The following is a 72,089-nucleotide window of genomic DNA, read 5'->3' as shown; positions in this document are numbered from 1 at the left end:
GCATTCAATTCTGATTAACAATTAAATGCTTTTGTGAAGTTCTCTTTTTTAACAATATTAATATTCAGTGGAAATTATTTCTTACGTTAATGAACGTTAGTCTCGCTGAATCTTAAAACACGAGAATATAAGTTGAACAATGGAATAAACTTTTCATATTAATTTCCTCGGCTAGTCAGTTCACTGTAAAGCAAAAAATCTTTAGTTATTAATTACAATTGCGGCCCACGCACGCGCGAGAGTATTTTTTCTTACCTCCGATAACCATTGCATTGTAGTTGGATTTCTGCCTCTGGCTCTCGGCTGTGGTACTGAAAATAAGAATCTTAAAGCTACATATTTTCTGCAAAGTCGGGCGGCTGTGAAGAAAAATGTATATTATGTTAGTAGTGGGCGAGTTTTTCTCTTTCGCTAATTTTTATAAGTTAATATCGCCACGTAATTGCGTCATTGGCTGCATCAGCCGCTGCGATTGTTACACTGTAAATTACTCGAATGCAGTTTAATTCAAGGAAGGCGGACATGAAATCGGGATCACCTCGTACAAATTAAAAGTGAACAAAAATATTAAATCAGTATATTATCTGCTTAAATAGTACGAATGTGCTTACATTTGCCAGCACTAGCAAGATGTCAGTCTACAAGCAACCAAGACAAGAGAAGTGAAGACGACTAGAAAATTAACAAAAGAGCGTATCTTGTCATCTCTTTAGATCATTTTGTTTCGAGTGCGCTACATTTTTCTTTGCCCTCGAAACTTACACAGAGAAATTATTACAATTTTTAAATGTCTCTTATTTATGAATACTGTTTTTTAGTCTTTTCTTAGTGTTTCCCTGGGGACGGTATACACTTTACCACGAAACCCAGCAATCTGTAAAACGTTAAGATGTGCATAGGAATTACCAGAGAGTAGATAAAAGCATACACCCAGCTCAACTAGGCATGAATACAGAGAAAGATATCACAGAATAGGAGAGTATTTTCAATTCACGTACTACAGTTGTAAGACGTGTATATTTCTATTGTCTATTGTCAAACCACAATTTATGAAAGATGTTTATATTTCATTAATAGCATTAAGAATGAATAATTAATATTTGTCATGTTGGAAATAATTGTGGTAGCAGGAAATGTCTGCACCAAAGTATTGTTGGCAGGAGAGACCGCACATTGCTATAATTTTAAAAAGGGCGGGAGAGACCGCTTATGGATACATTTTAAGAAAAGAGTGGGAAAGACCGCGCATTTATACATTTTGTAATGGTAGTCTCCACCAGAAAGCATTGTTGGCAGGAGAGACCGCACTTTAGCGATCGTAGGAAGTCAGTAGTAAGCGAGATGTGAATCGAGTCGGTAGCAGGTCTGAAGTGAGAGGTTTGAGTGGTGCGGTGTGCCTGACAGCCACCAGGTATGATTTACAAGAGATTGCAAACGGATGTACAGAGACTTCAGCTAACTATTATCATAAGAGAAACTAATATTATTGAATTACTTTTTTGAGAAACTCAAGATTACATAAGGTATGTTTGCGCAATGCTAATTGTAAGATTATTGTAAAAAGTAAGTCCCATTTGAACGTTTGTAAAATCATTTCATTTAGAATATAATTACGTTTTGTTAACAATATTGCATGACTGATTACAATCCATCCCAAAAACCATAAACTTGAAACTTGGCAAAGTTTTATTGTTGCCAAGAAAAAGTTTAACTATGAATTACTTAACTTCAGTCAAATTAATTAAAGAACAACGTCAGCTTTGCTATTAAAGAATAACATACATATGTCGTCGTAATACCCCTTTCCCCGCTTGTTACTGCTCCCTCTTCGTGTTTGCCTCTTCAGACAATTATCTTAGACGGTTCGGGTACTGTGGATAATGTGGTTGATTCACCTATATATCTGGTCAGTCGTAAAATTATGTTCATCTAGCAGTTCCTCATGTGTATCTTTAACACGCTTTATATGAATCCCCTCTCTTCGTGTCATCGGTATTGCCTCGGGAACTCACTCGGGTGAACGAGGATGAACTTTCATAATCGTGTAATACTCGTTTTCACTGGTTATCTTTTTTTTATGATTACAGCGATGCGGTAGATGATATTTCTCAGTAAGTTGTTAGGAAATTTTCCTTAATTCAGTAACAGTTAATGCGAAGAAATTAAACTCTAAATTAATTACATGCTGTGCTAATTCATCTTCCATCTCTGCTCTCATATTGTTAGCTCTCCCAAATTTTGATATTTTATTTAAACCCTTGAAATGACGATGCAGTGTAGGCTGTGACATATTATATTTTTGACATGCTTCATTATATCCAATTTTACCACTCCGATGTTTTAGTAAAACTTCGTCCGTATCTTCGTGCTTCCACTTACTGCTTGGCTCTTCTTCGTATTAATAAGATGAAACGAACAATTTTTAGTTGGTGCATGATTTCCGTCAACGCCTAAGCCGTACTGGTACGATTAACAGATTCTATACATGTACGACTTAGGCATTGAGTCTTCTACCATTTCAAACCAAATTACAGATAGACCCTCAAAGTCATTTGTCGTTTTATATAGCTTAAGCAAATGGCAGAGAACAACGATAAGAGACACGATACAAAACAATTACCTTACTGTCATATTATTTTCTGAAATCACTTACAAATAAGCGATAGAATGTAATAAAAACAGACAAACAAGTTTACTTGTTAAATACATTTTTCTGTCAGGACAGTCAGTGGTCCGCTCACTTGTTGCTTCTTACTCGCACGACTGTTTAGTTCAGTTTTACATCACTTGGTATCGTATTTTATAAACGTGGGATAAAGTATTTCAAAGGTAAGACTTAGCCTGTTGTACGACTACGGGCCGCCTCAACATGTGACGTACATCAGAGCTCCAAGCGCTTAAAGTCCGGGACGTTAGTGTTTATGGGGTAACAGACTGATGTGACTGTCATCTTCTTACCGGCAGGCCAGGCCAACAAATTATGCCTCAATACAAGCGATTTTGAGAGTACATTCATTTTATATTCACCCCTTTTTCAGAGGTTTGCATTTGATTAGGCGTGTGGATATCGTTTCTTTACCTACGATGCATTACAATGACAGCTTTAAAAAATTCCGCACAAAATTCTGCAAAATCGTTAGCAAAGGAACAATGTTCGTGAACCATAAATGAATATAAATGATATGAAGATGGCATGTGAACCTTCTTGAAATATCAATATGGAACAATAAACACCTGTAAGGGCAATGGGTTGCAGCGAATTCGTTACAAATTACCTTCAGTTTCAACGTTTGCAGTGTTCTAACACATCCAAAACGGACAACAATTATTTAGTAATGTTAATGCGAGAAAGAATAGGAAAACAAAATGCGGCAGTCATATACCGTATTTTACCGACTATAAGACGCACTTTTTCTTCGAAAACTTGCCTCCAAAATTCAAGTGCGACTTAGACTCGAAATTGATATAAAAATATCCAGTGATTTATTTAAAATTCCCGCCAGTCTTAAAAATGGCCTTATATTGGATATCGCGGGAAACCCGTCCATATCTGGCAACACTGGATTCAACTGGCAGCAGCAGTGCACCGATGCGGCGAACGTGAGTTGCGGTTATTGACAAGCTTGCTAACAGTGTCTCCCTCCCGTCCCGCCATCACGATCACAGAACACTGTCCAGCCTATGATGCGTCATTGCAGTTTACGGTGCCAGTGAACTTCAATTGAAAGTGATTTGTGTTATCGGTAACAATACAATAGTTTTGATAGTAGGTATTCATATGATCTGGGCTACAAATTGACAGTAATAGCATATGCAGGATAACATGGAAACACAGTAGCTGAGTGGCATTTGGGCCCTCCACCAACAGAAAAAACCATTCGCGAATGGCTGGCTAATAAAGAAGAAATGAGAAAATGAGGAAGACTAAATGTGCAAACCGAGAACTGAATGCAAAATGGTCAAAACTGGAAGCTAACTTATTGAAATGGATACAAGGACACCGTCGAAATAACTTTGCAATTAATACAGAAATGTCCGCCCCCGGTAACTGAGTGGTAGCCGTCACCGTAACTCAACGTGTTCGTTCAGAGGGTTAGCTCCCCTCCATAAAGAAAAAAAACCTCTGTTAATGGATCATCGACGAACTGAATCGGGTATCTTGCGACGTCCGCGCCGATATAACGAACGAAAACGAAAGAAATGACATAAAAAAGTGTCAACGGGACAGAATGACAATCCTAAGAGCCCTGGTTCGATTCCCGGCCGGGTCGGTGATTTTCTCCGCTCGGGGACTGGGGTTGTGTTGACCTAGTCATCATCATTTTATCGCCATCGACGTGCAAGTCGCCGAAGTGGCGTCCAATCGAAAGACTTGCACTCGGCGAACGGTCTACCCGACGGAGGCCATAGTCACACGACATTTTATTTTAATATAAAAATGATTCAAATTCACGCTCGTAAGCTAGAGCCACAATGGAACTTAACAGTCTTTAACCGTGGAGTTGGTTGGTGCTATGAAGCGTCATGGACTTAGCGTGCGCACCAAAACCAAAATGTATCAAAAATACTACAGAAGTATGAAGAGTAAATATTATCTTTTCATCGCTTCACTATTCAGCATCGAAAGAAAACTAGTGTGGAACTAAGCCAAATACCGAATATGGAAGAAGCTCCTCTGATATCTTCTGATATTTCACCTGACGAGTTACAAAACTATTGCCACGAATGGTGCTAAAACTGTAACTATAGAAACAAGTGGACATGAAGATATGCAGTACACTTTTTAGTACAGTAATTGCGTCACAAAAAAGCCCTTTGCTTGCAGAAAATGATGTAGAAGATTTTTTTTTATCTAGTGCATATAGTTGAGAGTATATTGAGCCCAAGTTTTGACCTCCGAAACTCCCAGGAGAACATTCTAGTTTGCCTACTGTGTGATGGCACCAGATAACGACCCAGAATGGGTTTCATAGGATTCACGTCGGGTGAATTTGGTAGTCGAGACATCAACGTGAGTTAACCGTAATGCTCCTCAAACCACTGTAGTATACATCGCCGTTGTGCAAGACATCAGGCATGGAGGGATGCAGTTGGTTCGCAGCTGTCAGCGTGTCTTTGATTACTACCACGAGTTCCAAGCAAGCGCAGGAGAATGTCTCCCATAGCATAATACTGCTCCCACCAGCCTGTGTCGGTGGCGCGTTGCACGTTTCGAGCCGTCGTACACATCGATGACGGCGTTTGTGGAGACGACCATCGACCTAGTGTAGCAAAAATGCGATTTACCTGAAGAGCTGACACGTTTCCACTTATCGGCGATCGAATCCCGATGCTCCCGTGCTCATTACAGTTGTAACTGACGATGTCGTTGGGCCAACTTGTGAACACGTAGGTGTCATCTCCAGGCAGAGTTCCTTGTTCAACGATGTACGATGAACGGTGTGCTCGGAAGCACTTGTGCGTGCTCAATCATTGTGTTCTTTCGGCAGATATGCCACAGACCACCATCCATCACCCTACTGTACAGGGCAGACAAGCCTCCGAACCCCACGTTCTGTGAAGAGCCGTGGACGTCCAACTATTTAGTGTCTAGTGATAGTTTCGCTGGTATGTCTACCTTTTTCCGTAGATGCTCACAACTGTTGCATATGAACAAGAAAGGCTTAAACGCAGGATAAAATTTTATAAGAAAATTTTATCTTTATCCTGAGATGGTCAAACGTAGTATCGATTGTGTAGTAGCGTCACTGATCAACAGAGATAGCTGGTTCAAAGTGTTATGGATAATGTGTTAGAGTAACTTTGGATATAGGGATGTATGGCGGACTCTCAAATGTAAAAATGTATCTTACGTGTGCTGGATATACACTTACTCGCTACGGACAGTAATGATTTTTTATTTGCAAGATGCTATCCTGGAAATAATAAACTTAAAGAAAGTTGCTTTGTTACCAATGCAATGCGCGCATTCATAAGTGATGGTTGCGAAAATTATAGTACTCACATCCAATGAGTTTGTAGAAATAATGTTAATGTATTATCAGCTTATTGTCTGTATATTTTGAGCATTATTAATTTTCAAAGAAAAAAAATACTACTTTTAAAGTTAGTGCCATGTTGTCACTTTCCAGAAGTCAATACCAATTCCGAGATCCATGTCATTTTTGATTAACTATTTTCCAAAAAGGAATACAAACTTCCGAAAAATGACATCTACAGGAAATGCAAAATGGCTAAGCAGAGGCATATATCACTAAGGGTAAGATAGATACTGCCTACAAGGAAAATTAAAGAGACCTTTTGGAGAAAAGAGAACCATTTGTATGAACATCAAGAGCTCAGAAAGAAAACCAGTTCTAAGCAAAGAAGGGAAAGCAGAAAGGTGGAAGGAGTATATAGAGGGTCTGTACAAGGGCGATGTACTTGCGGGCAATGTTATGGAAACGGAAGGGGGTGTAGATGAATATGAAATGGGAGATATGATACTGCGTGAAGAGTTTGACAGAGTACTGAAAGACCTAAGCCGAAACAAGGCCCCGGGAGTAGACAACATTCCATTAGAACTACTGACAGCCTAGGGAGAGCCAGTCCTGACAAAACTCTACCATCTGGTGAGCAAGCTGTATGAGACAGGCGAAATACCCTCATACTTCGAGAAGAATATAGTAATACCAATCCCAAAGAAAACAGGTGTTAACAAGTGTGAAGATTACCGAACTATTAGTTTAATAAGTCAATTTTGCAAAATACTAACACGAATTCTTTACAAACGAATGGAAAAGCTGGTAGAAGCCGACATCGGGAAAGACCAGTTTGGATTCCGTAGAATTGTTGGAACATGCGAGGAAACACTGACCCTACAACTTATCTTAGAAGGCAAACCTACGTTTATAGCATATGTAGACTTAGAGAAAGCTTTTGACAATGTTGATTGGAATTCTCTCTTTCAATTTCTAAACGTGGCAGGTCAAATGTAGGGAGCGAAAAGCTATTTTCAATTTGTACAAACGAGATGGTATTTTAAGAGTCGAGGGGCATGAAAGGGAAGGAGTGGTTGGGAAAGGTGTTTGACAGGGTTGTAGCCTATCCTCGATCTTATTCAATCTATATATTGAGCAAGCAGTAAAGGAAACAAAAGAAAAAAATTGGAGTAGGAATAAAAATCCATGGAGAAGGAACAATAACTTTGAGGTTTATCCATGACATTGTAACTCTTTCAGAGAGAGCAAAGGACCTGGAAGTGCAGCTGAACGGAATGGACAGTGTCTTCAAAGGAGGATATAAGATGAACATCAACAAAAGAGAAACGACAATAATGGAGTGTATTCTAATTAAATCAGATGTTACTGAAGGAATTAGATTAGTAAATGAGACACTTAAAGTAGTAAATGAGTCTTGCTATATGGGAAGCAAAATAACTGATGATGGTTCAAATGGTTCAAATGGCTCTGAGAACTATGCGACTTAACTTGTGAGGTCATCAGTCGCCTAGAACTTAGAACTAATTAAACCTAACTAACCTAAGGACATCACACACATCCATGCCCGAGGCAGGATTCGAACCTACGACCGTAGCGGTCGCTCGGCTCCAGACAGTAACGCCTAGAACCGCACGGCCACTCCGACCGGCAACTGATGATGGTCGAAGTAGATATAATATAAAATGTAGACTGCAATGGGAAGAAAAGCGTTTCTGAAGAAGAGAAATTTGCTAATAGCGTGTATAGATTTAAGTATCAGAAAGTCTTTTCTAAAAGTATCTGCATTGATGTGCAAAATGGACGATAACTAGTTGAGACTAAAGGAGAACAGAAGCTTTCGAAATGTGGTGCTACCAAAGAATGCTAAATATTAGATGTGTACATCACGTAACTAACGAGGTGGTACTGAACAGAATTGGGGAGAAGAGAAATTTATGGCACAACTTGACTAGAAGAAGGAATCGATTAGTAGGACATGTTCTGAAGCATCAAGGGATCACCAGTTTAGTATTGAAGGGCAGCGTGAGGGTAAAAATTGTAGAGGGAGAGCAATAGATGAATACACTAAGCAGTTTCAATAGGATGTAGGGTGCAGTAGTTTCTTAGAGATGAAGGAGCTTGTATAAGATAGAATAGCATGGAGCGCTGCCATCAAACCAGTATCTGGACTGAGGCCCACAACGACAACAACATTTTGCTCAAAAAGTTATTGTCTCGGTCACATTCGATTTAATTAAAATGTATGCTAAGCAACAGCCTTGCACAATAGATGTTTGCTAACTATACAATTTAAAGTACAAACAGAGAATAGTGCGAAGAGCGTTACCATTGCGCAGATTATGGTAAGAAATTTTATTATTTCAGGGATCTTATTCATCAAGCACAAAGAACATTATTATCAAACTGATCAAGTTTTGCTTTATTACCTGGGCCAATTTCAAATCAATAGTGCTGTATCAGATCCAATTTTTGTGTTTTGTAAATTCGTGCAGTTTTGATTTGTTTTAAAGTTGTCGACAGTTTCCTTTCTCGCAGTCAGAAAAATTCAGTACAGGGCAAATCGTGTAAGTGATGAGATAAAATACATGTTCACGTGTCACTCCTTTCTAACAGATGTGCTGCAGGCTTCTGTGAGGTACGTCACTTCAAATGTGCATGCTAAACATATATGCTTAAAAAATTAGACCAGCTTCGCTTTTTCGAGAGAGCTGATCACAAGCTTTGCATAATAACAAACTGACCTTCGTCGAAGTCGCTTGCCTTAATGAATTTCTCCATATGCAGCTCATATCTTCACTAGAGTGATCCCCAGTCCTTGTCTGTTCTGCTTACATACTTTCGTTAACGTGTCCCTTGCGCAACTCAAGGAGGACTAGGCGCGACTAATGATGGAAAAAACAAGGCCTCGGCTCTTTACGAGATGTCAGGGGAGCGAGATCTATAGATTCCTCTACACCCAAAGGTGGGACAAATTTATGTCTTCCTGTTCGAAATTTCATTTCACTGAATAACTTTGACTTAGAAAAAACAAAAACAAAAATGAAATGACTTTGACTTTCAAGTGTATGAACGCTTAATAGTGAGTGAAACTGAAAAACTAGATGCTTTTGTAACATGAAATTTCATGCTTTAGAACTTTGATAACTTGACATTTTTTATTGGAAGCACCCGTTTTCGAGTTGCAGGCATTGGAGCCAACTTTTTAGCCAAGTCGGTAAAAAGGAACGAACTTTCACAACTTATTGCGGCCAAACGGCTGCACCGATTTTGACTTTAGAGTACATCATTCGACGCAAAATTTAATGCTCTTTCTATTCAGTACGATGGACAGTTTCCGAATAATAGGGGTAAACCTGGAGAAAGTACCAAAATCTCGTGGGTTTTTGGCCTACAAAAGTTGTCCCTAGGGTTTTGGGAGGTCAAAAATTTGGATTCAACATACAGGGTGATTCAAAAAGAATACCACAACTTTAAATATGTGTATTTAATGAAAGAAACATAATATAACCTTCTGTTGTACATCATTACAAAGAGTATTTAAAAAGGTTTTTTTCACTCAAAAACAAGTTCAGAGATGTTCAATATGGCCCCCTCCAGACACTCAATCAATATCAACCCGATACTCCAACTCGTTCCACACTCTCTGTAGCATATCAGGCGTAACAGTTTGGATACCTGCTGTTATTTCTCGTTTCAAATCATCAATGGTGGCTGGGAGAGGTGGCCGAAACACCATATCCTTAACATACTCCCATAAGAAAAAATCGCAAGGGGTAAGATCAGGGCTACATTTTCATCACTCGTTCTCGGCCGTCCAGAACTTTTCCCTTTGCACAAACACCCATTCTCTGTAAACTGTTTATACCAACGTTTAATGCACCACCTATCAGGAGGTTTAACACCATACTTCGTTGGAAATGCACGCCGAACAACTGTCGTCGATTCACTTCTGCCGTACTCAATAACACAAAAAGCTTTCTGTTGTGCGGTCGCCATCTTAGCATCAACTGACGCTGACGCCTAGTCAACAGCGCCTCAAGCGAACAAATGTACAACTAAATGAAACTTTATAGCTCCCTTAATTCGCCGACAGATAGTGCTTAGCTCTGCCTTTTGTCGTTGCAGAGTTTTAAATTCCTAAAGTTGTGGTATTCTTTTTGAATCACCCTGTACTCTCAATATATACACAAGGTAAAAAAAATCTTCCATCTCGTTTTTCGCAAGCAAAATATACTCCGGTGCTGGACTAGGTGTCCATTTATGTTCTACTGACGGTGCTAAACTTATCCAATAGTCATTTTCAGACGCAAAAGACTGCGGAAACCTCCTGAAATGCCGCCAGATATTGTTGTTCACATACATGACAAGGGTTGGATGGACGAGGCTGCTCTGAAATTATGGGTTAACGGAGTGTGGGAGAGAATAAAATGTGCTTTATAGAAGAAGAGTTCTCCTCTCTGTGCTAGATCAATTTAGCAGTCATTCGAAATATTCTGTGAATCAGAAATGGAGACAGGGAAATACAGAGCTTGCTGTTATTCTGGGAGGATCTACTTCTCAACGGCAACCTCTTGATGTATCGGCAAATAAAAACATTTGAAGTGTGTGTGAGTGAGGAATGGAATAAATGGATGTTGGGTGAAACCCAACATGAATCCACGACATAGGGAGTTTTAAAACCATCTACAATCAAAAAAGTGTATCCGTAGATAAAACAGTTGTGGTCTTGAGTGAGAATAGACATTATTACTAAATCTTTCAAGTAGTACGGCATAAATTACGCTCTCGATGGCTGTGAAGAGGATCTTATATGTGAAGTGGACAACGATGATGACGAAGAAGTAGAACAAGAATATGAGGAAGATCAGGCGACGATCTGCAGGGTCAGTTCCATTTTATAAACAAAGTTTCTTTTTAGTTGGCCCTACAATCTAATAATAAAAATGGTAAAACTGTATTTCTTAAAAAACGTTTAAAAATTAAGGTGCATCTTATAATCCGTAGCATCTTACAGTCTGTAAAACACAGTAGGCAGTTCCAGCCGACAGTCAATTAGGAATAAATATGCAATTTTTGGCCTTAGGCAAGTCATTCGAATGTTTGAAATTTAGTGAATTAATATTCTCAAACACTACCAGCGAGTATTTTTTTAAAAATTTGTTAAAAAATTCTTTTGCTCACATGCGTCTCAGATGAAGTACAAACCTAGCGCCTCGCCCTTCCACGAATATCTCCCGCGGGCTGGATTGAAACCAATCGCGTGCCGAATCCTTCCCGCGGACCGCCTGATGCCCTCCTGTGTTTTATACAATGGATGGACAAATGAAGCTATCCAAAACCGGTGCCGAGGCAGCTGTTGAGTACCATGGGCTATAAATAGTAGGGGTGAACGGTGGCTGAGAAGATGTGTACCTGCGAACTGAAGAACAACTGCTGACCGGTGCCACAAATGAACTAAGGGGCTGCCAACAGGGTCTCCTCAACCACCGTTCAGCGAACGTTGCTGCCTATGATACCCCCAGCAGGCGCCTAGTTCACGCGGGAGCCGACTGCTGTCCATCGGCAACAAAGGCTGGTTGGGTTAGGTTAGGTTACATTGCTCGCCAATACGGCCGCCACTGGGCGTCCACTGGATAGGTAAGGTGGCCTTTTCAGATGCTTCACGTTTATGTTACATCGGGCAGATGACCGTTGGCGTGTACGGCGTGAAACTTATGAAATCTAATACCCTGCAACAATCGACGGAAGGGCCCAGGCCGGCGAACGAAAAATATGGTCTGGAGAATATTTTTGTGGCATTCCCTGAGTGCTGTCGTCATTCTGGAAAGCATAATGCATCAATAAAATTATTCATCTATCCTTGGGGACCACATCCACGTCTACATGCAGTTTGTTTTTCCTCGGCGGTGTGGCCTCTACCAACAGGATAATGCAACGTCTCGCACAAGTTCTTCAGTGTACGTGCGTGTTCGAGAGAGCGCTAGGATGAGTCTACCGTACTCTCCGAAGCAAAAAATTCCAACGGAGAAACTGTTGAACCACCTCGATGGGTGTGTTCACCCCATGGACCGTCAACCGAGAAACGTGGCGCAGCTGGCCACTCCACTGGAGTTGGATAGGCCTCATATCCCTTTCAAAACCTCGTTGAGTCTATTCCTGCGCGTCTCACAGCGGTTCGCTCTGCAAAAGATGGTTTTTCAGGCTTTTGGCAGGTGGTCATACTGATGCGACTGGACTGTGTAATAAAATGGTGTAAGGTAATTTACTGAAGGCAGTTTCCATCGGCAGCTACAACCTTTCCCAACAAATAGATTACTCTGAAAAAAAATTCAGTTCCTTTTAAGATGATAGACTGAAGGGTCCAATTTTTGAGATTGAGGGTTGTATAGCACTTAGGCGGTTTTTTGTTCTACTGATTTTCATTTAGAAGAACTAGTTTTCGGCCTCTTAGGCCATCTTCGAATAACTACTGGCTATTGTTAACAAGGAGCTTGTGTTCTTACGAACCAAACATTCTAGACTAAGATACAACGCACTTACATACGATCTTTAGTTGTGGTATTGTCTTTGGACTTGTCAAATGGGTCTTTTGACTTTTTGTTCTGTAACACTGTTCTTTAACATAAAAAAATCATATTTTATGGTTTGTCAGTACCATGTATGACAACAATTACAATTATTTAGAATACACATTATTACAAATTTACAATTTTTTGGTATTTGTTGTGAACAGCTACACTGGACATCAATTGATGGTTGTACAACAGCGATGTTTTCTTTGCCGGTTACATTTTGTTATCAGAAAATTGTGCATTAATATACACCAAAGCTCCTTGTTAACAATATCCAGGAGTTATCTGAAGATGGCCTAATAAGCCGAAAACTAGTCCATACTGTAAGTAGGCTGTTTAGGTTTTCTTATTGGTAACGCCACGTAGCGCTCTGTATGAAAAATCACTGGCTGTGCTGTGTGCAGTTGGAGGTGAGCCGCCGGCAGTGGTGGATGTGGGGAGAGAGATGGCGGAGTTTTGAAATTTGTAAGACTGGATGTCATGAACTGCTATATACATTATGACTTTTGAACACTATTGAGGTAAATACATTGTTTGTTCTCTATCAAAATCTTTCATTTGCTAACTATGCCTATCAGTAGTTAGTGCTTTCAGTAGTTTGAATTTTTTATTTAGCTGGCAGTAGTGGCGCTCGCTGTATTGCAGTAGTTCGAGTAACCAAGATTTTTGTGAGGTAAGTGATTTGTGAAACGTATAGATTAATGTTAGTCAGGGCCATTCTTTTGTAGGCATTTTTGAAAGTCAGATTGCGTTGCGCTAAAAGTATTGTGTGTCAGTTTAAGCACAGTCATGTATAATTTTTCTAAGGGGACGTTTCAATACAAATAAAAATCAGTAGAACAAAACACCGCCTAAGTGTTATCCAACCCTCAATATGGAATTGTTCTATCAAGATGCGATGGAAGAATACATAAATAAAATTTTCTAAATCTTTAAAAATGTCTTCTTCACAAAGACCATGCTGCTCGGACCGAAACTAACGGTAATCGGAAGGGGAAATGTGTGGTGCAGTCACTACGGCTGCCTGTTCTCTCAAATGTTGCCCCTCCTCACCTTAGGCGATAACTACATACGGCTCAAGAGTCGATCAAGATCAGTCGTTTATCTGTCTCCAACGTTCTGCCAATAAATACTACAATGCGTCCACTATAGGCTTAGATCTCGGATATCTATCTGGAGCTACATTCCACGCGCCCATCACTTGAAAGAACTGTGCGGCTGGTCCCCCGGAGGTTCGAGACCTCCCTCGGGCATGGGTGAGTGTGTTTGTCCTTAGGGTAATTTAGGTTAAGTAGTGTGTAAGCTTAGTTGGACTGATGATATTAGCAGTTAAGTCCCATGAGATTTCACACACATTTGAACATTTTTGAACTTGAAAGAACAATGGAGACCATAATGGGCATTCTTTCACCATCACTACACTTTCAAGAATGATTTGCCTCATAAGTCATGGAGACGCCTAAATACAGTCACAACAGCGAATGCCAGAACGAAAGCAATGCTCTGTAAGTGTAAAATGGCACAAAATGGACAACGCGACTGTGGTGCTCCAGAACAAGCAGTACAGCAAATTGTAATGGAGTGTCCACACAGGGAATTCCGAAGGGTTTGGCATAGCGGCAGCAACTGATGCAACTGAATGGCTAAACTCACTGGAAATCACACTAGAACAGACTCACATTGGAAAATGGCGTGCTATTTGAAAAGTAGATTTTGATTAATGTTTAAATGACGTAATCACCAGTAAACATTCAATATATTTTAAATTTATGTATAATACACGTCCTTTTTTGCCAATTCTGTATAATTCCTAATATATGGCCTTTTTGTATTTGAATGTATGGCACTGATTACCTTTACTGCACTCCGTCTTCAGGTCACAAGTGGCCCATTGGGACCATTCGACCGCCGTGTCATCCTCAGATGATGATGGGGAGAGGCGTGTGGTCAGCACACTGCTCTCCCGGTCGTTATGATGGCTTTCTGTTACCGGAGTCGCTACTATTCGGTCCAGTTGCTCCTCAATTGGCATCACGAGGCTGAGTGCACCCCGAAAAATGGCAACAGCGCATGGCAGCCCGGATGGCCACCTAGCGCTTAACTTCGGCGATCTGACGGGAACCGGTGTATCCACTGCGGCAAGGCCGTTGTCGATTACCTCTATAGTAAGATAAAAAAATTAAATAAGGGGTGGTGACAGGACATCCCATCAGTCTCCCTCTGAGGATTTCTATACTCGGTTTGCAACGTGTGATTTGACACTGTCATGAAGCAGAATGATATCGTCATATCTCTGAGCATATTGCAGGCGTTTGTCATTAAGTGCGGGCTCAGATTGTGCAGATGTGCTGCGCAGCGTTCAGCATTCACAAGTTGTCCGGTTTGCAGCAGCTCATGGCACGTCACACCGACCAGAACGCATTTTGTTGCTCACCTCAAAATCGTTGCACGTTGCTTCCGACAGAACATGTTCTCCTCTCGCTTGCTCTAACACAAGGATGACTTTCCGCAGCAGATTTCTTGAGATGAAAGCAGGAAAGTAACACTTCCCTCAAATTCTATTTTATAGGTACATAACCCTAGATGCTCAAGGCACTAAAGGTCTTTTCACTCCACTCGAAAGTCACACATAAATCTGAAAGCATAATGTTTCCATTGTTAAAAGTGTCTAGTGTCTCGTGTTGCTGTCTTCTACGAAGAACTGTAGTTCATCGTTAAGAACAATCCTGATGTAAAGACTACGTTCCGTATTCTTCCGCTTTTGCTATTACCGCGTAGGATTACGTCTCCCGTGGAGCTACAGCTGTGTATAGTCGGGTGCAATAACATTCCAACGCTCACAGCTCCTGGTCTCGCGGTAGCGTTTTAGCTTCCCGTGCAAGGGGTCCCGGGTTCGATTCCCGGCGGGGTCAGCGATTTTCACCTGCCTCGACATGACTGGGTGTAGTATCGTCTTCAGCATCACTACTCATCCCCATTACTGTCGGAGGAAGGCAATGTGGCAAACCACCTTCCACTAGGACGGCGGTGAGGGTCTCCCGCATCGTTCCCCCACTCTCTGTCAAGGAGTGTGTGACTTCATCATCATTTGTGGCGCTACTCAGGGAGGAAGTATCAGTTTTTCACCACTTTTCAACGGTGTTCCTCTTCGATGTTTCGCAAAAGATCAGACACAGTTTCGGTCATTTTCACCGTCCACATGGGAAACGTGAACGAGTGAGAAGCACCACAGTGACTGCCCTGTGATTTTGAGAAACAGCATGTTTCTCAAATTTATTAAAAGGAAGGTAAAAACTTGGGCGTATCGACATTTCATGATCAAAGGAGAAATTGCGAGAGCACTTACAAACCAAAGCGACATGTACCAGTCAGAACTAGCCAGGAGATTCGTGCACAGAATCGTTGAGAGAAAAGCGACTCTACACTGAGATGTAAAATAAAGAATACACGGCGTAAGCACTTAGCGTGCCGATCAGCAAAACTATTGCTGCCTGTTAATGATTTATAAAGTCTTAAAGTTTCATTAGCGGTAGCATAACACAAAATACCAACTAAATAATCAGAGTCTACTACCAGTGGCGTAACAACACTCGTCAATGTCTGCTGTGGCCGCTGACCAATCGCCATGCACGTGTTTCTTTACATCAAGATCAATCATATAATGAATAGAGCATAGTATAATTATAGGCTTCTCTTCGTCAACAGCGAGAATTAATTCAAGCTCCAAATACAATATTCGAATTGAAGGAAAAAAATGTTCAAATGTGTGTGAAATCTTATGAGACTTAACTGCTAAGGTCATCAGTCCCTAAGCTTACACACTACTTAACCTAAATTATCCTATGAACAAACACACACACACCCATGCCCGAGGGAGGACTCGAACCTCCGCCGGGACCAGCCGCACAGTCCACGACTGCAGCTCCTGAGACAGCTCGGGTAATCCCACGCGCCTGAATTGAAAGAAATCCAATGTTTCAAATGTTGTGAAACTGAATGTCAGCATCCTTCAGGTAACCTACGTTGCTGTGTATAACGGTCATTGCTGAAATGCTTTTAACATAATTAGTAAAAAATGCTGAATTATTTTCCGTAAAGGTCCATTATTCGAGTATACAAAGGCTGTGTGAACTTGAATGTGGCCATACAGTATAATTAAGAAAATAAAAGGATGATTAAGTGGAAATTAATTTTAATATGGGGCGAAGAATGTTGATTCTGAAAATAAAAGCAATTACATTAGACCAACATTGACGTGCGGTACAATTTCAAACTGACATTATTTCGAAATTAAGTCAAATTTAGGCTACTCTTTACTATAATTGCCATTGCGTATAGTTGTGGACAAAGGATAAGACAGTGCAATCCCTTTTACGTAACAAAGGGATACGGTCTTTCTCCAATTAAAACGAAAAATCTTTTAATATTCTTCTTAATTCCAGCGCGGTTTTTGTGCTGCCACTTCCTACATGCCAAGCACTGACTCATGAATGAATTTCTTTAGGCTGTGAATTCTTAAAAAAGTTGCTGTTGTTATTAACTAGAACGGATACTTCAAGATTCAAGCATGATATTTTAATTTATCCAAGACTGGAGGGAGAGCATCATCGGCCGTGAATTTGCAATCTATTTATTGCAAATCAGTTTTACCTACTGTACAGCTATCATCAATTCAATCATATCCAAGTCATGATGTCTCATCGTAAATAAAATGGTACCACATTGATATTACAGATCACAGTTAAACTTAACACTTCAACTGTTTCGGTAATGTCAATGTGGCTGATGGGTCATCATGACTTAGGTGTAATTACACTGAAGATATCTATACAGTAGCTGGCATCGATCTGTAATAGACAGATTGAAAATTTACGACCAGTGCTGCTTTCCTCCTATCTTGGATCTCATTAAAGCGGTCGTGGAGCACGCTGTTCCAAATAGAAGCACACCTGGTTTCAATTTATGCCTTAATCATTGCTCAGACTTTAATTCTGTACCAACAGTTTTTGGATAATTTTAACCTTAAAAATTATTTTGAATTCGTAAATATTCATCGTGTCCTTCAAAATGGAAAAGGAAAACTTGAACTGTACTTCATACAACTGAAAGTTCAGTCTCTCTATCCAGTCCTGCAGTTGAGAATAATTGCTTGAAGGAAGGCGAACTTCTTCAATTACCGGTTTCGATAAGCATGGTTACCATCTTCATATCTCGATTAAAGGTTATTACACGTCTGCTATACCAGGTGTACAATTAGTCCTCCTAAAACATTTCCATGTATGTGAGCGATGAGGGCAGTGACTGCAACGAAGTACACACAACTGTGTGGTGTACTTCACGAGCTTTCGGCATATTGCTCTGTATATTGTGATTTTATCCTTGAATTGTGGTGTATCGTTCATCTCGTCCCTCACATACCTGGCAGTAATTTAGAAAGAGTACTTGTACTCTCATATAGGAGACACGTAATGATATTTCATCGATGTCTAAAGGTGGTAACCAAGCTTACCAAAACCGGTAATCGACAATAAAGGTTGTTTTCAAGCGATCTTGGTTATGAAGTTCACCTTCTCTCAAGTAAGTATCCGTTTATGTTAGAATGTAGAGTATGCACCTATTTACTGAAAAGAGTTTTTGGAGAATATTCTCTCATATAACAGCAGAGTGGGCGAACTTAGCATGTCTTATCTAATATAACAAAAAAAATGGAATTCTGTTTTTCATTACTTTTGTGTGAAATAAATAGTGTTAATACTTTAAGACTTCACTTAATAACAGCCTCAGTGTTAATATTGCATAAACTCTATTCTTCTACATCAGGTCACTTACGGATTTATCTTCAGTCTACTAAAATTATTTTTAAGAGTTTCTACTACAAGTGGATTTTACCAAAACCTATATAAGTTGTCGGTAATGTTTAGCGAAATATTTTTATGAGAGTTAGACAGAATACTCACAAACTCATTTTACAAACAGAGTGCTCAATGTACAAAAAGGTTCTGGCAATTATATTTCTAATTTTCCTGTGTAAGTGACTAAACTTCTCATGCACATTTGACCTGTTACTTCACGGCCGCTTTGCATATCCTGAAAATGTAATTCATAATCTGACAAGAAGTCATTTAAAATATAACTACACAGAACTTCTACTGTTTTGCCTGAAGCTACGGAAAGTTGGGAACGTGTTTTTCCAACCAAGATTTTGAATTTTCCAAAATTCACATCTCCACGAATTTATTCTTTAATGCATGACTGATTTGTAGAGTGAAATCAAGAATTACGAATAATATTGTGTCCTTGTCACAATTGTCTCTTGTCAAGACACATACAAATGTATTTTGGACAGTATGTCTCAAGCAATAAGGCATCACATTTATTCCTTACTGTGACTTTACGATTTTACTGACATTCCATGAGTTAATGAGGTCAAATATAGACAGACGTCTACAGCTTCCAAGAAATTCCCATCGTTTTCATAGCATAATACATCACTGTCACCTTTATAGGCTAAATACAGTCCTGCAAGAAAATATACCATTTCAGGTCTCTCAGTAATGGCTGCCTATTTCTTAGATTCAGACTACCATTGTTGTTCTAAATCAAGTGTCTCAATGTCCCTACGATAGTTTTTAGTTCATATCACTTTCTGTTGTTCTCCATACGTTATAAGCTTCCTTTCTGTAACTTCAAATGAGCAAGTACGGGTTCATCAAATTGAAAATTCACGGCTTTGCGTCAGTTTGTTTAACTGTAAGGTAAACGATTTCTAACGAAAAGAGAGCACGCTACAGCACAGTGAAGACTTAAGATCGTTGTATCTTCTGAGGTAGAGAATAGCAGTCTATGGTCAGCTGTAAGAATTCTAGTTTTTCTGGTTCCTTCTGAACTAACAGCTCTAATAATAGAATATTAGTCGTCGGTGATCTACAAAGATGATCACCAAAATTATATCCAAGACGGTCACTTAATGGAATGTCCTCAATACAACTTTATTAAGTTTATGAACTCCTTTAGTCAGAATTTATAATTTCCTATTTCATCGTTACAACCGGAATTCAATTCTGAATTGATTTATGTGGATTTCATAATGACTAAATGGTCGCATTTACTCATTATCGCTTTTATAAGTTATCCTTTTCCCTGTCACTTTCATTCTCTCTCGAATTAAGGTGATACTTTGTACATACGTATGTCAGCAGCTATTCTGATTCTGTAATAACAACTTGTTTACATCCAGTTCATAGAACAATAAACTCAGATTCAAATTAAGTATTAAATTATTCATATATCACTTTCCTGTTTGCCGACATGGCGCTAGTACCATACCTTTTATCCTAAAACAAGTAATTTTACAATGGCGTTTCAGTGGGGATTTTAACAGTAGCATATGAACAGAACTGTCTGTAAGCATACCAAATTAAGTGTTATAGCGCTACACACCTACATGCTCGTTTGTGTGACAGTAAATGTTGGGGTTCATTCCGCTGCAGGACCCTTTGAGATGGAAATAACTCGGCCATTTCAAACACATCCTCAAGTCAACAGCTGAACTGCATTTCCTGCAATTACACACATGAATTTCTGTAGCTGTTTCTCTAATTGTTACGAAGAAAATTCAGAATTTTAGCAATGTTGCTCCTATGGAAATGGACGGAAACAGCACGCAGGTACTTACAATTCCAATAATAAAGAGTAAGTAAAAAGTATGTAGGACATCTGTGACGAGGAAAATTCACCGAATGAATGCATAGAAGAAGAAGCTTACATTAAATCCTAATACTTTTATGGCAATGGTGAAACATAAAGAATGGAACAACTGTGTGAATATTATCGTCGACTTTATTGTCAGTAGTGAACTTCTTTATGATGCAGCCAGCAAGAATTCTCCACGCAGTTCCATTTGTCACTCACCCAAACACATCTACTACGTCCATTCATCGCAAGAATAATGAATCTTAACTGACTCAAAAGTGAATAAACCACAAATGAAATTATTGGAGAATGACCTCAAGAAGAAAAAATTTACAGTAGTAAGCATTAGAGAAGTAAGTGTATAAGCAGAATGTAATTGTGGCATAAGGAAAATAATCCAAAATAATTTGATACGTGCGTGACTGACGAGGGAATTGCTAATAAAACACTCATTTTATCCAAGAATAGTAAATCTCAACTATCACAAAAATGGATGAAGGAGAAACAGAATTATTAGGGAATTAGTTTAAAAATAAATTATTTACTGATATAAGTGTTACGTATACAAATAATTATGTAAACAGAATATAGTTATAGGATAACAAGAACAAACCAAATTACTGATATAAATACACGACTGATCAGGAAATTGTTAATAAATTAAGTTATGGCTTCATGAAAAACAGGAAAACTCCCGGAAAGAAATTTTAGCGTAACAAAAAGCACTAATAATAAAATTAGCAAAGAGAAATATATATAAAACGGAGCTGTAGCTACAAAATCAGATAAAAGTAACATTGTGGCACCTATAGATAAACAGGAGTTTCCTCCTTTATTTATACCGCTAACATGTATCTGAACAATGAAACTCAAAACCTAAAACATACAGTTACGTTGAATACTTTCAGTACAACCATCGCCCCACCCAATAGTACAGAATTACACTCGTCTCCCCCCTTTAGAAAGCATATCTCTTTAGACACTGTCTGAAACTATAACCTCATCAGTCTTTCATCTGAACGTTAAAGCCACTCACTTACAAATCAATGCCGGTTCCACTTTAGGTGCTTTGACAGTATTTCGTCCACAGTTCAAAATATAGTGCCTTTTGTAATTCCATCCTTCCCGAAAACACGCAGCTACCCCCTCGCACTGCTCATGCCATGCCCAAAACGTACCCCGCACAGCAAACACTGTACAAAACGCGTTTCCAAGTCCCCAAGAAACACAGCACTTTATTATCGAAGCGATTCACACACGGCGCTGGACCACTATGCTCCCTATAAAGCGCAAAAATGCAATTAATATCATCAACAGTCTACAAAATCTGTTGGACATTTCCATTGTGTTATTTTATTTCCTTATTTCCTGAGATACACACAAGTTCTAATTTAGTAAATATTGGGTGTTGTAAGTGCCTGAAACACAAAATATAATACACTTAAATGTTTCTTACAGAATATTTAAGTTTCCTTCGCCTCGTTACCTGTTTTTTGGTGGGATAGCCGAGCCATTGCTTAAATAAAGTATTCCAACACAAACTTAGGAAGTAAAGAGAAACGTGTTCGAAAGTTCAAGCTATATTGCAGGCATCTTGTACTGCAATTAACCTAAATTGATAACCTACACCCTATTTAAACCTATTATTTTTGATTGGCACTTACAGGATACCACAAACAGTCGATTTTGTGACTGATTTTTTTTTCAGACTAAGAGTATAATCAACTAGGCAGGAAATCAGATCTCTTCCTCACTGTAACTACTACGAATGATTGTAGATAACTGGTTTAGTATATTTCAGTATTTTACTACTGTAATGTTGTGGCTTGTAATGACTAGTTATCAGTCATGTGTGCAGCGGTATCCCCAGCTTTGACAAACACTCACTCACCATACGAACACAGATATTCATGATTCATCTTTCAAGAGAGTGGATCCAGTTACATCTGTCGACTCACCAGCGAATATGTCAGTAGACCGGTTTCCTGGAAAGCTTTGGAGAGATCAACCATCAGGCATCCGCACATGATCCCATCATCTCAACCTCATTGTTTAATGAAATGTGTTCCTTACCATTAGGTTGAAAATTATACGGTCTGTAGACAGTGTTAAATTAAGAACTTTAAGTTCAGGAACCAGTTCTTGTGAACGAAAACTTCAAGCTAGTTGAGGTTGTGAATCAGTGACAGGTGTGGCAACGTGTTTGTAATCTCCTTGTGTTTCATAACAAACAACTGTCTTCTACTCCGATGTTGGTGACGCTGCCCTAAAAAACAACACACTGTTGTCCACGGTGGAGTTCTTTACTGTTTACAGCTTATGACTGCATCTCGAATGTGGAGCGTTAGTGATTACAGAAACTTACAGACAAGCAATAATGTATAGCGCGTTAGTATACAGTTCCTGGAAAGTTTGAACAAATATACAGAGAAAAATTTCACAATATATTGGGTCCTAAATTAAAGTCATTCATCTCCACGCTTAGTAACTCACGAGAAACTGGATTATGAGCATATTGTCGTTCCGTCGCAAGCTTTTGAATTTGTGGGCTCGCACTATGGAGGGCAGCTGGACCCTTTTGCTCCGTTTTTAGTTTTGTCACCGACTATTTGTCAGTAGTCCGTGCCTGGATGAGTCGGTGAACAAGTCATGTGGATGGACAGGCGCGATTTACAAAGCACCATGGCGCTTGCTTTTTAGTGCAAAGTTTGCTTGTAACACAGTGCTAGTGGTATAAAAACAATTGACTTATTAGAAATCAGTGGGCAATCGCAAGATCTGGTGAACAGAAAACGACTAATTATAGGAGAAACATTGGCACGAGCTGTGCCGCATGCACTGTGGCATAATGGTTAACGTCACTGGCTGACGTTTTGCGAATCGCGAAACGTTGTCTTCACTTTGGCCTCAAATTTGTCACAGCTGCCGGGCATCTCTTCGTTGTTCTCGAATTACAGCTGAACTGTGTACACATTTACTAAACATATCATGCCATCCCATCTGTTGTATTTGGCGACTCCGTCGAATCCTTTCAGTCATTTCGTCTAATTCAGAGCAGTGTCTCTGTAAAACAGTGAGGGATGCTTGATGTGAAGTTGACTTACTGCTCTTTTGGAATCCATTGTCCTCCTCGGGAATGATGTACTGTTTGTACTCCGTTTCCTCTCCGCATAGGTAACGTTTTTTACTCTGTGTAAGTGGAGCGACGGTGATGTACACGTATCGAAGTTATGACGCTACAGCTGAGCCTTCGACATACCACTATGGATGTCAGAAAGACTTGCACTGGGTGACCTCACCGATAAACAGATTGTTCCTCACAGGATCACGTGACTTTAATTATAGGTGGCATGCAGCGGATAAGTTAATCAATTGAATTTAATTAAACATATATGGTCCTAGTATGCATGAAACGTGGCTGTTGTAACTCACAGGATGATAAAAATAAGGAGTTCATCAAACTACTTAAAGAACCAATGGTCATTACGAAACCCTATTTATTTCAATTCGCTGTACATTTCCACTTAAACACAAGTGCACCTAGATAGGAAATCATACGTTCATTAACATAGGGTACACTGGAATTAAAATCGGCATCTTGGCAAAGATCGCGTAATGCGTTTAAGGTGAATACATTAAATTCTACACAACATTTGGAGAAACAACTAATGTCGCCGGGGTCGCACAGTGATAGCCAGATGTTAATCAGAGAGGAAAGAAAGAAGTGATAGCCAGATGTTAATCAGAGAGGAAAGAAAGAAAACAGAAAGAATCTTGAATGCATCCACTATCTTGACAGCGCACATGTTGATCTCCGGATTGCAAATAAACTTTCTTGAATTATTGATGGTCAAGCCCACACGTTAGTGTGAAATCTTCCTGCACATCCTAGAAAGCGGTTTAGGAACGCTGCAGGTGCTCATCATGATTAGCATTACCGGTGCCCGTGGGTGGCGGCTATGCTCGTCGAAACTTCGAAGTCATCTGGCGTGCACTCCCTCAGATCCTAGAATCGAAGTCCCTCCCTTCCTTCACTCACGCGTCCTCTGGCACGTCCCGGAAGGAAGAAGTTCTACAGAACACTCCCAGCAAGAAGCAAAATTTTTCACTCTATGATTTTGAGACTGACCCTGTTTCACGATATTTCTCGCCAATGACACTGATTCTTCCAAGTGACGACTAATCACTTCTCCTCTAACAGTGCATCAAGCTTCTTTCCATACTCAATGTTAACATAATTAACCACCAGAGAAGGCTTTTGGTACTATACTTGAGGAACAGATAACGTCTGACTTCCGCCATCTCTCCTATTTTGCGTTTCAGCAAAACGGGCCTTCTCCATGTACTCAGAAACGAGTTTGGTTCTCCCACTCCAGAATTTACACCGACGGAAAAAATTACAACAAAAAATAAATTATGTGCAGTAATGAAATTTCATGAATATATTTGTCTAGGTAACATATTTAAGTGGTTAAAATTCCAAGATCATAGGTTAATGTAGCTATTCCGAATGTAAAATGCTGGTTATAACCGGTGTAACCGCCAGAATGTTGAATGCAAGCATGCAGTCTGTGCATCCATTGTGTTGTTTAGTTGCAGGATATCACTTTGTGGGATGGCGTTTTATGCCCGTTGCACTTAGTCGGTTAATATGGGAATGGTTAATGCTGTTCGTGGACGATTCAGGAGTTGCGTCCGATGACGTCCGATATGTGGCCGGCTGGAAACAGATCTCGTGATCGAGCAGCCCGAGGCAACATTTCGACATGCTGTAGGGCATGTTCGGTTACAACATCGGTGTGTGGACGAGGTTTATCCTGTTGGAAAACACCTGTGGAATGGTATTTATGAATAGGGGCAACATTTTGACATGCTGTAGGGCAAGTTGGGTTACAACATCGGTGTGTGGACGAGGTTTATCCTGTTGGAAAACACCTATGGAATGGTATTTATGAATGGGGCCACAACCGCTCGAATCACCGGACTGACGAACAAGTTTGTTGCAGTCAGAGTGCATGGGATAAACACGAGAGTGCTGCTGCTATCGTACGAAATCGCATCCCATACGACAACTCCAGGTGCAGGTCCAGTGTATCTAGCATGTCGACAGCTTGGTTGCAGGTCCTCAACTAGCTATCTTCTAAGCAACACATGGCTATCACTGGTACAGAAGCAGAACCAACTTTCAGCAGAAAACACAACAGTCCTACACCCCGCCCTCCAGTGAGCTGTCGCTTTACACTACTGAAGTCGTAAATGGCGGTAGCTGTCCATGAAATAACCGATTTGTAACAGTTCGTTATGTCACTGTGTTGACAACTGCCACTCAAATTGCTACTGCTGAAGTTGTAAATGGCGGTGGTTCGGGGTCAGTGGAATGCTACAGGACCTCTGGCTCGGAGCTGTCCATGAAGTAACCGATTAGTAACAGTTCGTTGTACTATTGTGGTGACAGCTGCCGCTCAAATCGCTGCTGCAGATGCAATACGATGAGCTAGAGCCATACCCCGAACACGATGGTCTTCCCTCTCGGTAGTGCCACGTGGCGGTCCGTAGGCCGGTCTGCTTGAGACTTTACACTCACGTAACCAACGCTGCCAGCAATCATGTACAGTGGCTACATTCCTGACAAGTGTTTCTGCAATATCGCAGAAGGAACATCCAGCATCTTGTAGCACTATTACACGTTCTCGTTCAAACTCAGTGAGGTGCTGATAATGGCGTCTTTCTCTCCTTAATGGCATTCTTGAATATCATCAAGTCACCACGTTCAACCTCAAAGGTAACTTAAGCTCAAGACCGTTACAGCGTGTACTTAAAACAAACCTGATTTTTATCTGATTGGTAGGCGTGTTTCTACATGTGGAAGACGATGTCTAGTCAAATTTCGCGATTGTCCCATAAGTAGTAGTGGCACTGCTACCTATGCGACCGGCATACAATTTTAATAGACATCATCTTTCAGATGTAGAAACACGCTTACCAACTTCCGTTTGTGTCACAAAAGTCGTCGTTGATGTTACGATTTCTTTTCCGACAGTATATTTACATTATCGAATGGTAGCTGCTCTTGCTGTTTCTTAACGAAGTCAACAACAACACAGCTAACTTGGTGCCAGCCTAATGGGTGCAGGTGCCGTGTTCTTGAGCACGAAAGAGCCGGCTGGCCTCTTTTGCAACTTCCTGGGCCTAGCAGTTCCCAGAATATATGCTTCCTGCAGGACACAGAGCATTGCGATACTTCACTCCATATCAGTGTTAGCTTGCGACGGGTCACTTTGGCGCCAGCCGAGTCTCCACATTAAAAACAGTTCACAATAGCTTTCCATGTACAAACGGATAGCACTCCCTCCAGCGGAGCTTCGCCCGCGCACTAGTTCCACCTGGATTCTTGTCCCCTTGTCCAAGAGGCGGTGCCGGACCTCTGAAGAGGATTGTATGCCCCGCAATGGCCAGAGACTGACTCTCTCTTCCCAGTTCGGCTGGCCTCTGCTCAATAGGATTCTCAGCCACTCATTTAAAAAGTTCTCTAGAATAAGAAATTAAAGTGAAAATTTAGTGGTTGATTGTGGCAATTACTGATGGCAACATTAATCATATTTGTAATCTCATTTTTAGCTAGGGATTTATTTAGATGGGCTGAGTTTATTACTTTAACTGTAGTTGCATTATGGTGCGTGGCAGATTTGACATAAAAGGTCGTATAAGAAAGTACCCGGTGTCTCCACCAAACAATATCACACCAGAATCAAGTGCAAATCCAAAGGCGTGGTTGTCAGCGAAGTATAACATTAAGTACTGAAAGCACGTTTACACACACCAACGTACAGCCAGACAAACCTCTCCTCCCGCATGGAGAGTGCTACAGTTTACATAAACATCGATTATTCCAGGACACTCTAACGTTCCAAACGTAAGAAATTACGAAAACCTTCCAGGAATGATAAACACCAAACAACAAATATTTGCTGGTGATCATATTTAGTATTTGCTGGTGATCAGGTTTAAACTGTCGACTCGCAGCATGCCAGCCACTGACGCTAACAACTGCACAACAGTGCACACAGCACTGCTTGCGCTATAACGCCTAACACTGGCCAGTGAGATACAGTCCGGGAGATGGTTCAAATGGCTCTAAGCACTATGGGACTTAACTTTTGACGTCATCAGTCCCCTAGACTTAGAACTACTTGAACCTAACTAACCTAAGGACATCACACACATCCATGCCCGAGGCAGGATTAGAACCTGCGACCGTAGTACCAGCGCGGTTCCGGACTGAAGCGCCTACAACCGCTCGGCCACAGCGGCCGGCATCCCGGGAGACCTGTTGTGGCCTTTCACGTCTGTGTTGGAAATGGGACTGTTGGAAAAGTTACTAAGGCGCTACTTTGGGCCACATTGCATCCTCCGTCGGTTGTCGAACATCACCTACGAAGTCAAGGGCTGTGACCCTTCGTCAACAAGACAAAAGTGCAGACACGTCGCCCATGTCCACCGTAAGAAGCCCCACTACTGTCTTGAGGCACAGGCAGACGATGTAGACTTCACCTTCAAGGATACCGTGGGCGCGTTCGACGATCGTCAAGTTTCGATGCAAAAGGCCATCTTGGATGCTCGTCACAGTGACGGAGATGTGATAGTACTGCCAGAACGTGAGGATCCGTCAGCGTTGCCATACAGAGAACCACTGACAAGATCGAGATCCAGGGCGATGCTGTCAGCTGCAATGAGAACTTCGAAAATAGCGGGACACTCTTGCCTCAGGAGAGTGAGCAATGCCACGGGCTGCATTGCACACAGTGTGGCATAGTGACTGGCGTGGCTGGCAAGCATGTTACGAGTTGTCAGTTCAAACCCCACCACCAGCAATTATTCGCTATTTAGTGTTTATCATTTCTGGAAGGTTCACGGTGTTTCTTATGTTTGTACATTCTCTAATATTCGATCTTTGTTTAAATAGCAGCACTCCGTCCAGTAGTTGGGTTCTGTTATGCTTGTGTGCTCGTGTTAGTAATAACATTCATTCAGTGCTAAATGTTGTATTTCATTGATAACCTGCTTTCTGATTTGGACGTGCTTCTGGTTACGACTCGGCGATATACACTGTGTAATGGGTGTAAGTGCAGATACCTGCACACACATCAGTGTGTTGCTTGTTTTTTCTCTGCGTCCATCAGCCTTTCCTCCAACGTTTCACAAACTTCTATGCCCGGTCTTCTATGCATTGTCGTAAATGTACTACTAAGTGGACTACAACTGTCTACATAGATTAAACTCCTTGCGTCCGAAAGCCGCACTCAACACCTGGAAAAATAAGCAATAAAGACTTGCTGCAACATGCGGTAGTGCATTATCCTGTTGAAATGTAGGGTTTCGCAGGGATCGAATGAAAGGTAGAACCACGGGTCGTAACACATCTGAACTGTAACGTCCACTGTTAAAAGTGCCGTCAGTGCTAACAAGAGGTCACCGAGACGTGTAACCAATGGCACCACATACCATCACGCCGGGTGATACGCTAGTATGGCGATGACGAAAACACGCTTCCAGTGTGCGTTCACCGCGATGTTACCAAACACGGATGTTACCATCATTATGCTGTAAGCAGAACCTGGATTCACCCGAAAAAATGACATTTTGCCATTCGTGCACCCAGCATTTGAGTACAGCATCGCAGGCGCTCCTGTCTGTGATGATACGCATTTCTCGTCCTTACACGAAGCATCACAACAACGTTTCACCAGGTAACACCAGTCAACTGCTGTTTGTGTATGAGAAATCGGTTCCTCATGTCAGCACGTTGTAGATGTCGCCACCGGCGCCAACCTTTTGTGAATGCTCTAAAAAGCAAATCATTTGCATATCGTAGCATCTTCTTCCTGTCGGTTAAATTCCGCTTCTGTAGCACGTCATCTTCGTGGTGTAGCAATTTTAGTGGCCAGTAGTGTACATCGATTTACGAGATCTATTCGGAAAGTAAGGTCGTGTCGGTCGCAAATTGGAAACCACTGTGAAAATCATAAATGTATTATTTGCAACAGTTAGCTACACCTTCCAGCTACTTCTCTACATAGTCGCCGCTCCGATTTAGACATATGTCGAAGCGTTGTACCAACTTTCCGATACCCTCGTCATAGAAGGCAGCCGTCTGTGCTTCCTGCCAATTCTCTGCGCTGGTCTACAGCTTGTTGTCTGCGCCAGAATATTGTCTTCATAGCCAGCGGCTCATGTGAGCAGAGATAAAGCTCAGGGAGAGTCAATTACGGGCTCTATTGTGGGTATTCAAACATCTCCCATCAAAAACGCTACAGGACCATCCTCATTGCCCCTGTGGAATACGGCCGAGGATTGTCATGCAGAAGGATCGCATGTCAGCTAAGTTATGTGGGCTGCATGAGAGCGACGTGTTGCGATCGACAAACATACCAGAGGCACTGCCCAACGCACCTGTGCTAAGTTTCATCGGATTTTCGCTGTGGTTTCCATTTCGCATCCCATCGGACCTTACTTTCCGAATAGTCCTCGTACTAACCAACCTGAAAACGCAGTGTTACTAGTAGCTACAATTGTTAGTTTGCAGATAAAGTAAACACTGACGTACGCTGGCCTCATTTTTTTTCTTTTATTGTCATGTCCATTCCTCATCAGGGGCAGGCTGGCAGCAGCACATTCGCTGCTCTTCAGCCACGAGACAGGAAGACATTTAGAAATAATATGAAGGAGATAACATGTTGGAATATAGAAACAAAAAAGGTGGAACAGAAGCAAATAACACACACTGGGAGGCACTGGAAATTGCCCTGATGAAGGAGATAGAGGGTGTGGAGGTGGAGAGAGGGAGGGATACAGCGATAGAGGTGTGGCAACAGGCAGGAGGGTGGAGAGGAAGGAGGAAACCAGGGGCTGGGGGGGATCAAACCTGCGGACAATGTAAAGGATGTGGAGATGTTGGAAGAAAAGGAGGAGGTGGGGGAAGGGGATGAGTTCTTACAAAAGCCGTGTGGGGGAAGGAAGGTGGATACAGAAGGCAAGGTGGGGGAAGGGGATGAGTTCTTACAAAAGCCGTGTGGGGGAAGGAAGGTGGATACAGAAGGCAAGGCAGAGTGCATGGCGTTCGAGGATTTGGAGGGCCTTGTAAAAGTGGGTGGGTGCAGAGATTCAGGCAATGCTGGAATGACAGAGGATAGGATGAATGAGGGATTTGTAGGTGTTGAGGATGGTGGAAGGATGCAGTCCTCATGTCTGGGCAGACAGGAGTTTCAGAAGGTGGAGGCGGGAATGGGCTTTCTGATGGATGGTCAGGAGGTGAGGGGTCCAGGTGAGATGACTGTCGAGGGTGAGGCCAAGGTATCTCAGGGTGGGGTTGAGCTGGATGGGTCGACCATAAAGGGTGAAGTATAAATCATGGAGATGGGAGGAGTGGATGGTGTGGCCTATGATGATTGCCTGGGTTTTGGAGGGGTTGAGACTAAGGAACCACTAGTTACAACAAGCAGTGAACTGGTCAAGATGTGTTGGGACTGTTGTAGGATAGAGAGCCAGGAAGGCAGGATTATCAGCATACTGGACAAGGTAGAAAGGTGGGGTGGTTTGGGCATATCAGCCATATACAAGAAATAAAGGAGAGGGGAGAGGACAGAGCCCTGCAGGACGCCAGCAGTGGGATAAAGGATATGGTAGTTGGTGTTGTGGAGGGTGTTGGCCTCAGTGGCCAACGGAAATATATACACTCACACTGGTTGCACCCTGTATGAGGACTGATCAGTTACGGCCAGGCCAATAATAGCACGAAGTCTGAAATATTTTCAAAATTTGGTCGTAAACGTCGTACAATAAGGGTGTGCATTTGTAAACACAGGACCAGCAAAATATTAGTCGACTTTTGATTGCGTCATAATGTTATGCTCAACTGAATATGTCACCTTAAGAGCCAAATTCTCGCCATTTGAGGGCGGTTTTAGTTCTCCTCTTCCACATGAAGAAATCTGCGGCTGAAGCTCATAAAATGCTTAGTACGACTTATGGTGAGGGAACATTTTGTGAAAGAACGTTCAGAGAATGATTTCAATGTTTCAATAACTGTGGTTTTAACGTCAAAGGCAAGCATGAGGTTGGAAGAGAGAAGGTTTTCGAAGTTACTGAAACCGACGAAAACAATCGCAGGACGTCGTTATCGGAAGCAATTAATGTGCTTGTGCCGAGTACTAAAAGAAAAACAGTCACAGCACAGCGATAGACATGAGTAGGTGAGTCTGCAGCATGATAGTGTCCACCCCCATGTCGCAAAACCCTTCAAAACATAAGTGGAAACGTTGAAATGGAAACTATACCACACGTCGTATCCGTCAGATATCATAAAGTTTTTCACAAGAAAGCCTCAGATATTTAGAAAAACTGGAGAAAATAAAGTTGTAAACCTAATAATTCCAATAACGGACTGCTAACAGTCGATCTCTTCCAGTAGTAAATCAATTTATGTAGAGTCTGTGTTCAGGGCAACAGAGTAATTTGCACGAAATACATTTACAATGTATACAAAGGTACTCTTGACCTGTGAAAAATAATTCCGCACGCCTCCCACATATGTGGTGTCGTGAAATGGCAGATGCTATAGGAAAGCAGCGCGACGTGTGACTGATCTATGAAACAACGAGAAGGTTAATTTCTTAAATGAGTCTGTTCCACCTTCAATTGTTGAACTCGTGGCAACTGTGGGTCCGACTTCAAAGAAAACAAGCGATGAAGTTGAAAGAGTCTGATGAACTATGTTTGAATGACATTTTCATTACCCACATAAAATTATGTACACCCACACACTTCATTTGTAAAGTACATGTCAAACAACGGTTTACTGTTTTGCCAAAGGGGATATGAAACGATTAACTCTGCGCACTTAGTTACGAAATTTGAAAACAGGGTCGCTGAAACAACAGAACTTCACCATTCTTGGTTTATAACTTACATTGTAGAATTTGAGGAGGCAGTGTTGAACCGTGATAGGACCATTCAACAATAAATCCCTCGCAATTTTCAGGAGAAATGCCTAGTTCGAAGAATAAAGTGTGACCAGTACTAATTGACTGATTGCTATTATAGTCCTATCATAAACAATAAGTGCAAGCAATAAGACCTAATGATTTTGAACACAAGAGTTCATTTCTTTTAAGGCAAGTGTTGGGACTGGCGCTCTCGCACTGAACACTGACATTAATCTTAAGTTGTTGATATACAATACAAGTTACTTACATGAGTTGAAAGGGGAATATTCTTATTCGATTGTTAGTTGGGGGTGGGAGCCTTTCACAACGTTGACTTGAATATATTCCTTGAAATGAAGTAGATAGGAGGGATAAAATAAATGGAACAATTGGTTATTCGCAACTGGTGCAGAAACCGGGCAGCAGTTATACGTGTCCAAGGACATCCAGTGAAGCTGTGAATGAGAAAGGAGTGAGAAATTTTTGTAGCCTATCCCCGATGTTATTTAATCTATACATTGAAAAAGCCGTTAAGGATAACCATGGAGAAATTCCGAAACTGAATTGAAGTTCTCGGAGAAGAAATGATATTTTTGAAATTTTACAATGACGTATTTATTCTGTCAGGCACAGCAAAGAATCTGAAAGAGGAATAGAATGGAATGGATAGTTTCTTGAAAAGAGCTTAGAAGATGAACATGAACGAGAATAAAACAATTGTCATGGAATATAGTAGAATTAAATCAGGCTCTACTGAGGGATCTAGATTGAGAAATGAGGCACTAGAAATAGTAGGTGAGTTTCGCAATGTGAACAGCAAAATAACTGATGATGACCGAAGTAGAATGGATATAAAACTCAGGCTGGCTTCTGAAAAACAAGAATTTATTAACATTTAATATAAATTCAGGTATTAGGAAGTCTTTTCGAAGGTATTTTTCAGGTACACAGCCTTTACGTGAGTGAAACATGGATGCCAAGCAGTTCAGAGATGAAGATAACAGAATGTTCTGAAATATGGTACTACACAAGAATGCTGAGCATTGACCGGATACATCGAGTAAGTAATGAGGATATACTGAATGGAGTTGGCGAAGAAAATTTAACTGTGGTTATTCGTAAATGAAGTGGCTTGGTCAGGACGGAATACCATAGAGAGCTACATTAAACCAGTCTTAGGACTGATGAGAATAACAACAGCTATGGGGGAAATCATTAAAAAAATTAGCGATCTTCGATGGTGATGTAGAGTGCATTTGAAGAGACACGGAAGACACCTCACGTTTTGCTCGTCTGACGAGACTACGGCTCCAGAAGGCGAACTGCAAAGTAGACCGGAGGCATCAACCGACCTCTCTCTTGCCCGTGCGCCTTTAAACAGCAGAGCGCAGAAGTTGCGGCGCCATACTAATGACCCGAAGGCCGGGGGCGGCTGGCGGTCTGGCACCCGGAGCTGCGGCGAGGGGCGGGGGCGGGGGGCCGTCGGTGGAGGCGGTGGGCGCGGGCGCCTGAAGCGACAGTAATAGCGCCAAAATGGTGTCGCTGATGAGCGCTGAATGGCGGAATTATCACAGCTGATTGTATGGGGCCGGGCCCCGGCTACATCAAATTAAAACGTGCCCTGCAAGCCAAGGCGGCCCAGGATTGATCTGCGGCGGCGGCGGCGGCGGGGGCGGTGTGAGGGGGAGAGGTGGGGGAGGGGAACGCGGCGGGCCTCCTTAACCACTGCAGGTGGGGCCGGTCCTCGCTCTGCAGTAGCCTCTGGGTGGCGGACACCTGCCTTCCCCTCTTATCCACACACGACCTTTGTGTTTTCGTACTGTATTGTTTACTTCAAGAATGGAGGTAAATATTTGGAAAGGTGACAGAAACTGCCGTCTGAAGGAAATAGGACATACAACATTATTCCTGATTCTAAATGGAATCTGTCGTAGAATCTATTAGTGGCCGTTAATGTGGAATGTATGCAACTATCGCCTTTATGACAGCTTGAGCTCCGCTGCGGACACTTTGAGAGACGTTTCACACAGTCTTTGGAGGAAGCCGAATCCAAAGAAGCTAACTACACTACTGGCCATTAAAATTGCTACACCACGAAGATGACGTGCTACAGACGCGAAATTTAACCGACAGGAAGAAGATGCTGTGATATGCAAATAATTAGCTTTTCCGAGCATTCACAGAACGTGCTGACATGAGGAAAGTTTCCAACCGATTTCTCATACACAAAGAGCCTGGTGAAACGTTGCTGTGATGCCACGTGTAACAACGAGAAATGAGTACCATCGCGTTTCCGACTTTGATAAAGGTCGGACTGTAGCCTATCGCGATTGCGGTTTATCGTATCGCGACATTGCTGCTCGCCTTGGTCGAGATCCAATTACTGTTAGCAGAATATGAAATCGGTGGGTTCAGGAGGGTAATACGGAACGTCGTGCTGGATCCTAACGGCCTCGTATCACTAGCACTCGAGATGACAGGCATCTTATCCGCATGGCTGTAACGGATCTTGCAGCCACGTCTCGATCCCTGAGTCAACAGATGGGGACGTTTCCAAGACAACAACCATCTGCACCAACAGTTCGACGAAGTTTGCAGCAGCATGGACTATCAGCTAGGAGACCATGGCTGCGGTTACCCTTGACGCCGCATCACAGACAGGAGCGCCTGCGATGGTGTACTCAACGACGAACCTGGGTGCACTAATGGCAAAAAGTCATTTTTTCGGATGAATCCAGATTCTCTTTACAGCATCAGGATGGTCGCACCCGTGTTTGGCGACAGCGCGGTGCACGCACATTGGAACCGTGTATTCGTCATCGCCATACTGGTGTATCACCTGGCGTGTTGGTATGGGGTGCCATTGGTTACACGTCTCGGTCACGTTCTCATTGACGGCAATTTGAACAGTGGACGCTACATTGCAGATGTGTTACGACCCGTGGCTCTACTCTTCATTCGATCCCTGCGAAACTGTACATTTCAGCAGGATAATGCACAACCGCATGTTGCAGGCCCTGTACGGGCCTTTTTGGATACAGAAAATGTTCGACTCCTGGCCTGGCCAGCACATTGTCCAGATCTCTCACCAATTGAAAACGTCTGGTCAATGGTGGCCGAGCAACTGGTTCGTCACAATACGCCAGTCACTACTCTTGATGAACTATGATATGGTGTTGAAGCTGCATGGGCAGCTGTACCTGTACACGCCACCCAAGCTCTGTTTGACTCAATGCCCAAGCGTATGAAGACCGTCATTACGGCCAGAGGTGGTTGTTCTGGGTACTGATTTCTCAGGATCTATGCACCCAAATTGCGTGAAAATGTAATCACATGTCAGTTCTAGTATAATATATTCACATTTATCAAACGCATTTCTTCTTGGTATAGCAATTTTATTGGTCAGTAGTGTATTACGGACGCTAGGATCCAGAATTAAGTCTACTTTCTAACTTCTACAGAAGGTGTTGCATTGGGTTCAGGGCAGTAACCTGAGCATGTCAGTCTATCTCACGAATGTTATCGTATACAAACCAGTGCGTCACAGATGTTGCTTTACGGTAAGGTGCATTGTCATGCTGATACATGTTATCATCGTTTCCGAACAGTTCCTCTACTGCAAGCAGTACACAGTGCTTTAAAATCTGTTCATATCCTTATTGTTGGTCTTTTCTTAAGCGCAGTAAGGAGACCACAGAGTAACAATGAAAACCACCACCACATCGTAAGGTTATCTTTTTCTTACTTTACTGTCCTAAAGACATTCACCAAAGCAAGATTCTTCTATCGGATTGCCACAGAGTACAGCGTGATAATCACTCCAGATCGCTAATTTCCAGTCACCCACTGTCCATCAGAATCGCTTACAGTCTGTTAAGTAAGAGCGAGCTCGGCGTTACACAAAAATGCAAAAAATATCGCATTAGTTCTTTCACAACCGAACTGAGAGAACCTGTATCCTTCATGCAGTGTCCATAAAGCATTAGTTCACTTTGAATTCATGACTGAGGTACACAAGAGAAGATACGAGTGCAGCTTACGCTTCGTGTTTATTTATCATAGATGTTTGATGGCCACTGGCAACGGCCTTGCCGCAGTGTGTACACCGGTTCCCGGCAGATCACAGAAATTAAGCGCTGTCGGACGTGGCTGGCACTTGTATGGGTGTCCATCCGGACCGCCATGCGCTGTTGCCATTTTTCGAGGTGCGCTTAGCCTCGTGATGCCAATTGAGGAGCTACTCGACCGAATAGTAGCGCCGCCGGTCTAAGAAAACCATCATAACGACCGGAGAGCAGTGTTCTGACCACAGGCCCCTCCTATCCGCATCCTCATTGAGGATGACACGGCGGTCAGATGGTCCCGATGGGCTACTTGTGGCCTGAAGCCGGAGTGCCTTGAATTGCCTTGATGTCTACTGCCAAATAGTGGTTCATCAGCGAAAAGGAAGACTGGATACTGCAGGACAACAATGATCGGAAGCACTGCAGCAGGCTTTGCAGCGACTGTAAAAGGAGAAATGTGTCCAGGTACTGGATTGGCCCTCACAGTCGCCTGGTGCTATTCCTATTGAAAGTGTATGGTTTTACACCAAAAAGAAGTTGCAAGGATAAAAGACCTCCACTTTGAATTGGAGGTCTCTTCCACCTGAATACATGGGAAACTTGGGTTCAAGCTTGCCTCAAAGATGTCAAACAATTATCGGAGCCGAAGGTGACTGGACGTAACATTAATTGTAAATGTATTTTTGTTTTGTTCATATATTATGTATGTGTATGTTTCAGCTCTTTATCAAATACCTTTTCTACTGATTAATTCGATCATGATTGTACTCAACAGATTGTACGCCATTTCAAGCGTCGTTTAGCAATTACTACTAAATGTGGCTTACGACTATTATATAACATTCTTTTAACTCCCTGAACTGGTGGTAGCAGGTGAATGACAAGTGATTCCTTCTGCTGCTTTCATGAGATTTTTACAACCACTCTTCGAAATAATTGACTATTCCTGTTCGTTATTACATGAGATCTGCCTATGAATCGATACATCCCTTACCGAAACGTTATCCATGTGTCATTAAATGATTAGCCTATGTTCGAAGACTCTGAGCTCTCATGGCCGACCCGCTATGCTGCCGCCATTTTGCTGACAACACAGCACCCCCCACCTTCTTCTATACTAGCTGTCCGCCTCTCGTGACATCTAGCTGTTAATAGTGCCTTACACGAGGGTTTGCAGATACTTTTTATCAGACAACATACATCTACACTGGCGTAAAGTTTGTGCAACACCTTCAAGGATTGCGTTCAGTGGTGCCGGGGTATGATGTGAGCATACTAAAAATGGTTCAAATTGCTCTGAGCACTATGGGACTTAACATCTGTTGTCATTAGTCCCCTAGAACTTCGAACTACTTAAACCTAACGAACCTAAGGACATCACACACATCCATGCCCGAGGCAGGATTCGAACCTGCGACCGTTGCAGCCGCGCGGCTCCGGACTGAGCGCATGAACCGCGAGACCACCGCGGCCGGCATATGAGCATACTCAGGTGTTATAGTGTTATTGATTCATTTCTCATCATTAGTGATCAAAATGGCGCTCAGGAAGCCTGTCTGTCCCCCCCCCCCCCCCTTGTTTTAACTCTTCAGGCACTAACTTCGAGTTGAACAGTTTTTGAAACACTCATTCTTTGATACAGCTATGCCCTACCGACGGGTATGTTCTCTTCCTGAAGAGCTTCAGCCATTTGAACTGGTTCGCATTGTGGGCGTACAGCAAGCTGGATGGACATATATAAACATATATTTGTGCATGTTTGGCACAAGGTATCTGTGGTACGTCGGTGCTTTCAACAGTGATCCGTGGAACATTCCCACACCTGTACAGTAGGTCCTGAACGTCCGCGTAGTAGAAACGTACGTCAAGATTGATGCATTGCGTGATTAGCTGCGGCTTACCGAACTCATTTAGGGATGAAGTATGGGTGTATTTTTGCACCTGTACTCCATCAGAAACCAATGGAGACCGTCTGTTTGTAGCAGGATTAAGATAACCTGAGTCTCCGGCCAGGGAACCGCTGACACTACGACACTGCAAAGCATGGCTACGCTGGTTGTGAGTGTAAGAGATCTTCCAGGTATCTGGTAGCGAAAGTTTGGGAATAAATAATTGCGTTGAGTGAAAGTGAAATCTCATACTAATTTTGATTATAGATGAACAAGCTTTATTAGTAGATTTATATGCATTTTTGTTATCTAGAATAATCGTTCGGAATATAAAGATTTAACTATTTTGTAAGAATATTAATTAGGGGACGAGTCCTGTTCTGTGTATTTTATTATTTGCACGAAGTATTCCACCTGGTCTACACTCCGTTCCAGGTGAGCTGAATACGTACTTGGAGTGTTGAGGGGAGAAGTAGTCAAAGACGGCAAGGTGTTTTCTGCACCAGCCACGCTGTCAAGGAACAACAGTAACCATAAGTTGCCCGCCCCTGACAACTGAGTGGTCAGTGCGACGGAATGTCATACCTAACGGCCCTGGTTCTGTTCCCAGCTGGGTCGGAGATTTTCTCCGCTCAGGGACTGGGTGTTCTGTTGTCCTCATCATCAATATTTCATCCCCATCGACGCACAAGTCGCCGAAGTGGCGTCAACTCGAAAGACTTGCACCAGGCGAACGGTCTACCCGACGGGAGGCCCTACACACACGGCATTTCCTTTTTATCAGAAGTTTACATCAATAAAGCTTGTTATTCGCTACTCACATGGTTTCCTGTAGCGAGACACTTATCATCTAATACGTGTTGCAATAAAAGATTTAAAAGATCGAAGTTGCGAAGTCATGGTTTTTAGTAAAAATTAAGTTATTCTACAGATAAGAAGAATATTTAACAAGTCTGGGCTTCGCAGACAACTCCCCGGTAACTTAAAATATAAACGACCCCTTGCACGGGTCGTGGAGGAGACTCTTTGCCGCCTTTGACTACTTTGGCCGTCAACACTACGTCTTATCTCCCTTTTAACTACACGGAGACTGGACTTCGTGCAAATAATAAATTACATAAAACAGGACTACTCTCCTAATAAATCTTCTTACATAATAATTAAAACTTTATATTCTGAACGATTAACCTGGGTAACAGGAAATGCATATAATTCTACTAATAAAACTTATTGATTTATATTCCAAATTCGTACGAGATTTTACTTCCACTCATCGAAATTATTTATTTCCAAACTTTGGCTTCCAAATATCTGGAAAAATTTCGTACATTCATATGGCGTCCTGAAAGAGTTGCCTGAAGGGCAGAATGGCGGTCAGTTGTCGTCAGTGATGAGGGTAGGTTCTGTTTGTATGCGAGTGATGTGAGTACACTTGTACGGTGCCGACGTGGTGAGCTGCTTACTCCAGAGCGCATTCACGAGACACAGATACAACGCCAGCCTTCATGCCTTGAGTGGCCATCAGCTACAACTTGCGGTTACATTTGGTGTTTCTGCAGGGCAAAGTAACCAGTCCCCGCTACCTTGCGCAGCCTGTTATATCGATACTAGAGTCATTTGTCAGAGGAAGGTGAGGCACTTTTTCATCAGGACACGGATGATACAATGCAACGTGGTCTTCATGGTGTAATAAAACTTCCCTGGATAGCAAGATCAGCAGATTTTTCGTCAACTGAACAGTTGTTCAACATGATGAAGGGGCAACTTCTCGTTCTGCAGGGCCTCCAAGAACCACCGCCGAAATGCAACAAAAGACGCAACATGCTTGGGACAGTATATCGCGGGATGTCAATCGGCATCTTTATGATTGTTTTCATGCGCGAATAGATGCCTGAGTAGCCTCCTTAGGGGGACGGGAAAGGGGAAATTACACTGTCAAACGGAAATGAGCGTACTGCATCGTTGCCGGGAGACCCAATTCGGTCGCTAAGTGCAAGTCTTGTTTCAGTCGACGCCACATTGGGCGACTTGCGCGCCGGTGATGAGAATGAAATGATGATGACAACACAACAATCTCCAACCCGCCTGGGAATCGAGCTCGCACCCACTTGCGTGGGATGCGATCACGTTACCACACAGCTAAGCAGGCGGACATTTACCCTGTCATTTGAAGTGACTGTTCGGACACCCTTCACTGTGACATACCTGTCTCACGTGATGTGAATTTGTTATCATATACCGCAACACCGATGAACTACACGTCACCTCACTTGTCAATAAAGTAACTTCGTGCTTGAGGATGTTGTAATTTTTTTTTTTTTTTCGCAAGTGTACATATATACTTCGGGAGATAGTATATGATGCATAGCGGAGCGTATCCTGTACCGCGCTCTCCTGTTTCACTAGCAAATGGAACGAGAGAAAAACGACTATTTGTATGATTTCATACAAGACGTCTTAACTTGACTTCTCTGTCTTTAGGTGAGATGTACGTTGGTGGCAGTAGGATCATTCTGCAGTCTGTTGCAAATATCGATTCCCTAGATTCTCTCAAAAGTGCTTCGAGAAAAGAGCGTCTTCTTCCCTTCAGGGAAGATCATGGAGAATTTCCGTAACAGTCGCATGTTGATCGAACGTGCCGGTAACAATACGCGTCTGAATTCCTTCAATATCTTCCTTTAATACTAACTTGTGGGGACCCCAAACACTCGAACAACAATTAAAAAGAATAGACAAGTGTTCTGTACGCGGTCGCTGTTCTGGATCAACTACACTCTCCTAGAATTCTCCCCAGAAACAAAAGTCGACCATTCTCATTCCCCACAACCGACGTTACGAGCTCGTTCCATTTCATGTCACTTTGGCGGTGAACACAAGGTTCTTGTTTCGAGTCCCGGTCCTGCACACAGATTTCATCTGTAATTAATTTCAGCAGAGTTGTCACTTATCTAGTCCCCTATTCTGGATCGACAAGGTTTTTTCTTTCTTCCAACACATTATGGAAGTGCAGTAAATTGCCTAGCATTACATGGAGTTCCGTATTTTTGACATCGTTCACTGCAACACCTAGCACGCGATTCCTTTTTCCATGCGTGTCGTTTCGCACAAATGCGTATCTGGCAAACACTACATTAGAAGAACTTTAGTCAGAAACACCCAAAGAGCGTGTGTGTCCTTTATAAGGAACAGGTGTCAACATGGGTAACTTAGAAGTAGATATCCTCGGTGCAACGAAGCAACTTAAATCACTTAATAAAAACAAGTCTTCTGGTATACACTGTATACCAGTTAGGTTCCTTTCAGAGTATGCTGATACAATATCTGCATACATAGCAGTCATCTACAACCTTTAGCTCGTCGAAAGATCCGTACCGAAGACTGGAAAGTGGCACAAGCTATGCCAATACCCAAGACTGAAAATAGGAGTAAACTGCTGAATTACAGACACACATCGCTATTGTCGATTTGCAGTAGGATTTTGTAACATATATTCTGTTCGATCATTGCGAGTTACCTCACAGAAAACGAGTTGTTGACAAACAGCCAACGAGGATTGAGAAAATATCATTCTTGTGAAACACAACTAGCTCTTATTTCTCACGAAGTAATGAGTACTATTGAAACGGAATGGCCAACCGATTTTAAATTTTAATATTTCCAGAAGGCTAATGACACCGTTCCTCGCAAGCGACTTCTAATCAAATTGCATTCCTGGGAAGTGTCGCCTCAGTTGTGCGACTCGATTTCTGATTTCCTGCCAGAAAGGTCACAGTTCGTAATAACTGACGGGAATTTTCGAGTAAAAGAGAACTAATATCCGCCATCCACAAGTAAGTATTATAGGCCCTCTGCTATTCCTTATCTACAAAAATTATTTTGGAGGCAGTCTGAGCAGCACTCTTAGATTGTTTGCAGATGATTCTTTACTGTCTTATAAAGTCATTCGATGATCATGGCAAACTGTAAAACGATTTAGACAAGATAGACAAGAGTGGCAATTGATTTTAAATAACGAAAATGGTCTGGTCATTCACATGAGTACTTAAAGGGTTCCGCTAAATTTCGGCTTTATGGTAGAACACGCAAATTTAAAGGCTGTAACTTCAACTAAATTCTTCGGGATTAATATTACGAATAATTTAAATTGGAACGATCGCATGGACGATGCTGTGGGGAAAGCAAACCAGATGCGAATTATTGGCAGAACACTTAGAAAATGCAACAGGGCTGCTAAAGACATTGCTTACACTACGCTTGACCGCCCTCTTCTGGAGTACTGCTGTGCAGTGTGGAACCCGCATCATGTGGGAACGACGAACGATATCGAAAACGTTCAAGGAAGGTCATCTCGTTTTTAAGCGAACTGGAGTGCTATCATATTGTCTCGGCAGGCTCTTCTCGTGAAATTTCAATCACCAAGTGTCTACTCAGAGGGTGAAAATATTTTATTCTCGCCAACCTAGAAAGGGAGAAATGATCATAATAACAAAACAAGAGATACAAAGCTCGCACAGAAAGATTTAAGTGTTCGTGCTTCCCGTACGTTGTTCGAGACTGGATCTGCTTGAAGTTGTTTCGATGAATCTTCTGCCAGGTCCTTAATTATGAACTGCAGAGTAGTCATGTAGATGTAGCTGTAGTTATGCTGAAAACAATGCTGCGCTACTCAAATTCGTCACTTGTCAAACATCATTAGTGTTGTCCTTCTTTCAGTACAATTTATTGACGACCCGTGTCTGATAACCCGAGAAGAATTCATCAAATCATAAGTCATTTGAAAACATCTAAAAAGATGTACTAATTTTTATTCCAACAATGTAATCTTGTGGTTGTTAAGGGGGTAGGACTTCAAACGGATCGACTTGGAGCAGGAGAGGAATCACAGGACATTTTAATTTCCAGTGTCTATACTTTTACAAATAAATTCATAAAACTTTGTCAGCATCACCAGGAAGGATTCAGGATTCACACTCATTGCAGTGGAAGCCCGAAAACATAACAAAATAATTTTTTTTACGTGTGAAATTTCATCATTTTTTCACTAAGTAATGGCTGCATTTGTTGCTGTAAATACAGTTTTCTTCATATGTTAGAGATATTTTTCGATGAATTTTGCACAGCATCCATACCATACTTACAGGTATATGAAACTCTAGAATTTATTTAATTTATGAAAAAGCGAATGATCTGTTGTATGTTAAACTTCAGGTTTAGAAAAAAAAACAAATTTTGTAGTTAGTTATCTCAATTTTAACAACAGTTTTTAATAGATTTGGAAAGTTCTAGAGTTTGATACACTTTTAAGTATGGTTTGCATGCTGTGCAAAATTTATCGAACCATCTCTCTTACTTATGAAGAAAAGTGTACCTATAGCAACAAATGGTGCCATTAGTAAGTAAAAAAGTTATGTTTTCGAACTTCCGCTACTATGAGTGTGAATTCTGAATCCTTCCTGGTCATGCTGACGAAGTTTTATGAATTTAATTGTAAAAGTATAGACAGTGGAAATTAAAATGTCCTGTGGTGCCTCTCCTGCTCCAAGTCGGCCTGTTTGACGTCTTACCCCCTTAAGAGGCTAAATGGGATTTTGTTTTACTCTAACCTTGATGTAACACATAAATGTCTCCCACACCCACTTCTAAGGGAAAATCTCCCTCACGTATCCCAAAAGGACTTGGTCCCGAATTCTGATGTTGGATTCATCGATAATCTTTTTCCGTTTACGTCCCACAAATAACCCAAATAAAAGAATGTAGTGCCGTGCTTCATTTGAAATTTTGCGACAGTGCAGCAGTCGGGTCGCGCACCGGCGACTGGTCTCCCACCCGCGACGCCGCGCCGAGAGGGCCTGCCGCCCCCGCAGCGCGTTTTTCGCAGGGGGCGGGGACCGCGGGGGCGGAGAGGGGCGGGGCGGGGAGCAGCCGGAGCGGAGTCGTCGCCAGCGAGTTGGCAGCGAGCGAGCGAGCGCTAAACACTGGCGGGCGACGCCGCCTAATTAGAAGGCACTCCAGGGGGCGGCTGCCGGCTGCTGGCTGCCGGCGCGCCCTTTGATGTCTCCTCTGCATCCACTTTGAGCGCATTTACCGTCTCTCCGCGCTGCGGGCGCTTCTTCCCCTTTACACGAGATTACGTCCCGAATGGGTTAAATCGCAGGGAACGCTCGCCGCTTCTCTCGCTGGAAACACTTTTCAAACCTGCCGAAAAATGGCACCGCTTCCCCTGACCCAGAAATTTGATGTGCAAGTAGCTCCAGTTTCAGGCACTCTCTGTTCGAGAGAAATTTGTCACGTTTGGTGTCGATGTATTGTTCTTAGCTCATAGAGCTCGTTACGTTTTTAGTATGACGCAGCGATAACTCTACAAAAGACAACTGCCGTACTCTAAGGTGCATTCAAAAACAAACGAGCCAGAGGCTGTTAAAATGAAAACCGCTGTTAGAACGCTGAGTCCCAAACTCGCCACTGCAGCGAAGCAGGCGCAACAGCCACATGACGACAGAGCGTGCACCTCCACGTGTCGGCTGTCTGCTGCACTCACGAGAAGAACACGGCAAGTGCCATCACCCGATTTCCGAGGAACTTCGCTCAGTGAATGTAGAGTCAAAATAAGCGAGTCCGTCTCTCAGTTTATCAGTAGTCACTAAACCGTTTCTGGAAAAACGACAATCAGAGTTTTCGAGGTATTTTCGACGCACTTTATATGCCTTCTACGGCGGAATATCCGCAGGCGCAATGGTGTTTAGCGTCACTGCTTCTTCATTTTGCGCCCCATGTTCAAGGAGGAAGAGAAGAAGAAGAAGATACGAGGTTTGTCCGGAAAATACGTATAAAAGTTGAAAAATAACTTTATTTTACAATTATTTAGGTATTGCAATATGGTCTCCTTGAAAGTACTCGCCCTGAGACGCGATACACTTCTGCCAACGCCGTTTCCACTCTTGATAACACTGCTCAAAGTCTTCAGTTGTGATGTTGTTCAGTTGCCGTGTCGTTTCCGCCTGATGGCTACCACATCTCCCAAGTGCCGCCCCCGAAGCACCATTTTGCATTTCGGGAACATGAAGAAGTCACACGGGGCTAAATCTTGTGAATAAGGCGGGTGGTCTGTCACTGTGATTGAGCTTCGGGTCAAAAACTCGCACACAACTCCCGTCGAACTCGGGCCAGACGAGCTCTGAGACGTGTCAGAACATCAGTGTAGAAATTTCCGTTCACTCTATGGCCGGGACGGACAAATTCCTCGTGAACAATGCCCCTAAAATCAAAGAAAACAATCAACATTGTCTTCACATTGGACCTTGATTATCGCGACTATTTTGTTCTCGGTTCTCCTGCTAGTTTCCATTCCTTGCTTGGAGATTTGAGCTCCACATCGAATTCGTAAAACCAGGACTCGTCTCCATTGATGACTCGGTTGAGAAAGTCCCCTCGTTCCTCTGCTTCCAACCGATCCTCACAGCACTCAATCCTCTTTGCTTTCTGTTCTGGCGTCAAGAGCTTCGGTACGATTTTCGCCCACAATTTCTTCATTTCAAGTTTTTGTGTCAGGATTTCGTGAACGATTGTTTTGGGGAGTGACAGCTCGTCAGCAATCATTCTGACTGTCAATCTACGGTCTTTAAGAACACAAGCCGAGGGTCATCGTTCACTTCTTCTCGGCCATCCCGGAACCTTTTTAACCACTTGTTCACGGTTGGTTCCTTCAGAGAATTGTCTCCGTAAACCTGTTTCAAATACACAAAAACCTCACAGCCATTCTTGCTTAGCTTTGCAAGAAACTTGATGTTGACGCGCTGTTCCTCAATCACAGAGAGCTCCTTGCCGACGGCAGGTGAAAAAGGGTAACTGTCAACAAGCTGCCGCACACTCCCACCTTCACGCAGAGTGCTATGACTCGAACTGAGTCAGCAGAAGTCCCACCTGGCGGTGACTGCAACTTGTAACATAAAGACATTATTCAACTTTTATACGTATTTTCCGGGCAAAACTTAGTGTTTAACGTACCTTCGACTATGAGGTCATGCTTTTTGGATAGGACAACCATGAAAAGTTTTGTAACAGTCGTTATGTACCTATATGAGGCTCAATAAGTGGTGTAGATGATGGATGTATTAGAAACTTGAAGTCTGGAAACAATTCCGTGTACTGCTCTGACCCATCAGGGAGCCTGTCTGCAGACCCATGTAGTGCTGCACTTGATAGAAAGTCAAAGTCTGGGAACAGTTTTACAAGTTCATTTGGTCTCTACTCCATCATGTAGGGATCTGCAACAGGGAGTCGACGACTATACATGTTTGATTTCTGTTGCCGCTCAGACCAAGTGTATGCTCTTATTGCTAACCGGATGTCCTTCGTTTTTCTGTTATGCCTTCCAACTCTCATACGTACCCACAATACAGTCCGGTCATCTACAAACTATAGCTTTTGGGTATTTATTCTTATTACCGCTATAATAAGTTATTCGTTACTTGACAGTGCGTCAACTGCAGATAGCATCTTGGGCCATACGAGTTGCCCTCTCTCTCTCTCTCTCTCTCTCTTTCCCTACCTACAGAGTGTGTCTTCCCAGCAACGTCATTTATAGAGAAACAGTTCCAACTTATGCTTCCACGCCGCAACCATCCACCACTGCACCTCTACACACATATATATGGAGACTTTGCACGTAATTACTAACTGCGAAGTCTCATTTTCAACCACTTCTACGTTATTTTCGACGGGGTTGCAGCGCTGAAAATAGCGAAATACTTTTTGCTGATCTGTCCTGCGGAGGGTGTAAGCACATTTAAATTCATGTTGCTAAAGACCTGGTGTGGGTTCCTGGTATCATGTCATAGTTCATGAACCACGGGCAACGTATGAGTTGCCAAGTAAGTGGTCCTGGCAGTCGGGATACCAGTTACTTTGGAATAAGGCTGGGCATCTCGGACATATTCTGAGTCGTGGTCTCCTTTGTCCTCAGATGACAAAGACTACCAAATTCACCGGTTAGTCGCTCAACCGTTAGGGGTAAAACTCAATGGGGCCCGGGGCAACTAAGGCTAGCAACCTGCTTCCCTGGTACTTTAAATATGATGCTGGCAACAATCAGAGCAAAATGCCGCGGACCTTTGGAGGTGACGGAGTCCCACCTCTAATTGACAAACCAGGGACTCCTAAGATACGACTCGGCAAACGAATGGTAACGAGACGGGGAGCTATTAATATCAATGGGGGCTGCTCTGGGAAGAAGGTGGAGCTGGCAGAGGCTGCAAGTAAGATGGGGTTGGACGTTTTAGCTGTTAGTGACATTCGGGTAAGGGGTGAGAAAGAAGAGGAAGTGGGAGAATACAAAGTCTACCTGTTAGGAGTCAAAACAGGAATAGCACAATGGGGCGTATGGCTTTTCATCAGGAAACAAATGGAACCCAGTGTAGTTGAAATAAGGTATGTAAACGAACGACTGATGTGGATAGATTTGACAGTGTCTAGCAAGAAAATTAGGATTGTGTCAGTATATTCGCATTGTGAAGGGACAGATCAAGATAAGATGGATAGTTTTCACGACGCACTCAGTGATGTAGTTGTTAGAGTAAAGGACAAGGACAGTGTTCTGCTCATGGGTGATTTTAATGCCAGGATTGGAAATCGAACAGAAGGGTATGTAAAGGTTATGGGTAAATTTGGAGAGGATATGGAGACCAACAGGAACGGGGAACAGCTCTTGGATTTCTGTGCGAGTATGGGCTTAGTAATCACAAACCCCTTTTTTAAACATAAGTACATTCACCGGTATACTTGGGGAGGCAGGGGAACCAGATCTATCATTGACTATATAATAACAGACCAGGAATTCAGGAAAGCTGTGAGGGACACGCGTGTATTCAGGGGATCCTTCGATGACACTGATCACCATTTAATCTGCAGTGAAATTGGTACTGTGAGGCCCAAAGTGCAGGAGGTCAGGTCCATGTGTAGGAAGATAAGAGTGGAGAAACTTCAGGATAAGGAAATCAGACACAAGTACATAACAGTGATCTCAGAAAGATACCAGTTAGTTGAACGTAGTCAATTTCAGTCACTGGAAAAGGAATGGACAATGTACAGGGACACAGAACTAGAAGTGGCCAAATAATGTATTGGAACAGAAGTGTGTAAAGGTAGGATGAAGCAAACAGCTTGGTGGAATGACACAGTCAAGACAGCCTGCAAAAGGAAAAAGAAGGCAAATCAAAAATGGCTACATACTAGAACTCAGGTAGGCAGAGAAAGTTATGTTGAAGAAAGAAACAAAGCCAAACAGATAATTACAGAATCCCAGAAGAAATCTTGGGAAGACTTTGGAAACAGGTTTGGACAGGTCAGGAAAACTGCTGGTGAATCCTGTTGGTGCCTTGGGCAGATGGAGGGAATATTTTGAAGAGTTGCTCAATGTAGGTGAATCTACGATCAGTAATGTTTCAGATTTCGATGTACAATGGGACAGAAATGATGATGGAAATAGTATCACATTTGAGGAAGTGGAGAAAATGGTCAGTAGATTGCAGTTCAATAAAGCGGCTGGGATGGATGAAATTAAGTCGTAACTCATCAAATACAGTGGAATGTCAGGTCTTAAATGGCTACACAGGATAATTGAAATGGCGTGGGAGTTGGGACAGGTTCCTTCAGACCGGACAAAAGCACTAATCACACCAATCTATAAACATGGAAACAGAAAAGATTGTAACAACTACAGAGGTATCTCATTACTCAGCGTTGTGGGTAAAATTGTCTCAGGTATTGTTGAAAGGAAAGTGCGAGTATTAGTTGAGGACCAATTGGATGAAAATCAGTGTGGGTTTAGGCCTCTTAGAGGTTGTCAGGGCCAGATCTTGAGCTTACGGCAAATAATGGAGAAGTGTTACGAGTGGAACAGGGAATTATATCTATGTTTCCTAGGAGGAATTTATTGTCTGTTCTATGTGATTATGGAAAAGGAGGCAAATGTTTTCAAGCAATTAAAGGTCTTTACATAGATAGCCAGGCAGCAGTTATAGTTGACGGTAAATTGAGTTCATGGTTCAGAATAGTTTCAGGGGTAAGACAAGGCTGCAACCTGTCTCCACTGTTGTTCACATTATTTATGGATCATATGTTGAAAACAATAGACTGGCTGGGTGAGATTAAGATAGGTGAACACAAAATAAGCAGCCTCGCATATGTGGATGGCTTAGTTGTGATGGCAGATTCGATTGAAAGTTTGCAAAGTAATATTTCAGAGCTAGATCAGAAATGTAAGGACTATGGTATGAAGATTAGCATCTCCAAAACGAAAACAATGTCAGTGGGAAAGTGATATAAACGGATTGAGTGTCAAATAGGAGGAACAAAGTTAGAACAGGTGGACGGTTTCAAGTACTTAGGATGCATATTCTCACAGAATGGCAACATAGTGAAAGAACTGGAAGCGAGGTGTAGCAAAGCTAATGCAGTGAGCGCTCAGCTACGATCTACTCTCTTCTGCAAGAAGGAAGTCAGTACCAAGACTAAGTTATCTGCGCACCGTTCTATTTTTCCACCAACTTTGTTGTATGAGAGCTAGGATGATTGCAGGTACTAGTAGATGAGAACAATGGCAGGAGGGCGTGCACAATGAGGAAATCAAAGAAAAAATGGGAACGAACTCTATAGATGTAGCAGTCAGGGCGAACAGGCTTAGATGGTGGGGTCATGTTACACGCATGGGAGAAGCAAGGTTACTCAAGAGACTCATGGGTTCAGCAGTAGAGGGTAGGAGGAGTCGGGGTAGACGAAGGAGAAGGTACCTGGATTCGGTTAAGAACGATTTTGAAGTAGTAGGCTTAACATCAGAAGAGGCACCAATGTCAGCCTGAACAGGGGATCATGGAGGAATTTTATAAGGGGGCTATGATCCAGACTGAACGCTGAAAGGCATAATCAGTTTTAAATGATGATGGTGATGATGAAAGAGCATAACATTTTGCATATAATTTATATTGCCAATATTTGAACTAGACTGTCTAGGTTCTCCAGATTCTGCACCTATCACGCCCCCTTTTATACTCTAAACATCCACTACGATGGCACAGCTACACCTCAGTCACACTATCTTGTGTGCTAGATGTCCACTGGATGAAGGGAGACAGTCCTTTGTAAGTATCATTCTTATCTATGAGTTAGAACACCTCATTAATATAGCACTGCACTCGAATGCCTTCAGTCAATTCCAACCACATTTCTACAGCTGCAGTGCATTTTCTCCATTTTCTATATGTATGTGTCTGTGCATGTGTCGCAGATAGACCTCATGACCCAGAGTAGACCAGAGTTAATGTTTGAGTGAGGATCCGTCATATTATATTGGGAGCTATGTCTGGGATAGGGTTTGACAGTCGATCCACTGCACGTTATATCCAGAGCAATGTTTAGAGATGGATCCACAATATGCTAAGTGCGGGATAGGAATCGAAGGTGGATCCACCACGCGTTATACCAGGAATGGTGTCTAGAGGTGGATCCACAATGCTTCACGTCTGGCACCGGAATAGAGTTTGAAGGTAGGTCCATTACGCCATACATCCAGAGGTGTGTTCTACGTCTGAAGGTGGATCCGCCAGCGGGAGGACTGTCGTATTTCTAGCGTGGTATTCATATGAAGACGATAAAGGAGATTAGGACATTCACAGAGTGATATTTACAGACCGTCATTCGATATCGATGAATTGAAAGTGTTATGTCTCTGAATTTCTTTGTGCAGTCTGCGTATACTCTGCATGGTTCTCAGTTTCTTCCTATTCGTTATTGTACTATTTTTCTAGTTGTGACAGCTCTCTACCTGCCCAGCCTTTTAACTAATGAAATAGTGCCATCGTAACATGACGTAATTTCGAGAGAATTAGCAAAAGTCTGCAACTTCACCAGGGGCTCTCTTACTCATCGAAATCAGGTGGATTCATTTTCTATATATCGAAGACTGGAAGATTCATAAGACTATGGGAGGTAAGCTATACTATGAGAAAGGGGAATTGAGGGATGAGCGCCATACCGTTTCTTCTATGTATTGTGGCAAACGCATTACAACCTACGACGTACATCTCACAAAGTGGCTGCAATGAGACAATTAGGGGCTAATACGAAGGTTTATACAGAGACACCATCACCAGCAGAAGATCCGTCTTTTGGTTTCTCGATAAATGAGAGACAACAATTTTCTGTGAGTTTTGTGAGCCAATAAATGGATGGACTGGCGTCTTAGTAGTTAGACTAAATTATGATTCACATCTATATGCTTACTTCTCAACCCATCGTACGGTGTATAGCGGACGGTACAGTACCATTACTAGTCATTCCCTTCCCTATTCCTCTCGCAAATTAGAGCGGTGGAAAAAGACTACCTATATACCTCCCTATGAACACTAATTTCTCGCATCGTATCTTCGTGGTCCTTATCCGAAATGTACGTTGATGGCCATACAATCCTGCTGCAGTCACATTCAAATGACGATTCTCAATGAAGCTCCTTAAAAAAAAAAAAAAAAAAAAAAAAAAAAAAAAAAAAAAAAAAAAAAATCCTCTTCCCTCCAGGTATTCCCATTTGACTTCTCAAAGCATCCGCCCACTAATTTGTAATTTGGTGGGAGCCAATAGGAACGTTTCTATAAGGTCTTTTTCTGAGGGAAACCTATGTCTGCAAACTCGGACACGTTTGGGATATGGCAGTCAATAGAGAGGTATTTTGTTACTGCCCACTGCGTCAGCCTTTCCGGGATATTTCGAAAATACATTTCAGAACGTTTCGGTTTGCAGGAGGGATGAGGCGAAGCATATTTTCCAAAACCCTGGTATTTACCCAGCGACATTTAAGCGACCACTCTTTCTGAGAAGGACAGGACACATTTTACGAGTCTGGAATCATCAACTGCTGTCTGTCACGTCGAAAGGTAGGTTGGTGGCTGGGAGCGGCACAGCCCTGATGCGGGCGGATCGTTGCAATCTGGTGGTAGCTGTTCGCATGCAATTCACTGGTAGGGGTGTCGCGGGGATGGAGAAGAGTTTGAAACATCCTACTCCACCCACAGGCCGACAGGTCTCAGCAGGATTAGTTTTAGCGCAGTATACCACAATTCTAAGTGACTTACTTCCACCATCAGGACAAGACAACCGAAAGACAGAACGCAATTAGTATAGGATGTCTTCATATATTTGGCAATGGTTGCCACCCATTTTGGTATCGCAGGAACTGACTACCATCCTGCGGGAATCCGACAGAAATGTCCTGGAACCGTCTGTAAGGATTACCTGGCGAGTGTAATTCAACTGCAGGAAAAAAAATTACTCACCATGTAACGGAGCTCCCATGAACAATTTAATTAATTAGCCTATCAGCTTGATATCGATGAAGAGCTGCTAGGCAAGAGGAAGCGAGGGTGAGAATACCACATATATGATTCCAGAGTTGGACCGATAATCAGGCCGTTGCCACGAGATCTTTTAACAGAATTTCAATCTACCACCTGCACAGGGAGAGATAATCATCGTATCATCGTAATAAAATCAGCTACATTATCGAATTTAGAAAGTGACACGCGGTATATAAACTTGATGTTTACAAATGGTTCAAATGGCTCTGAGTACTATGGGACTTAGCTTCTGAGGTCATCAGTCCCCTAGAACTTAGAACTACTTAAACCTAACTAACCTAAGGACATCACACACATCCATGCCCGAAGCAGGATTCGAACCCGCGACCGTAGCACTCGCACGGTTCCAGACTGTAGCGCTAGAAGCGCTGGACCACTCCGGCCGGCAGATAAAGATACATTTTTCTACCTGATGAGAGAATACCTAGAGGAGTTATAGCCTATTCCATAGTGCAGCACAGGATGTAACTTTTCTAAAGGGGAGGAATCTACATTTCGAGAGGGAAATTCGCGATGTATTGATAAAACACCATCTGCGTTTTGGACTTTTTAAACTGAGGAATCTATATCAGGGACGGGACAGCAGTTAGTCTGAGTGATGATGCATTGTGCTGCGGTTAACATGAGGACGTTGAGCTACCGGAAGTCGAGGCTTATGGCCATGGTGAGTGCCAGTTTCTGGGTCGGCCAGCTCTTCCAGTACACAATATACGTGGCAGATTCTTTTGGGCTAGACTGGAGGTGACTGGTGAGTTTTCCTTTTCGTCTTGAGATGCTGTGTTCAGCTAAGATAATGAGCATTGCATTCGTAAAAAATATTATTCTTTTGGTTGACTACAATGCAAGTTGTGAGTTGTAAATAGGAATAAGTGTGTCTTGTAACCAAATGAAGTTGCTAGAGGAATCCTGTATATAGGGGCAGGATGTTACAGACGTTGTGGAACAGTGGGTCACTAATATACACTACTGGCCATTACAATTGCTATACCAAGAAAAAATGCAGATGATACACGGGTAATCATTGGACAAATATATTATACTAGAACTGACATGTGATTACATTTTCATGCACATTGGGTGCATAGATCCTGAGAAATCAGTACCCAGAACAACCACCTCTGGCCGTAATAACGGCTTTGATACGCCTGAGCATTGAGTCAAACAGACCTTGGATGGCGTGCACAGGTACAGCTGCCCATGCAGCTTCAACACGGTACCACAGTACATCAAGCGTAGTGACTGGCGTATTGTGACGAGCCAGTTGCTCGGCCACCATTGACCAGACATTTTTACTTGGTGAGAGATCTGGAGAATGTGCTGGCCGGGGCAGCAGTCCACCATTTTTTGTATCCAGTAAGGCCCGTACATGACAGGCAACATGCGGTCGTGCGTTATCCTACTGAAATGTAGGGTTACGCAGGGATCGAATGAAGGGTAGAGCCATGGGTCTTAACACATCTGAAATGTAACGTCCACTGTTCAAAGTGCCATCAATGCGAACAAGAGGTGACCGAGACGTAACAAATGGCACCCCATACCATCACGCCGGATGATAAGCCTGAATTGCGATGACGAATACACGCTTCCAATGTTCGTTCACCGCGATGTCGCCTAATACGGATGCGACCATCATGATGCCGTAAACAGAACCTGCATTCATCCGAAAAAATGACGTTTTGCCATTCGTGCATCCAGGTTTGCCGTTGAGTACACCATCGCAGGCCCTTCTGTCAGTGATGCAGCGTCAAGGGTAACCGCAGCCATGGTCTCCGAGCTGATAATCCATGCTGCTGCAAACGTCGTCAAACTGTTCGTGCAGATAGTAGTCGTCTTGCAAACGTCCCCATCTGTTGACTCAGGGATCGAGACGTGGCTGCACGACCCGTACAGGCATGCGGATGAGATGCCTGTCATTTCGTCTGCTAGTGATACGAGGCCGTTGGGATCCAGCACGGCGTTCCGTATTACCCCCCTGAACCTACCGATTGCATATTCTGCTAACAGTCATTGGATCTCGACCAAGGCGAGCAGCAATGTCGCGATACGATAAACCGCAATCGCGATAGGCTACAATCCGACCTTTATCAAAGTCGGAAACGTGATGCTACACATTTCTCCTCCTTACACGAGGCATCACAACAACGTTTCACCAGGCAACGCCGCTCAACTGCTGTTTGTGTATGACAAATCAATCGGTTGAAAACTTTCCTCATGTCAGCACCTTGTGGATGTCGCCACCGGTGCCAACCACGTGTGAATGCTCTGAAAAGCTAATCGTTTGCATATCACAGCATCTTCGTCCTGTCGGTTAAATTTCGCGTCTGCAGCACGTCATCTTCGTGGTGTAGTAATTTTAATGTCCAATAGAACACATTGACACCGGTGTGTCAGACCCACCATACTTGCTCCGGACACTGCGAGAGGGCTGTACAAGCAATGATCACACGCACGGTACAGCGGACACACCAGGAACCGCGGTGTTGGCCGTCGAATGGCGCTAGCTGTGCAGCATTTATGCACCGCCACCGTCAGTGTCAGCCAGTTTGCCGTGGCATACGGAGCTCCATCGCAGTCTTTAACACTGGTAGCATGCCGCGACAGCGTGGACGTGAACCGTATGTGCAGTTGACGGACTTTGAGCGAGGGCGTATAGTGGGCATGCGGGAGGCCGGGTGGACGTACCGCCGAATTGCTCAACACGTGGGGCGTGAGGTCTCCACAGTACATCGATGTTGTCACCAGTGGTCGGCGGAAGGTACACGTGCCCGTCGACCTGGGACCGGACCGCAGCGACGCACGGATGCACGCTAAGACCGTAGGATCCTACGCAGTGCCGTAGGGGACCGCACCGCCACTTGCCAGCAAATTAGGGACACTGTTGCTCCTGGGGTATCGGCGAGGATCATTCGCAACCTTCTCCATGAAGCTGCGTTACGGCCCCGCACACCGTTAGGCCGTCTTCCGCTCACGGCCCAACATCGTGCAGCCCGCCTCCTGTGGTGTCGCGACAGGCGTGAATGGAGGGACGAATGGAGACTTGTCGTCTTCAGCGATGAGATTCGCTTCTGCCTTGGTGCCAATGATGGTCGTATGCGTGTTTGGCGCCGTGCAGGTGAGCGCCACAATCAGGACTGCATACGACCGAGGCACTCAGGGCCAACACCCGGCATCATGGTGTGGGGGGCGATCTCCTACACTGGCCGTACACCTCTGGTGATCGTCGAGGGGACACTAAATAGTGCACGGTACATCCAAACCGTCATCGAACCCATCGTTCTACCATTCCTAGACCGGCAAGGGAACTTGCTGTTCCAACAGGACAATGCACGTCCGCATGTATCCCGTGCCACCCAACGTGCTCTAGAAGGTGTAAGTCAACTACCCTGGCCAGCAAGATCTCCGGATCTGTCCCCCATTGAGCATGTTTGGGACTGGATGAAACGTCGTCTCACGCGGTCTGCACGTCCAGCACGAACGCTGGTCCAACTGAGGCGCCAGGTGGAAATGGCATGGCTAGCCGTTCCACAGGACTACATCCAGCATCTCTACGATCGTCTCCATGGGAGAATAGCAGCCTGCATTGCTGCGAAAGATGGATATACACTGTACTAGTGCCGACATTGTGCATGCTCTCTTTCCTGTGTCTATGTGCCTGTGGTTCTGTCAGTGTGATCATGTGATGTATCTGACCCCAGGAATGTGTCAATAAAGTTTCCCCTTCCTGGGACAATGAATTCACGGTGTTCTTATTTCAATTTCTAGGAGTGTATGTAGATCTGTAGATGGCTACTCTCATATGCTTCAGTGATAGCTTACTGGCCTACCACTATTTCTGATGTAGAGCTATTGGCTAGACTGGCTGGAGTAACTGAAGGTGTTTAAATAAACATTATTCCACAATGCATGCAAAATAAAGACTTATGTCCATCCTAACCGACAGCCCAGCACAGACTGAGTCCTTTTCCTACCAATTTCCAGCGGGTTTGGCGGGAGAGGGAGTGGGTGGAGGCCGACGGTGTTCTGAATGAGGATAGTTGGTCTCCAAATCTCAATATGAACTCACACAATTTGCTATTCCTGCCAATAAATATGAATTACTCTCCATTTTTTAATTTATCGCCATAATTTCAGTTTCCCACCATTTCGAGGAGAGGAGAGAGGAGGGGCAATGGACAGGGACCCACGTGCTGGCAGGGGAAAACCCATGACGTCATCAGGGGGTGGGCTAATTAGTTGGTTAAGTGATTAATTTGCATAATTTATTTGATATCAGTTTGATATCGAAAGTGCACCTCAGCCCTATTACCCTACTACTAATGTCAAGCAGTATGTTTGGAAAGGCTTGACAATGCAACCACAGGAATTTTAGGAGCTGGCCTTCCATCACCTTGTGTCATAATCAGGCAAGTTCCTCAACAGTGCAGGGTGATACTTTTGGAATAAATGTGCAAGGATTTATTTAAAGGTTTCCGGCTTGTTTTTTTTAATGCCCCTCATAAATCTGAGAAGTACATACACAGCTACACGGTTCAATCACATTACTGCGATCACTGCCTACGTTCGACGGCAAAGTGCAAAAATCACTCACAGACGGCTGGTGGCAGCAATAGCAGTCGCAGGTGTATAAATCGCGTTAGAGGACGCGAAAAATAGTGCAGTTCTCGTAATGAGGAAACGTAGCGATTCATCTGACGTCCAAAGATGCATCATCATTGGCTTTCGGGCCAAGGGTGGCTGTATTTTTCAGACGCGTATAGCTTGTAAACTGTCCTAGTTACATTATACTGTGGATGCCAAAATGGTGCCTCTGGAACCGGTGCCGACGTAGTTGTGATGCTCCACACATCATAGGTGACAGAGGTGAACGACGGCTTCAGATATATGTACCAGCGATTAGACGTGTAGTTGTTGAGTTACTAACCGCGCAGATGAAACAGCGGTGTTCAGCGAACGTTGTTGCGTATGGGTCTCAGAAGCAATCGCCTGGTTCATGGAGCCATGCTGACTGCTGTTTATAGGCAGCGGAGGAATTGGCAGGCTAAAACCGCCACTGCACGTCCACTGATTGGTAACATGCGATGTTTACAGATGAATCGCGTTTTATGTTCCATCGAACAGATGCCGGTTGGTGTGTACGACGTGAAATGTTTGAAAGGAAACACCCTGCAACAACCGTCTGTAGGGGCTAGGCCAAAGTGTAATTCCTAGGTGATCTCGTCACTCAGAAACTCATAATGGAAGAACAGAAGTACGTGTCTATCCTTCTGGACCATGGCCACCCTTATATGCAGTTTCTTCCTCATCACGATGACACCTGGCAGCAAGACAGTGCAACATGTCCTACACCTCGCAGTGCACGTGCGTGGTTCAGAGAGCACCACGATGACTTCACCACACTCCTCTGCTCACCAAACTTCCATGATTTAAACCCAAGCCAGAATCTGTAGGCCATCTCGATTGAGGTGGCCTCGGCATGGATCCTCAGCTAAGAAACCTATCACAGCTGCCAACGGTACCAGAGCTGCCATGGTTTCATATCCGTCTCAGTACCTTAAAGAACGTCATTGACTCTCTTCCTCCACGGCTTGTAGCGGCCCTCGCTGCAAAAGGTGGTTAATCAGTCTTTTGGCAGGTGATCACATCAGTGTGGCTGCACGGTGTATAACCTCACCACACAGGTGCACATCACGTCTGTACCTTGTCATACAGTCTCTAACCTTCATAACAGCCTCAATTCGGAGAAGAAGAGGGATCACAAGTAGCCTGTAGACGTACTAACTCGACGGAGTGTTGGTAAATACAGTATATTTCATGGGCTGTTCCATATTTCTCCAGATATTTTCTATGGTATTAAGAACAGGTGATTTATTGGGTCAGTGGCGGTGTAAGGGGAACCTGAGTGTTCGTTACTAGGCACGTATCCATACAGGACTGTGAGCACGGCTGGGAGACAAGAGTACTCACTCCACACTCATCATGAAGATGTAGAAGAAGGGGCTATACCTGTCACCGAATATTTTGAAATTTTCGCCCTGGTTCGTGTTAACGGTAACCGGAGAAACTGGCTTAAGCCAGGTGCGAAAAAAAAACCTAAAACACCGTAGAAACAGCTCCAGCCTCAACTACACTCTCCACACACTGCGGGTTAAACGCTTCAGTAGGCAGTCGATGCGCTGAACGCCTTGAATTATTTGCGAAGAGGCAGTATCACGACTCATAGGACCACACTACGCACCTCCAATAAGATTGATGATAGAAACAATGTATTTAATAATAATAATAATAGTTTCAACTATAAATACAAACGAAACCTAATTGTATTCAAACATACCACGGGCACACGCACATTCGACAGTTGGCAACAACATTCGGCCGTTGGCAACAACATTCAAACAGAATACGGAAACATCTGTGTTCATATTACCAGTGTTGTTCTATTGACACTTCGTAAGACTCGAATCAAAAAGCAGCTTTAAAACAAAAGGAAAGTGCGGATACACTCCGATGACAAAAGTCCTGAAATACCTCCAAACAGCCGGCCGCTGTGGTCGAGGGGTTCTAGGTGCTTCAGTCCGGAACCGCGCTGCTGCTGCACTCGCAGGTTCGAATCCTGCCTCGGACGTGAAAATGTTTGATGTCCTTAGGTTAGTTAGGTTTAAGTAGCTCTAAGATTAGGGGACTGATGACCTCGGATGTTAAGTCCCATAGTGCTCAGAGCCATCTGAACCATACCTCCTAACATCGTGTTGGATCTACTTTAGTCTGGCCTGGTGCAGCAACTCGACATGGAATGGACTTCGAACAAGTAGTTCCAAGTCCCTTACAGAAATATTGAGTCACGTTGCCTCTACAATCGTCCATAATTGTGGAAGTGTTGCCGGTCTACGGTGCACGATCATTCAGTGGTCGGCCAAAGCATTCCCTCGAACTGTCCAGGATTTTCTTGATCCCAATCAAAAACAATTGTGGGCCGGTGACATGGCCATGGCGTATGGTCAGTCATAAACATTCTATCTTTGTTTGATGATCTGAAGTCCATATATGGCTGCAAATGGTATCCAAGCAGCCGAACATAATAATTTCGTTAATGATCAGTCTAATTGGACCAGAGTACCCAGTCCATTCCATATAAACACAACCCATACCATTAAGGGGTCGCCACCAGCTTGCACAGTGCCTTGTTGACAACTTGGGCTCGTGGCTTCGTGGGATCTGCGCCCACCTTGAACCCTACCGTCAACATTTATCAGCTGAAATCGGTAATCATCTGACCAGGCCACAGTTCTCAAGTCGTCTGGGGTCCAACCCATACGGTCACGAGCCCAGGAGATGCATTGCAGGTGATGTCGTACTTCTAAAAATGGCAGTCGCGTCGGTCGTTTGCTACGGTAGTCATGAGTTCCACATTGATTACGACTGTTATTTCACATAGTGTTGTTTGACAACACTACGCAAACGTCGCTGTTCTCGGTCGTTAAGTGAATGCCGACGGACACTGCATTGTCCATGGTGGCAGGTAATGCCTGAAAATTAGCATTCTCGGTACGATTTGACACTGTGGATTTCGGATTATTGAATTCCGTAACGATTTCCGAAATAGACTGTCCCATGCGTCTAGCTCCAACTCCCATTCTGAGTTCAAAGTCTCTTATTTTCAGTCGTGCTGCTACAGTCACGTCGGAAAAATTATCAGACGAATCACCTGAGTACAAATGAGTGCTCCGCCAATGAACCGCCGTTTTATACCTCTTATACGCGATACTACCGCCATCTGTATACGTACATATCGCTGTCTCGTGCCTCTTGTCACTTCAGTGTATATAGCAGCGTATACAAATCTTGAAAGTACAAATTTGGACCTTTGTTACGTTACACAATGTCAGAGGTGCTAGAAATGTTTCCAACTTGAAACACAGTGTCTACTATGTAAACAACAATGGTGTACAAATAACTATGCATATTTTTCAGCGACTGATGACGTACTTCGAAAAATAAATTGAAACGCATATGGGTGTATAAAATTGCTTGTATTTAATCGCTCAAAGGCGTATTTAACCTGAATATCCATAATGCTAGATGTAATTTAGGACGACAGGAATCAAAAAATTGAGGTGCCGCAAATACCAACCTCTCCAACAGTTTTATTAGCAGATTTCACTCTTTCATTTGCACAAATAAACAATGTTCGTCAGTGATTATGTGATGTTCTTACACCAATGATTTCATGGAATGTTATCTTTGAAAGTGCGTATCGCTTATGCAGTGTTCAGGATTCTTGCAAGGAAATTCCTTCTGGAAGCATTTGATTCACAACGAGTTGTTCTACGTTGTCATTAACTACTAATTATGACCCAAGTGAATATTATGGAATTTTGTTACTTACATAAAATTGCAAACCGTCCTTGGGAAATTGTATATATCTTTGATGTCACCTTCTTGGATATATCTCCTCGAATAGCTGGTGAAACAAGATCTAATTCTGCAATCTCGTACACACATTTATTTCTTCTTTCGTTCCTTCTCTCTATCTCCCTCTAGCTGCCTAGATACATTTTGATTTTCCCAGAATAAAAGAACTTGGCGCCATGCATTGGCACTACCAATAACTATACAAGTCACAATGGCTGTCACCAGATGTGATGACTTGTACCCCTTGTCAAAAAAGTTAAATGTGATACTCATATTTCTCAAAAGGATCTATTGATGATTAATTAGCACTAACGTTTTATATTGATTGAATGTCAGTAGAAGATAATGAAATAAATTTACAAGTTTTTGGAACTGAACGCCAATTTCTAAAAATATTTCTTTTGAAACCCAGTTGTTGATTACACACTAGTATATAATAGCTGTGTATATCAAACTTTTATTTTTATAAGCTGCATAAAAAAATCTTTATACAAACTAACTCACTGGTTACAAAACTGATCAAAGAAAAGTACGAAAGACAGAAAATATTGTTAAGCAAGTAGTCCAATCGTTACCTTTGAAACGTTCCGTTAGAAAAATTTTACAAGACTGTACTTAAACTGACACACAATATTTTTTTAGCGCAACGCAATCTGACTTTCAAAAATCCCTACAAAAGAATGGCCCTGACTAACATTAACCTATACGTTTCACATATCACTTACCTCACAAAAATCTTGGGTACTCGAACTACTGCAATATAGCGAGCAGCACTACTGCCAGCTAAATAAAAGATTCAAACTACGGAAGGCACTAACTACTGATAGGTATAGTTAGCAAATGAAAGATTTTAATAGAGAACAAACAATGTATTTACCTTAATAGTCATAAAATATGTATCAGTTCATGACATCCAATCTTACAAATTTCAAAACTCCGCCATCTCTCTCCCCACATCCACCACTGCCGGCGGCTCACCTCCAACTGCGCAACGCTACGGGCTGTTAACATCCAGCTGTCCAACACTACAATGACAAGTATTACAACAATGCCAACCAGCCACTGACTGCACACAGCACAGCGAGTTATCTTTATACAGAGCGCGTGTGGCGTTACCAATATAAAAACCCTAAACAGCCTACTTACACCTTACCTTAAGGAACAGCCTTGTTGAGCAGAAGGTTATTATAACCTTACTGAAGTAAACAGAGCGGTTGTAACGGGCACCTCAGAAGTCACAAGAACTAGCGCAGAGCACCGATTTCACACACGCGTCAAGGAGTCTGAAATTCACCAGTTCTTATGACAAAGAAGAATTTGGCCAAGGTGCCAATGACTATATGAGTGCCAACTGTTTTGTACCTTATCCGATGTCATCTTACTAACGTTTCTTTTCTTAATTATTTGTTTATTTATCACCTCACAACTGAAACTCTCACATTATTGCTTATGCTCCAGCGTCGTGCAACAATCTCCGTGTGGTGTGGTAGTTACCGCGAGGAACAAGTGACAAGACGGATTTTCGAGCCCATAAGATCTCGAATAGTGAAGCTGATAGCTCATTGTCCATGTCACAAACGTTTATTGCGCGTATATTCATCTGATGCGTAAAAATATGTGTCAGTTTGTCTGGCAGTTGAAAGTCAGCCATTTTTATTTTAACAGAAATTTAATTCACAGTCCGTTTAGTCAGCACCATATTGTTCCCACACTTCGTTTCAGAAAACACGATACTAAGATGTTCAAATGCTTTAATACTCTAAACAAACTTTGCGCGATTGACAGACAGATGGTATACTAATTAATTTTCCCATTGGTTAATTGATTCTGGTGGCAGTATGAATATACCGTCACGAACTTGAAAAAAATGGCAGATGACGATACACAAATAACGTGATATCTGTAGAAAGGTCAGTAGTAACTATTAGCCAGTAACGTATGTAGAAGGACACAAAGAGAAAGCTCAAAGTTAGTTAGCCGTAAATAATCTGTGTGTAGCAGAGAAGTGATTCTCACTCTCGACTCAGTAACCAAAATCCGCAAGAATCTAGTGGGATTTCAAGAAGGACACATTACCTTTAGCAGAGGCTTAGTCACAGTTTATACCCATTCTTGTTTGACTTTTGCTGGCCGGTGTGGCCGAGCGGTTCTAGGCACTACAGTCTGGAACCGCGCGACCGCTACGGTCGCAGGTTCGAATCCTGCAGCGGGCTTGGAAGTGTGTGATGTCCTTAGGTTAGTTAGGTTTAAGTAGTTCTAAGTTCTAGGGTACTGATGACCTAAGAAGTTAAGTCCCATAGTGCTCAGAGCCATTTGAACTATTTGTTTGACTTTTATCTGGAAGAAGCAGTAAATGGAGCGAATTAAATTACAAAACATCAGCAAATGTACATGGCTCATGTACATAAAGGATACGGGAGAGTTAAAACTAATTATTCCATAGTTGCTACATGGTTCATGTGGTCTTGTAAATCATGCTACTACTCTCAATTAAATAAGCAGTTACTTCTAACTCGTTAACGACAGATGTGTCTGCCAAAGATAATTAATCTGTGCTTGTAACATACAGGATAATACAGTAAAACGAAAGCTGAAAATCGTTCACACGGGAGAATCAGACCCGTTCAAATATACCGCCTTTTGACCATCACACGGACTTGTTTATGGACGCCACAGAAATACACAGCCCAAACGTAGAGAAACAACTGAAATCGTTAAAACACATAAGTCGCCATGTCATGATTGAATCCCAGTTCGGTTCTACAAAGAGTATTATACGCCATTGGCCCCTTAGTTTGTTTGAATTTATCGCGAATCTCTCTCCCAACACAAACTCCCAAGGGGCTGGGAAAAGCGCAAATGACTTCTGTATATAACAAGAGTAGAACAACGGAGCTGCAAAGTTACACACAAATATTCTTAACATCGGTTTGCTGAAGAATTCTAGAACATACTCCGAGTTCGAATATAATAAACTTTTAGAGAGCGTGAAACTAATGTCCACGAATCAGCATGGTTTTAGAAAGAGTCTCGAAAGACAGCTTACCCTTTTCTCACGCTATGAAGGGCAACAAGCAGATTCCATATTTCTAGATTTCCAAAAATCATTTGACACTGCGCCCCACTGCAGACTGTTAACGAAGGGACGAGCAGATGGAGCAGGTTCACGGCTATGTGGATGGCTCGAAGACTTCTTAAGTAGTAGAACCCAATACGTTTTAATCGACAGCAAATGTTCATCAGAGGCAAGGGTATTGTCAGGAGTGCCCCAAGGAAGTGTCATAGGACTTCTGTTATTTTTTATTCATATGAATATCTGGCAACCAGGCTGGGCAGTAGTTCGTGGTTGTTTGTTGACGATGCTGTGGTGTGTGTGAAGGTTTTGACGTTGAGTGACTATAGGAGGATACAAGATGACTGAGACAAAATATGTAGTTGGTTTGATGAATGGCAGCTAGCTCTATGTGTAGAAAAATGCAGGTTAATGCAGATGATTAGGAAAAACAAACCTGTAATGTTCGGATATAGCATTAGTTATGTTCTGCTTGACGCAGTCACCTCGTTTAAATATCTGGCCGTAACACTGCAAAGCGATATGAAATGAAAGAGCATGTTGGAATTGCGGTACGGAAGGCGAATGGTCGACTTTAGTTTATTGGGAGAATTTTAGGAAAGCGTTTGGTTAATCTGTAAAGGAGACCGCAAATAGAACGATAGCGCAATCTAATCTCGAGTACTACTTGGGTGATCCGCACCATGTCGGGTTAAAAGAACACATCGAAGCAATTCAGAGGCGGGCTGCTAGATTCGTTACCAGCAGGTTCGACCAGCACGCAAGGATAGGATATGCTTCTGGAACTCAGATGGGAATCTCTTGAAGAAAGACGACGTTCTGTTCGAGGAACACTACTGAGAAAATTTAGAGGGCATTTGAAGCTGATTGCAGAACGATTCTGCTGCGGCCAACATATGTTTAGCGTAAAAATCATGAAGGTAAAATACGATATATTAGGGCTCATACGGTGGCATGAAGACAGTAATTTTTTTTTCTAGATCTGTTTGCGAGTGGAACAGGAAAGGAACTGAAAGTAGTGGTTCAGGGTAGCCTCGGCCATGCACCGTACCGTAGCTTGTGGAGAATCTACGTATATGTAGAAGTAGACGCTAGATCTGTTGAGACGTATGCACAGGTAAATTAGTATATAGTTTAATAAAACGGTATATAAAAAAAGGCGAAATGAGAAAGAGTCAGGGTTTACTTGGGAGACACAGGAAAACAAAAAAATGACAAGCAAATTGACCAGGAAACTGGCTGGATTACGACGCAAATAGCACTGCAATAATGCTGGAGAGACTCTTAGGCAGGTATATGAGTAACCAAGGAAGGTTTTTGCTGGATTTCAAGCGATAAGGAAAGACAGAGGCGAACCACCTACTAGGAGGTGCGTAGATGAAGATAGAAAAATGTTGGAGGAGGATGGATGCAAATGGATGAAGACGACAAGGCACAAAAAAGTCCAGAGGAAGTTTTCATCTAGTGTATGTCAAATGACTGATGATGATCATGATGACTTGGTGTCTCAACCAACACTCCTAGCAAGTTAAATTTACTGACTTGAAGTTACAGTTCCCAGCCAACCTGAAGATCTTTGGAAGACAGTCCTCAAACGACGACGGAAAGTCTAGTTTTTCTTACATTGAAATGAGAGGAAGGGTCCTTTGGAAAGGTCTCACTTTTTTGCATTGGAAAATGGTCGTACTGGAGGATCGCATAACTACCACAAACGCTAAAGAAGCGTTACGTCTTGCAGCGATGCAATTGATATTGAGATTCAAGAATTAAAATAAGATATTACAGTAGAAATGTAAACAGTGGGGTAAATGGCGAGCTTGAGAAAACAGCCGCATTTTCCGTCAACGCTTCAGTACTAACAGAATTATTAATGACTGCTTCTACCCACCTTCAAATTGATGCATTCACTCCCAGTTCAATGAGTTGTTTAAAGCGCTAGTGCAGTGGGTACACCACCATATACTAAGAAGCTCAGGCAGCTTGGCGAAAATGTGATTAAGTTTGATATAAGCCTGGAATACCAGGGTCAGTACTAATTTTCTGCGCACCGCTCCTTAAATCACAAAATTAGGAGATACGTGTGTTCCGTTTTTACATTAGAGGAAAAAAGAACAGAATATCTGAGTCATAAATAATTCTCTTATGGCGAAACGAAAAACGCTTATCACTCTATTGTGTGAAATGTGTGTGAAAGCTTATGGGACTTAACTGCTAAGGTCGTGAGTCCCTAAGCTTACACACTACGTAATCTAAATTATCCTAAGGATAAACACACACACCCATGCCCGAGGGAGGTCTCGAACCTGCTCTGGGACCAGCCGCACAGTCCATGACTGCAGCGCCACAGACCGCTCGGCTAAGCCCGAGCGGCTATATCACTCTATTAAACCTCTGGTATTCACAATACCATTTGCGGCTATGGCACAAGAGATAGCAGATATCTAAAACTTCTCAGCACATACTCCATCGGAGGAAGTGGGAACGAACACACAGTAGCCGTACAGTCGACTGATTGTGAATCTTTTAAACCATCAGCTGTACAACGCATAAGATAGCATGGAGCCAGTCAGACACGAAAAGTCAAAAAGTTTAAAACTGTAAACTAGAAAAAGTGATCCGTAGTCTTCAGATCACGCTGAAATTGGTCTGAAGTGTCTGCCGATGTCTGTTAACAGAGTCTTTCGAGTTCGAGATTTCCCTCAAGTTAAGGGAAACAATAAGAGCTCCCACAAAGTCTTCGAGTATAGTAAAATAATCACCTTGCGGGAAACCAAAGAAAAACTTCACTGTTTACACCACGCCCATACTACATTGTAACACTGATGGGTCCAATATACATATGGTGACATTGAAACTCTTAACACAATGAAGACCCCTGTTACTTTGATTGCAACAGAACAGTTTTCAAAAGTCTGGCGCCACTATTGTAACTTATTATAACCTGGTAAAGGAGGATCTTAGTGGGAAAAGGACTGAAGGTGGAATAGTTGAAACATCAACTCAACAGGTTGTCGCTGCTGCGGTGCATGTATGAAATGGAACACTGATATGCTGTGTTTGCCTGCTGGAAGTGTAGTTACAGATAAAGCTCTCCACAACCGTATCTCGCAGCTCCCTCGGCCGTGTTTCCTCAGCAGAGATTTTAATGTACATCTTCAACGTGGGGCACAGCTATAACTTGCTCTTGGGGTGAAGCCTCTGCAAGTCCCATTACCACATATGTCTTCTGAATATGGACTACTATTTGAGTTGTTCTCTATCATTGCTGTTCTTCAACCTTAGCCCTTCCCGTTTAGCTATGATCCGATTAGTAGTATATCAGTACGTGGTTACAACAAGCAGATCGACTCGATAGTAGTCGATGGCAAGCCTCTATAATGCATACTCAGAAAAGCAAAGTGGTCACCGAACACCCAACGTAGAGACCACCTTATGGAATCAGAGGATCACGCTAGCACAGTCCACTATGTCACTGACGCTCCTCTTTCAAAGTGTCCTTGGATAGTTTAGCTGTACTCCACTACTCTTGTGGAGTGCAGAGTGCTTCTCCGGAGTCAGGAGAGTCTGCACGGCTCTCCGAAGAATCCAGAGCAGCGTACCTGCCGAGAAAGATGCTGGAAGAAGATGCCAATCCGTAATTAAGGAGAATAAAAGGATATAATTATAATAGTTTCAAACTGAAACAAGTATTCCTCTAAACCAGTGCATGTTAGAAAATTCTTCAGGATTATTTCAGGAAGAGGTGCCGTATAAATGCTGCAATGGAAAACTGGAGCGTCTTCATCGTCAGAAGAGATTTGCAGCGGCCACAAAACTGAATTTCGCTCAAATCGATGCAGTCGCCAACCAGAAGCAACCCTTCCGCCCTCATCGAGCGACTGATCGGAAGGATATCAGTTCCATCAATAATGATATTTACGACTGCCTCTTGTGCATGTGGGACCCAGATACAGCATAGTCTGTAGAACGTAACACGACGTCAGAGTACTGTGGGTATGTGTGCAGTGTGGGTTGTTGCCAGATTTCTGATGATGCCTTTGATGACATCACCATGCACTGTTACTAGATTCCCTCCATCTGCTCTGCTATGTCCCTCTCACATCCTTCTGATACAGGACAATTGTCCTATGCATACAATGGTGGAATTCACAAATTGGCAGGAAATACAACGAAATACAGTGTTTTCCCACACCTGTCATGGCACAATGCAAAGCCAAGTGTAAATTGGCGGAAAATTAAGATAGATCTTCTATTGTGTCAGTGGGTCGCTTGTTCTAAGTATAGATTCTAAGATGGTGGATCTGAGAATACTGATACAGCATGCATAGATGTCAGATTTCCCCAGCCCCGTTACACCGGAGTCTAGCATAGTGTATTTGCGAGTACAGGTACAGCCTTCATGGTTCCCAGAACACTTGTGCTAAGATTATTATCCCAGAAGGCCACTGATTCTCTCCTGATGTCGTAGCCCCTTGTTCTAATTTTAAAACGGCGGGATATTAAAAAAATCCAAGATGGTCGCTTGTGATCTGTATAGAATCCACTTCTAAATTAAATATGGGTAGAAAGTCAAAAATCATTTGTTTTCCCCAGTCCTTTGTTTCGAACAATCATTCCCGTCATGTTCCTTAATATTGACCATCACTTCAGAAACACACTGTAAAGGTGACCAGAAACAGTCTCAAAAGTTTATACTTGTGTTGCCGGGTGGACTGTGCTGAGAAATAATTGTCGAGAAAAACTTCGATACATAGCACCGTCTCTTAGATCATCAGCATTGAAATTAGCCAATCAGGCTGTTGCGGGCACAGAGCCAGGCAGGCCGCAAGATAGAATTATTGTCAATTGTTCTGGCCGCCGGCTGTGGCCGAGCGGTTCTAGGCGCTTCAGCCCGGAACCGCGCTGCTGCTACGGTCGCAAGTTCGAATCCTGCCTCGGTCATGGCTGTGTGTGATGTCCATGGGTTAGTTAGGTTTAATTAAGTCTAAGTCTAGGGGACTGATGACCTCAGATGTTAAGTCCCATATTCCTCAGAGCCATTTGAACCATTTTTTTGTCAGTTGTTCTCATTGTGGAAACGATAGCTTACCGGATGTCTCAGCCTTTAGCTCGGGTTCGAGCCGTAGTACCTTCCCACGTACAATTTTTGTATCGCCCTCTTTCCGGTTTTAGGAAACCAAATGAAGATCACGTTTGGCGATACCAACTCTGGAAGGTCGCTTGAATTTGCGAACGCAACGGCCTAACTGACTAAAACCAATCCCAATTAACTCGGAAAAGGCACCACGTATCAACTGTTTTTCCTTAACAATAACTTCTCAGCACAATCACCCTGTGTATGCAAGCACACAGAGTGTAAGTGATAACCGTTTTCAACGTACCACGAAGGCGCAGGGAAGCTCTAAACGAACAATTTGATACTCGACGCTTGCGGTATATCAAGCCAGGAAACAGACTCATATTGGCCTACAAAACCCACCTGAGCTACAGTACACGCGCTTTGCGAGAGTGTCATTGTCCTCGCGCTCTCACACCACCGGCTTGGTCGACTGCTTCGTTAACATGATTAATTTAAACGTCCCGGTAAGAGTAACGGAAGAAAAGAATTTAGTAGTACTTATGCAAAAACCAAGTTTGCAGTACGATCTTAAGTTAACTCTTACCAGCACTGTAGCTTCGTAGTTAGCTGGCCAGGAAAAAAAATAAAACGATTTATTTGTTAATTTCGCGTTATTAAAATTAAGGTAAAATTTACAAAAACTGTCAATAAATGACGTATACAGCCAATCAGTTACATAAAGTTTATTGTAATAAGCCCTGACCAGATTTCAATACCACGCATTACGTTGGAACTATAGGCATACATTACGAGCTAAAATGCTCAAGTGTAATAGCATAAGCCATAGAGTAATTCCTCCTTGAAAAACAGGAAGAATTACTCCACAAGTACAGTAATTCATGTCATTTTTGATAGAGGACATAACCCATGATTTGTGCTTTTTGATTTCAGCATTCTAACTCATGATGTATGCTCATAATTATAACGTAATTTAACTTGATTTCTTCTGAAGAATAAACTTAGTGCAACCGATTGGTTGTATATGTCATTTGTTGAAAGTTTGTTTGCAGTTGCTGCTGTCTGCAGTGTTTAAAATTGTGAGAGTTACATAGCGTCAATTTTACATTTTGTAAGGGAAGGAACAAGGGTTTTCTTAATATTCAAGGGAGATGTTAGCCACAATTTCGCGCGGCTCGAATGCGCTGTCCATTACGTGGCTTTTGTAGTCCATTTTGAGGTAGTTTTTCCTTGACGAACCACAAGTGTTCCACGTCACATTGTTCTCTAGACTTCCCCAACACCACCGTGGTATGCTATAGACAGTTATCGTATGTACCCTGTATTTGTATGCATGAGGGTGGTTCATGAAATTGTAGTAGAACGTTTATTGTTTAATTGTTATTAACCAACGACACTGAAGAAACCTTTGTCTTGAACCATAATGCCAATCGCCATCATGTTATCTGGTTACTGTTGACTGTGCAGATAGCGAACGGAAGGCAAGTTTCATCTCCGCGACCTCGCTACCGTCGGGATCGTTAGAGATGTAGCGCTTCATCAGTTGGACAAGAGTGGTGGAAGGATATCGCGGGTTGCCTCGTTAAAGGAGCCCTCCAGACTTTCGTCTGAGTCATTATGTGGAATTCATGGGAAACTTTGAACAAGACCAAGACTACGCAGCGCCGAACTCCACTTTATCAAACACCAGGCCTTGTCTCAGTCACTATACCAACTCACAGCGACATAACAATGTATGTAACATCAGTATCATTACATTTTATTTTTATACGCTGACGCATCACTGGCGTGTACAAACCAAGAAGAAATTAAAAATACAGTAATAACTCGACGAAAACTGAATACATTGACACTGTAGTTGAGTATGACGTTATCACAACCTTACTAGACTAAACAACCGAATGCAAAACTGTAGCGTTTCAGTTGTTTCTACATAGCTTACAAACGCACTTTCGATGATATTGGTGCTGTGAGAGTGATGTTACCACAGACTTTCGATCCTAAACTATTGAATCCAAAGATAACACGTTTAAATTTACTGACTATGGAAATAACTGCATGATTAATGAGACTGATACTGTGAGATTGAAAGGAATGCTTGGACAATCACTGTTTGCACAAAGGAGAGAGCATGTTTTATGAATACTTTCTTCTGTATACAGAAGACGCACTCAATTATGCAAAGAAGGGAAGGGAGGTAGAGGAGGGAACTGAAATAGTTCTCTATGGCGTCTTTATTTCATTACAATAACTACTGATTTGATCTTACGACAACCGTCGCCCGTAAAGGACCAACGTCTTGCTCGATTTTTTTTTGTCTTCGTCGTCTTTGACTTTTCCCAGTAGACGTCAGCTGTTTTTTTCTTCCGGTAATCTCGGATACTCCAATCGGAAGTTGTTCACCCCTTCTCATCTACTGCTTGATCAATATATAGTTCCCACGACAAAGGTGGCCGTCCCCTTTTAGTTCTTCTTGTGGCACACATTGACTCCATCTCAGGCCATTTTTCGTTGCCCACTCTTTTTACATTTTCGAACCAATGCACTCTAGTCTGCACTTGGGATTGGGTCACTTCCATTTTTTCACATCTTTAGATGTTCTGATTTTATCTTCATTGGTAAAATCTATTTCCACCCTCCTAATCTTATCCCTTCTTTTCTTCACTCTGTTCTCAATGATACTGGGGAAAATCTTATTTTTGGTCTGTTGAATAATACTGTTGTTCCAAATCAGTCGAAACAGGCTTTTCGTTGCTATTTTGGTCTCAATATCATTGTCGCCGGTTCCGACGCACGTTATGATAGAATCTAAATATTTGAAATTGAGACATTTTTAAACTTTTTTTCCACTTTCGAGGGCCAAATCCGTTCCTTGTTTCCAACACACATATATTCTGTCTCGTAAAAATTAATTTTTGGGCCCTGTCTTGTGAACTCTTTCTGCAGTTA

General features: G+C 42.7%; 1 protein-coding gene across 1 annotated transcript; it reads right to left on the bottom strand.

The window, feature by feature from the left end:
* Positions 1 to 33,599: 33,599 nt before the first annotated feature.
* Positions 33,600 to 44,260, bottom strand: LOC126273273 (translation initiation factor IF-2-like). Its single transcript, XM_049976816.1, has 2 exons — positions 43,988 to 44,260; positions 33,600 to 33,734 (listed from the first exon to the last, which is right to left on the bottom strand). The coding sequence occupies exons 1-2, from the start codon at positions 44,258 to 44,260 to the stop codon at positions 33,600 to 33,602; spliced, it is 408 nt and encodes a 135-aa protein (XP_049832773.1).
* Positions 44,261 to 72,089: the final 27,829 nt, after the last annotated feature.

This window comes from Schistocerca gregaria, chromosome 5, assembly GCF_023897955.1.
Source record: "Schistocerca gregaria isolate iqSchGreg1 chromosome 5, iqSchGreg1.2, whole genome shotgun sequence".
Lineage (NCBI taxonomy): Eukaryota > Metazoa > Arthropoda > Insecta > Orthoptera > Acrididae > Schistocerca > Schistocerca gregaria.
Note: the sequence above shows the minus strand (reverse complement) of the source record. Positions and strands in the feature narration are given on the sequence as shown.

Bases quoted from the DNA above. Each gene is read 5' to 3' on its own strand.
- LOC126273273 (XM_049976816.1), bottom strand. From the start codon at position 44,260: ATGCGCTCAAAGTGGATGCAGAGGAGACATCAAAGGGCGCGCCGGCAG. The intron at 33,735-43,987 runs GTGCGCGACCCG...CTGTCGCTTCAG, and splicing joins GGGTGGGAGACCAGTCGCCG to GCGCCCGCGCCCACCGCCTC.